This window comes from Poecilia mexicana, unplaced genomic scaffold (genome assembly GCF_051168715.1).
Source record: "Poecilia mexicana isolate PSO_F unplaced genomic scaffold, ASM5116871v1 scaffold_3, whole genome shotgun sequence".
NCBI classification, from domain to species: domain Eukaryota; kingdom Metazoa; phylum Chordata; class Actinopteri; order Cyprinodontiformes; family Poeciliidae; genus Poecilia; species Poecilia mexicana.
The window spans coordinates 31,935,691-32,007,779 of NW_028263372.1; the positions used below are offsets into that span (position 1 = coordinate 31,935,691).

The 72,089-nt window shown below is 36.7% G+C and overlaps 1 protein-coding gene across 1 annotated transcript; it reads left to right on the plus strand.

The window, feature by feature from the left end:
- Positions 1 to 24,066: 24,066 nt before the first annotated feature.
- On the plus strand, positions 24,067 to 37,330 carry LOC106912107 (uncharacterized). Its single transcript, XM_088004446.1, has 4 exons — positions 24,067 to 24,216; positions 29,837 to 30,755; positions 33,729 to 33,899; positions 36,034 to 37,330. The coding sequence occupies exons 2-4, from the start codon at positions 29,852 to 29,854 to the stop codon at positions 36,147 to 36,149; spliced, it is 1,191 nt and encodes a 396-aa protein (XP_087860572.1). The 5' UTR covers positions 24,067 to 24,216; positions 29,837 to 29,851; the 3' UTR covers positions 36,150 to 37,330.
- The last annotated feature ends 34,759 nt before the right edge of the window (positions 37,331 to 72,089 follow it).

The following is a 72,089-nucleotide window of genomic DNA, read 5'->3' on the forward strand; positions in this document are numbered from 1 at the left end:
TAACAGCACAAACATTATTTTATGCAGACACTATAACACTTGAATCAGCTGCGAAACTCGCAATGATCATTCTCTAAGTTTTCAGAATAAATACTCACAAAGTGAACAAAGAAAAGGATGGAGAAAATTACAAAAAAGAAACTAATAAAAAAGCCCTTAACTTTGTCTAACTGTAAAGACTGCATGTTTTCCACTGTGCCCTGAGCTGCACTGTGTGGGAGTCAGCAGCAGCAAAGGCTGCAGAGCTTTGGGAAATGCCTGCTCCACATTGGTTAAAATATGGGTAAAAACACAGAAAACCACAGTGCAGTGCTGTGTTGCAGATTAAACAGCGACAGAGCCTGGAAAATTAATTTCAAGAGGTTTGACAAATGTGGGGCTGTGGACACACTTCTTCATTTCATCAACACACAAATAGAGACCCACATTCTAACATTAGCAATAAGGAAAAATACAAAATACAAAACTAGATTCAAGTCTTGCGTTTTTTATACATTTTCTCTCAGAATGTGGACTACAGGCTAAAAGATCCCTCCAAAGCATCCACTGAACGATGATTTGTGAGCAACATTGAGTGATCGATGAAAACAATAGGAGTAGGCAGATGGACACTTTTGTGAATGTGTTTGCTGAAAACGAGGAGCTTAGTCAGAGTCGGCTACACACCGGATTTCAAAGAGAAGAATGAGGTTAGAGTTGGTTTAACTGAGACATGATGCATTGAACCATTGAGAATCATTTTGGCAGTGTGTTGGAAGAGCTGATATGAACCATAGAATCGCTTGGACATATGCAGAAATGAGTCACCACCATATTGCACTGAGGATTGTGTGTAAATCATGCTCCGTGATAACGACAAGCGTGGAAATCTCTAAACCTACGCCATGTCCAGAAAGGCAAATCCAAAGCCGACTTTTTTTTTTCTTATCAGGGCTTTACTTTGAAAACTTCCCCAGCCGCTACTCCTTTTGTGTGGTTAATAAAGCAAATCCAAAGCACCAAGCTTTAGTGACAGTGAATGTGAAGCGGCAACTAAAATTGATTTTAAAATAAATGTCAATATTATAAAGTGGAATTCAGGCTGTACGCAATCAGACATGACTAACATGGAAACTTAGCTTAGTACCAACCTCCTAACTGATTTTGCATCATGTGAGGAGTGAATGACTGCGACCAATCTGACAAAATGTTAAAGAATAAGAACATTAAAAATATCTGTATTCATGTTTTAGCATCTATTGTACCTTTCTTTTTAGGATTTGTTTTTCTTTCTTTAGCATGGTTGCACAGTCAGTGGGAATTTCCTGGTATAACTACGTGGCTCACTACCCATTGTGGTTCAAAATAGGTGGGAAACATGCACACTTGCCTGTTCCAGCTGATTCTGGACTTTTGGCTCTCCAAAATAAATATGACTGTGTTTCCCATTTTCCCATAACAGATTTTTTAAAATTAGTTAATGTAAATATAACTTTTCAAACAAAGTCAAGTCAAGCTCATGTGTATAGCACATTTCAGCAACAAGGCAGTTCAAAGCGCTTTGCATCACAAAAATATCACACAATCATCAATTACGAAATAAGCAGTAAACAGTTCATTTTATCAAAGGCCATAATCAAAATCACCAAGCAAATATACATCAAATGTGTTGATCAATGTTTCACTTAACACCAATCATAGGCAACTCTAAACAGGTGGGTTCTAAGCTTTGATTTAAAGGAGCTCAGATTTTCATCTGTTCTGCAGTTTTCTGGAAATTTGATTCAGATTCATTGAAAAAACTGAATGCTGTGTCTCCATGTTTGGTTCTGGTTCTGATTTGGCAACTTCAACATTAATCAACATATTTGATGTGTATTTGCTTGATAATTTTGATGATGCTATAGCAATAAACTTGACTATTATGCAAATTTTACTTTTTTGGACATTTTGAACATTCTGCTTCTTGAAACACTCCAAGTGCTTAAAAACAAACAAACCCAGTAATGTTTTGGCAAAATCTTAGCATTTTCTTAGTGTGTGGAAAACAAGCCGTTCCAAAAACCTCCTGATTACTCAGTCACAATTAGGGTTTCAGGGTAACAGCTCTGAACCCTGTTACCCTAGCAACCACTGCCAAGTCCCGACCCTCACCTAGCAACCCAAACAGAGCTCGAGCAAATTTACTCATCTGGTTTTACTGCTAAGTGTATATAGCTGCTAGAAAAGACAAGCGTTTTGTTGTTGATTTACTATTAAGAAACTACTTTCTGTAATTTTGTTTGTGCAGGAGGATCTGCTTCTGCTTCTGACTAAGGGACAAAGATACGGTTATACAACTGCACATCTGTTTACTGTTTTCTTTTTTCATATGTGTAAAATGTGAGTGTAAACTTTTAGTTGGAGGAGAGTGTTATTTAGCTCTGAACCAGGAACATTTTTATGTATTCATAATCTCTGTTGAAAATAAACATTTGACCAAAATAAGGATTCTTTCATTCATTTTTCATACGCGCTTCATTTTCCTCTGGGGCTTTGAGTGGATTGGGATAATGGTTGAATGTTTGGGGTTTTGTATTAGAGGATTTAATTTTAAATTCTTGTTTCATTTTAGCACAGAGGCCCCAGTTTGGTCCCATCGATCAAACGCTGAAGTACGGCTCAGCAGCTGTTTATTATTATTATTATTATTATTATTATTTTTTGTGTACCATAGCTACAAGGCAAGCATTATGCAGATATGCTTTCTAAATTTGTCGTCAAGGAAAATAAAAAAGAAATAGGACTGCAAATGAGGCGTTTCGGGGAGGTTAGGAGCAACGACTTCTGTGTGAAGGAAATCATTTTGTTTTAGGAAGGACTTTGTAACTTTGCTTTCAACTATACTAGTATAAATAAACCTCTGAATATATGGAAACACCATAGCAAACTAAAAATAACATTTCAATTTCAGAAAATCAATTGTACATCATAATCATATTTCTTTAAATGTATATAGAAATATTGGAAGTAGGTGACTTTGTAGTGTAAAAATGTTTCTGACAAGAGTGAGCAGGGCTGAATTTTTTTGTGATCTATACATCATCATGTGCTCTGAATGATCGCTCTTGAAGACCTGGATACGCTTATTCCACTTACACACAAATGGAAATATTTGTTTAAATAACAGCTGAAGGAGTCTGGAACATATGGAAAACACCTTGTTGCTTACTTTTATGTGTTTTTACAAAGGTTATGCTTCTTCATTTATCACCTTATTTGTTTTCTTGATATGTTCAGTGTATGACCTTCAGAATGTTGCTACTAAGCTGTTTTAATAGCTGCAGGGCTAATTCATTCATATGCTACTCATAGGACAGTTCGCCGTTTATTCTGCACATTGCTAAGGGCCCATTGTTCCATCTTTAGATTTGAGTTGGCTCCAGGGCAGTTATCTCCCCAAAAACATCAATACAGACATCCATTCTTTTCACCTAAGAGGGTAGAAATAAAAGTGTGTGTCGAGTAGTTGACCACATGCATTGTGATTCCCCTGTTGAAACCAAGACTTTCCATCTCAAGGAGGCAAAAATATTTGAAAGTCAAACAAAAGCCATGACAGTTTTAAATTCGTCTCAGCAATGAAGTACAAACACAAAGGAACTAATCTTTCATCGGAAGTCCAATACAGAACACCTGATCAATAACATTGCTCCGCTTTGGAAAATCTCTCTGAATTTCTCATCCCTGGAGTCAGTGCGATTCCTGTAAACTTTCATGATGAGTGGATGCAGTGTGAACTGTCAAGTTGGTACTTTGCACTGTGCACATTTCTGTCTTCCTTTCTCTCTTTCCTTCCTTTCGTTTTTTTTTTTTTGTTTGTTTTTTTTGTAGCTCAGAGGTTATTTTCTATGCTTAGCTCCTTAAACGTGTTCTACTCTGACAGGGATTACTTCACTCTGTCTTTTTGTCAGGTGGTGGCCTCAATGAACAGAGCTCCTGTTGAGCTTTAATAGGTTATGAACAGCCATGCTGTAAGGTCAAGAGGGCAACATGTGTTAGAGCCTGCAGAAACTATTACGTTCTGTGGATCATGTTTTCAGACAACTTACTGCATCCACATTTCCAGCACAGAGACAGCAGATTTATAAGGAGTCTTAATGCTAAGCAGCTCTTCTGTAATTGTTCAGTACAGAATAACTACTGTATTTTTACACACAATATAAAGAACTCATAATAGATTAATTGTTCTCTCCTCAATAATTTAGTAACCTCACAAATTAACTAGATGCACATCAATCTGGCTTTTCTAGACCAATACTGACTTGTGATACCGTTGCAGCTAATATCAACGGTGCTTTGCAGCAAGAGGCTTCACTCGGGGTTGGGGAAATGTTGTTCATTTTGATCTCCAATTGGCAAAATTGCTCAATGTATTCTTGGAAATAAATACCAAAACTATTAAAATAGAGCAGAGAAGATATACCAGATGTAGCCACTTGCTAATTTTAACTTGTAGTCACAGGTGTGGAAAAAACAGAGAGAGAGAGAAAAAAAAACACGCCTCTGGATACAGTTAACTTCTGTGCAGCTACTGTTAATGGAATAAAGACGGCAGTTGGTGCTAAAAGCTCTAAAATTAACCATTATTGGCCTTTAATGAAGCTTGAGCCATTTTTGCTGTTCTTTGGTGGTACGAGTGTGTAATTACACAAGAACACTTAAGAGCCTTTGGAGCAGGTCAGAGATGTTGGGAGTCTGTGCCATGTACTAAAACTTAACTGTTACACTTTTAAGAGGTTAATTCAAGAGGCTACACTTGCGGGTTGCGCTGCTGATTGAAAATAATCCATAAATTAAAACTAAAAGGTCATTTAAATTGTTTCTTCTTACTCACAATTCCAGCCCAAAAGTGGCTCATTTTCATGTTAACCCATTTTACAGCTTAAAGGTTATCCAGTCTTTACCTAAGACCAGAGTCTTCATGCTTTCCAGGTACATTTGAGCTTCTATTAAAATGCAACAGCCATCCATTGTAATCCTTTGATTTGAGCTATTTGTCCATGTGCATGTCGTTTTAAAACATCCACTTCACAGTGGCGCAATAAAGTTGTTGACTGCATCTTGTAACTTTGCCACATGGTCAGTCTTTCTAGTGTGAGAGAATGCTTTCCACATGCTATAAGCAGTTTGTGTGGTAGTTGGCAAGAGCTGAAACAATGCGGTAATCTGTGGATCACGCTGCTACATGAATGGTGGCTGAAGTTCTGTTTAGCATCCTGGCTGTGTGCGAGTGCCAGACCACAGGAATGAGATTCTCCCTGCTGCTGTCTGCCTGTGAATTAAAGTTTCATTATTTATAAAATAATGCAAATCTGGCACTTTTCATGGACTTTTAATGCAACTTTTAAAGCAACTTTGCAATAAAAGTGTCATTATTTACCGAATGACACTTCATGACAACAGTCATAGACATTCATAAAGATTCCTTCATGTTTATGACACGTGTTATGTCATGTTTATGAGAATATCATGTCAGTCTTATGCACATCCCATCAAATAAAGTGTTACCAAGAACATTAATTGTAAAAGGAAAACATGCCAAGTCAATAAATATTTAATGGGATGATTATTGGCAACCTTGCTGTCAGTACGTATTTACTAAACATGCTGCTTTTACCAACAGGACAGCACTTAGTCTTCTAAGTGAAGTATTTAATAAGATTGGAGCATCTTGTTTGCACAATCTCTCTAAATAAACAGTTTCCAAAAATTTTTGCAGAGGGACCAAAAATGTCAAGTTGAAAGTACTCCAGAGGCCACAAACGTTTTTGTAATTTTCTTTCTAATTGTAATTGTGAAAAATATTTTCTTTGCCTGCTAGATAAACAATAAATGTATCACAATTTTTTACTGAAATAACACAGTGGTCAGATTTCTGCAGACAAAGGATGAGTAAATCATTGTAGATTTAAAACAGAAAAGGGTCTTGCAGATTTGCCAAACTAAATTTAGGCTGTTCTTGAACGTAGGACCCTCCCAGAATAGTTGCAAGGTCACACTTTAAACACCTCTGCTCTAGGTGGTCCGTCTTAAGATTGTTTTGCAGACTTGTTGATCCCAAGAGGCCAATCTTTGCTGCAGTTTTGGAACGATGAGTTTAATATGTTTACTTTTAAATCTCTTTTACCATCTTGCTTACTGTGGGTGGTGGTAAAATAAGCTTAGGTCCTCATCCAACTCAGTGGCTTGTGGTTAAAACAAACAGTCTTCTGTGTTATGCTGCATTTCTACTCCAAGAAAACAGAGAAAACAGACACTAATAGTTCCTGGGAACTCTGATAAATGTCAAAAAGAGGAATGTCAAAAAAACAAAAAGAAAAACAAAATAAAAAACACCTTTATTTTCTTGTCATTGTTATGATTGCAGTAGAAGATGATTATAGGTTTCATCCACAGGTGTACCAATAATTGGTGCTGGCACTTTGTGCTCTTGAGACAGTATGCTTCTTTAGTACAAACACCATCACTGTAATTTTAGTTAATTATGATGTAAAATTGAGGAAACAAAATTACTTTGGCTGGAAAATGTAACTTTTAAGATGGTACTTTGAGGGGCAACTTAAGACTCACTTCTGTCTGTTTCATTTAAAATAATGATTGAAATCATTACTCCTGAGTTGAACATAAGTAGATATTCTAACTAGATTTTAGTTTAGCTCCACTGTCTCCCACAAATACATCTGTTTTTAATATGACAAACGTTTTCTAAACCTACTTCTCAGGGTCTTGATCTGGAATAAATTAATAGTCTGTCCAGGAACAGTTTGTACCTCAGCAGTGGATTTTCCAAATAGCTAGCTTCAGTTTTAATCCTTTTGACCTCTCAAAATGGTCAAAATCAGAGTGAAAATTGATTATCTAATTAATTGATGTGCTTTTATTTGATAAGTCTCTGAAAGGTTGAGACAATTTTGTCTTAGCTTAAGAAACTCCAACAAAATCATGAATTTGTTTTAAAAGGTAAATCCACAGCTAACCATATACCTTGGGAACATTAGAGCTCTAAGAATGTTCAAGGAGTGATTTATGATTTTGTCTGCAGTTACATCTTTACTGGATGTGGAAAGTGTCATGGGAAAAAAGTGAAACCATATATTTGAATCATTTCCTACACCTAGGCGTTTGGCCATTGGACATTAAACTTTAACATGTGCTGCAAGTCCTCAGGGCTTTTTCAGAGTTTAGACACTGTGCCCACACTTTATTAAACTCATTTTTATTGAGAGGTGACTACATAATTTTATTCTGTGCTCCTAATTTATTTATTTTTATTTTCTTAAATGTGGCTTAATGCAACTTTTTTACGTTTCTGTGGAGTGGTTTATTTCGACGGTGGTTTTTGGTTTTGCTCCAAGACCTTTTTTCTCTTTTAAGAGCTAATTTTCTCACATGGCTTACAACGTAGCACCTTTTCAACCCTTGCTGTAAACACGTTCTCATTCAAAGATCTATTTGGTGGCACACAGCACAGTTAAAGGATGTGGTCCCTGATTTCCAAAGCAACCAAATAGAAGACCATATGATGTAATTACTGTGGTTTGGGTGACTAAAAACAAAGGTTTTCCAATTCTCCTCTCCAACAAAGCGCTAGAAGAGGTGCTGCATATGTAATTTTTTCCATTTGTCACTGAAACACTGAATCAACCCAGATTTTCAAATGAAGCTTTGCCTTTCAGACGTTTTATGTGTACATGTGGTTACAAATGAGCGTATCAAAGATACATTTAAGGAAAATAATCCAATAAACGAACACTGCTGTACGAAAAAATCAGAATAATAGAGGATAGTGAGGGTCAGCCAATTGCCTTTTTGTTCCATATCACAGTAAATCTCCACAAAGCTGGCAAACCAGGTCAAATTCTCTTTCGTGTATAGCATCTATTAAATCCAGATTTAGTCTCAAATTTTTGAAAACCCTAGAATATCAAATATGTTGTCTGAAGCAAAGTTTCCCAATTCCCCCGATACGAACATTGGTCAAGTGCACTGAACCATAGAGTGCTCTAGAAATATGTCATAAATAAACCAAACCAAAACATAGTTTAGTTTATAGCTCATAGGGTTTAAACTATCAGCTAAAACTTAATTTGTGATTATTTCTGGCAAAACAGGCTTTAAAGGTTCTTTATTTTTAACTGGTTAAAGCTGCTTTTGTGGATTATATTTGTAAGACTAAGTGTTCAATTTACAGCACTTTGGATTCATACCCCTCGAGTTTTTTCACACAAATTCAATGTAGCACACATTCACATGTGAAGTAGTTAGACTTTTATTTACACCTAATATTTTGTATTTAGGATGTTAGCCTGAAAAATTTACCTACATGTTACAAATAAAAATCCAAAAACAAATTTTAATTTGACCCCTTTTATTGACACTCCTAAATAAAATCCAATTCACCAGCAGTAAGTAGAGTATTGTCTTTTTTTAATCTTAGTACAAATGTGTTCTGTTACGATGATTGTTAAAGAACATTAAAGAATCATGAGAGCGTCACGAGGACCAATGAAAGTAGTGAACTGGTCAGAAGTAAACTTACAAAGTTTATGTACAGTTGGGTTATAAAACTATCGTGATTTTAGGTAAATGTCTGACCCACATGCAAGATACGCTCAGGAGACAATGAAAAGTTAAAGATTTACTTACAAAACAATTAGTGGTCTTGGGGAGCATGTGGAGAAGATGAAAGTTTGCCAGCCAGAATCTAGAAATGATGGTTCTATGTGGGGGTTGAAGCCTGGAGAGCGCCAGGTGAACCGGCGCGGGTTGATTGATGGAGGGCAGACATTTGGAACTGGTGGATGGTGAGAATGTAGTAGAGCAGACAGGCTGTTAGGAGGAGAAGGAACCATGTGAAGCAAGTTGGATAATACATCCAGAATCTCAGAGAGAGTCTAAGCACATCAGCCCAGGTAACTGCACAAAAGAACAGATCCTGGGAGCTGATGGAGGTTATCTTTAGAGGAGAACAAACACTTCACACAACTGAGTACAAGGAAATCTCAAAGAGAACTGCGAGGTAGCTAGAGCTTTACGGCATTGGTTTAATTCTCAGGCATTGAGAGGAGAACTGATCACCAGCTCCACTTAACCTCTGGTTGATGAGCCTGATGAATTTGCAGGTGTGTAGCAGCACACCTGCAGCACCATGCTGCACTGCGCCCTCTGGTGAAACTGGATTCCTGACAGTAACATCACTTCCCAAGCTTTGATAATCTCCCAGAGCACTGTCCAAGACAAGAGGGGCGGCAACAAGAAAGTGGTTATATAAAAGGAAAAAGTAATGCAAGGGACCCAGCAAACATGAAAGATGGTGCACTGGTTCAATTAATTGGATTTATGTCCCATGTTCAAAATGTTCCATGTGGTACAAAGCTAACAACACACACTGAACACTGAAAACTAACAAGCACGGTACAATAAACATATTGGTGGCAGCATCATAGTGCAGGAATGCTTTGTTCAACAGAGACAGGAAGGCCAGACAGAATGGGAGGATGAATGGAACTAAATACAGAGCAATACTGAAACAAAATCTGTTAGAGGCTGCACAGCACTTGAGATAATGGATAAAGTTTCACCTTACAGCAGGAGAATGACTCTAAACATACAATCAGAGCTGCAATTGAATGATCACATTACAGTAATGTGTTACAATGACTAAGCTCTTCTCAGTACTTAAATCCAGTTAAGAATCTTTTTGATGTTTACTTGTGTTCTTCATCTAATCAGGCTGAGAGTGAATTATTTTGCAAAGACTGGCAACAAACAAAGAACAGGTAGAGACATAACAGCAAAATACTTCTAGCTGTAATTGGAGGACAAAGCAATTCTACAAGGTGATAACTCAGAGCTAAATAGGAGGCAGTTTAAACTTTGTAGGTCTTAATTACTTAACATGTTTAAACCATGTATCTTTTTCCTCCCGCTTCACAGTTCAGCACCATTTTGTGTTGTGTCGGTCACACAAGATTCCAACATAACGCACTGACATTTGTGGCTCTCTGTGCATTTCATTAGTCTCATAGCTCTTATGACTTACTGAACTCATAATTCTATTTCACTGTAAGAAAAAAAAAAGCATGTAGCTGGTGCTGATGATTTGTTTTTCTAGCAGACAGTTTAGCCTGATTAGGCCGACGTTTTTCAGTCCTCCACCTGCAGAATGTGCTCTAATGAATTTCACTCACTTTGAAGTGAGAACAGTTTCATTTTTTGCCTCTCATGTGACAAGCCTCATCTTCATTTCAGTCTGAAACGTGGTATGGATCACTAGGAAAAACCAAGACGGTGATTTCATTTGGCACTTGGCCCTCTGTCTAACTCTACATGTGCAGCAGTCGCACTAATTATGCCTTAGGTTGTATTAATTACTGTCAAATGCCAGAATAAATGTGCTGTGATATTGCACCCTGTCAGATTTTCCCTTTTGGAAACATATGTGAAGGTATTTATGGCAGAATGTCTTATCTCATTGGAAGAAATGCCAGCACACTGACAAAAATAAGATCTATTAAAAAAAATGATTGTTTGACGTTAAACACGTGCAAAGACTAATGAAGATGAAACAAGTTTAAAAGAATTTGCACTAATCTCAGCTGTCATCTGATGTTTACACCCATTTACAAAAATATGGGCAGTAAAAAGCCTCATTCTGCTTGAGTGTACTTTCTGTTGCACAGTGAGGAACAGACAGCAAAGTGTGTGAAGACTTGAGTGAAAAATCTCCTGGATTACACCAAAGATGTAAAACAATTGAACCATTTCAAGCACAGATTTGAAACACTTCCATCTTCCAGAAAATGTGAGAGGAACAATGGATTTTTTTTGTTTTAGCTGAATGAATTTCTTGAGAATTCTTCCTGTGATGTCTGGCTGCTTTTTTTTTTTTTTTTTGCATTCTTCTTTCATCTGCCTCACTGTCTTTGTGAGTCTGAATCACAGGGCAGCAGATGTTCCAGCACATGACTGGATACTGATGTCATCTTTGGCACAGAAGTCTCATCTTGTGTATTTGGTCCATGCACAGGGTTACATATTCAGGATGCATATTCAGTTCATATAAATTTCAGCTGTGAACCAATACTTTTCACTTATCTTTAATGGGAAATGAAAGAAATGACAAAAAAAAAATGCATCTGCATGCTGTTTGAAAAACTGTTCAAAGCAGTAAATGTTAATGTTATAAGGACTTATTTCTGGTGAGCTGGTGTGTTTTATTCAGAAAGGCAAAGAAAATCACCCCCAAGTGTTAGGGATTCTGACTGAATAAAAGAAACAAATCATACAAGGTCATCATGCTTCAAGCCTCCAATCCCACCTTACGTCAGATATGTTTTATATGACTGGGACCTGGTGCTTTGCAGGCCACTGGAGAATGCTTTACAAACTATATTTTTTATGAAGTCATTTAGAGAATTTTGGCTTGCACTCATGTGAATAAAAATGAGGCAATTCAGCTGCTGCACAGAAAAATTGGTGCTGCTGGCTTCGTGTTCTCTGTTTAAAAGCAAATTAAATCTACACATCTGAAATTTAATAAGAGTTTTGTTCTGTACTGTGAGACTATTTCACCAAGCTTCCATTACGAAAGAGCAGGAGAGCTGATGATAGTGCTTATTTTATAAAAGCAAATTTTCAACATATCAGATTATTTTGTGCATGGTTGTCCCACTCCGTTACGGTTTATTCTTTTTCTGCATTAGTCTCCTTGAACATGCAATTTTACATACTTTATAAATTATGGCACAACCTTGCAACAGCTTTCACTTGACAGAAAGTATCCAGGTATAATTTACTACTAATTCAAATTTGTGTTTTTCTGAGGATATTGAACTTTTTTTAAATGTTTATTGTCATACTGCATTCTTAAACATTTTTAAAGGATTCTTTTCAGCTGTAGTGGCATTTCTCTGGTAATAAGGTGACAGGAAAGTTTGAGAGAGGGGGAGAACATGCAGCAAAGGTCAACGGGCTGGAACTCGAACCCGTGATGTCTGAGGACTGAGACGCTCATGTATGGGTCGCTTGCTTTACCCCTGTGCCACCGCTGCGCCCCGTCACATTGCATTCTTTATTTTATCTGTGTAGGGTTGTGGTTCGTTGCTCCCAATTTGCAGCAACCTGTTTTTAATCTGTTAGAAGAAGCTGAAGTACATGCAGAGTTTGTATTAAAGGAAGAGTAGCGTTGCCTCAGAAGTAAATTGTACAGGAAATAGCAGGATTATGACTCTTCTAAGTTGATTTCTTTCAGAGTTACTCAAGTAAAGGTAAGGAGACTAACCATCCCCTGGCTGAAGCTACTTCAGATTTATATGGTAACTACAGACAACTGAATGAGCATTTCCAGCTATTCTCCCACAAACATAATGTCAGTGTGTAAGAGATGCACCCATAATTTAAAGTTCATAAGTTCATCATCATCATCATCATCATCATTATCATAATCATCATCATTATATACTCCTATTGTCTGTAATCACAGGTGAGGGTGCTGGCTGATGCTGACATCTAGTGGTCAGTGGTGCATCAGCTCGTCACATCTTTGCTTCAGGGGAAACCAATTATAAGAATAAATGGGTAGAGACTTCACACTCCTATGTAGGTATTATATTCACAGCTGTGGTTTCCATTACTGAGTGGCTGTTTTATTTTAATAATGGTTCCTTCCGGTCATCCTGAAGTAAAATTCAAACCTGTCTGTTGAGTTAAATTGCTTTTATAATGATGTGTTGATGTATTAGACCAATATTGAAAACAGAACTCAGCAGAAACCCGAAGATATTCAGTGTTTTGTGTTGTTGTTAGGTCAATGTTTTTTTGTTTTTTTTGTCATTATGATAGGCTTCCTTTAAATCACACGAAACATATGAGAATACAGTTGTCACACAGTTTGGCAAAACTGAATGCAACACAGAGGAAACTCTTTCTTTAGATCATATATTGATTTGTTTCGAACAATAAACTGAAGCATCTGAAAACTGTGACTGAGTCAGTTTACTCCAGCAGAGGTTACTCAAAATGCTTTAGGTGTTTGTAACTTTATTTCTATTCTCTCATGAAATAAATGAGTAGACTCATTCTAAAAGTAAGTAGCTTATTTTGAGACCCTGAATAGTATATCATTTAAACAGTTCTACTTGTTTCTGACATGGACTGACTAGAAATATTGCACTTTTAGTCTTAGTGAGTAATTTTGAACATGTGCTTGCAATCAAAATAAAATAAAAAACAGAATGAAAGGAGTATTCTGATTGAGGAGAATCACTTGATTTATTGCTTAGTCCCATAAAAAGCTGTTCTTGATGCATTGGTGATCATAATGATTCTCTGTCATAAATTTTTCTTTCACTGTCCCAAAGGAAATAACGTATAACCAATTACTACTGGGTTCTACAGATGGTTTTCAAAAATAGCTGCTGTCACTAAGAGCTTTAGATGATTTATGATTCACAAAGAATACGACAATATGAAGGGCCTTTCTCTTTGTGTGTGTAGTTTTCTTTCCTGCATAAAGAATTTCCGTCAGTGTCAAAGATCAGTTGTTAGGCTGAGAAATATTAATCTTTTCAAACTGGATTTTCTTGCTTTGTCAAACAGAGGTGAGGGTTATTTCCTCAAGTAAACACACACTATAAACAGAAACTACTAAAGTGATCTCAGTTCTTTTTCTTTTGCTTTTATTTTTATTGAAACAACTTAGGAATAACTGCACATTTTGACATGTAATAAAGGGATTACATGTCAAAAAGTGTCTTTGAACTTTGCATCTTTTAGACACAGTATCTTTATTTTATAGCAGATGTTCCTGCATCTCAGCTTCAGCAGCTGCTTAGTTATAAAACTAGGACAACTAGTCCATATTCTGACATGCAACGAAGAGCAGAAACAAGCTTCCAACACGTCCTGATGTTGTTCAGTAGCACAAAATACAGAAAAGGGGACAATAAACAAAATGTAACAGATAATAGTGTCCAGAAAACCCAGAAAAACCTTTAACCTGACAGAAAGCACATCTGACATACATGGAAGACGAAACAATGTCATGAATGGTTTGAAGAACTCAACTCGAGCTTTACCCCCCTTTCATTGTCTCTTTAAAGAACGAGATATCAGTCAATTGATGGTGCCAGCCAAGCAGACTCAAGCGGCTGCACCTGTCGGCCCTTCTTCCCAGGCAGTGCTGACGAGAGAAAGCAATTAATATTGACCACAACAGACCAACCATCAATAATTAATCAACTGTTCAGAGTGAACTGCCTACATGATCCGTACTGTTGTGTTTTTACTGAATTATTAATGAGTATGTATATCTCTTCTGGCTTCTTATAGATAAAGTTGTTTTTAAAATAGCAACAGCTTCACTTAGAATAATAAAAAGCTAAATGTGGATTTGGAGCTACTCCATGTCTTTTAGTTATTGGTGCCTTATGTAACACAGTTGTCCAGTCAAGAAGTTCTACTTTTAGAAATGGTTCAATGGTCAGGACACATGTAACAAATAAGGAATGACATTTTTTGACCAGGAGGTTTATTCTATCAACTTCTCCTTAACAACCAAAGTATCTGTAATTCCCTATACAAAATTCTGGTTGGCAGGAAATAAAATGCAACACATTTCCAAAAAAATTGAAACTGATGCAATATGTCTACAATATATCTTATTGTAACTGTGTGCTTTGTTTTGGAGATGTAGAAAAATATCTCAACCTTTGAAACACTGGGAACATTTGAGCCTTAAAAAGATTGTTTCCCATCAACTTTCTTCAGGGATTAGTTGGCGGAGCTTAGGGATGAACTCTGCCAACAAGTAATTGTCTTAGTTATTGTCAGCTCCTTTCAGTAAATTAAATATAATCAAAAAATTAATTGTAATTATTTAATTATTAAGTCAAAAAATTCAATTAACATAAGTTTGTTACTAGTGCTTTTAGTTTTGGAAAGTTAGATTCTGGATAAACAGCTAATACAAATCAAAATTTTGAACTCATTAGATAATTTAAATATTTCATAAAATTATTATTTTTTTTCTTTTCAATACAAAAATGTAGCTGGCTGCAGGATTATGCGGAGAAGAGTGCTGATCTGGCAAATGTCCACCTGTCCCTGATATGCTCGATATTTAGGGTAAGCCACAAAAGGTTGTTGCTGAAGCAGCTGGCTGTTCACAGATTGCTGCATCCAAACACAATCATGAAAAGGTTAAGTGAAAGGAAAAGGCGTGGAAGAGAAAGGTACACCAGGAACAGAGCCAAACACATTCATGGGGAGATTGTGAATTAGAACCAATCCAACTATTCACTACAGATTCAAAAAGCTGAATTACCTCCTGGGCCTGTCCATTTTGCTGTTTGGCTTGGTCATCAAAGCATTCATTTCATCCAAGTTTGTTGGAACACAGACGCATGCAGAAGTTATAGAACATGTGGCACCGAAGGACAGGAGTTGCTGATCTCTGCACTAAACATTGCTCTCCCATCTCAGTTTTCTTTTTTGAGAATTTGAGGTGCTAGTGCTCTGGTTTGACAGTAACCAGACAGGAAATGGGGAGGGAGGGGGAGCAAATGACATGCAGCAAAGGTGTCAAGGTCGCGATTCAAACTGCGTTGAGGGCTATTAGCCTTCATTTATGGGGCCGCCACACCGCCTGCCAGCCTGCTATTTCAGTTCTTTTCTATTTTTTATCGTTTCAGTTTACATTTCGCTTCCTCTTTCTCTGCTTTGATTTTTATCCTGAAAGATTTTCCCCTTTTTACATATTTTTTGCAATAATATTTGTTTTTCAATTGTCTGCAAAGAACTTTATTCAACAATGTTTTACTTGATAAATCTACAATATAAGTTCTTAAAAAAATAGGGTTTAGGACAAAATGATAAGATAGAGAAAATGCGAATAGAGGGAAGAGAAAGTGCAACAAACTACAAAGGTTGAATGATTCAGTGAGGTATACAGTGAGGAAACTAATGAGAAAAGTAGCAGCTGTGATCATAATGGAACTGAATTTGGGATGGTGGATGCTTCTGGTTTCAGGAGAGAGAAAAAAGGACAAGGATGGGAATACAAGTTATTACCCACAAAATCCAAGCCATAATATGTGGCGTGTAGAGGAAACCTGTTTCCTCTACTGTCTGCCCTATGTCTTTTTTGTTGCACTTAAATGTTTCAGATCATCAAACAATATCTGGGAAACAGAATTTCAGTAATTGCCAAAAGCAGTTTTAAATGGATTTTGTCATTGAGGGAACAAACATGATGCAAACTAGTCATTTTGAAAAAGTAATCACTCCCTCCCCTTTTAAATCATGAATTGACCACAAATAACTATACTGGTTTAATTTCCCTTGCCACACTCAGATTTGTAGTGTTAAGAAATCACTTTAAAAAGAAACTGTCTGAAAATATGAAGCGGGCTAATACATCTGAAAAAGAAACACATCATGCACCAATCTAAAGAAATGCGTCTAAGTCATAGACATCTGCCAGTCTGGAGGGGACCAAGAGCCCCCAAATAGAGAAAACATGGAACAGCAGAAAATCATTCCAGGTGTGGAAAGCCAATCAAAATTGTTGTATGAGTGAATTGAGAAGTCATCTAGGTGGAACTTAGATCAACATGAAAAGCATTACATTCTTCACATGCCTTAGTCAAGTTCAATTTTCATAATTCTGATTTTGCAAAAGTGAATCCAAAGCTAAAAAAGAAAAAAAAAACATAAAAGTGATTTTTTTGGAAAGCTGCATTCCCATTACATTCTTCAATAAAAATCTGACAACATGGTGGAGGTAGTGTGATGAACGGGAGGAAGCATGTTTGCCTAATCGCCAAGACCATTTCCATCCATAAACTTAAAATCTGAATTTAATTTCTTCCAAATGCATATTTCACATGACTTCCCCATTAAACAAGGTTTCCTCTGAATAGGAATACCAAGAAAATTGTTTGCAAGTACGAGATCCAGAGCACGATCCAGTCCCGTGGGCACCACTAGTTACCTTTTGTCAGTGTATTGCATATTGTTGTTTTCCCTGCTTTTCCTGTGCCTGCCACAAAAAGCACCAGACAGTAGAGGTGTTTACTTCCAAAGGCATCAAAGAACTGTGCCCCTGACATAGAAAATGCGCAATGCTTCTGTGCACAGCATTACACCAAACAAACCTACCTCATGCAACATTACTCTTTACCATAACAATGATTTGGGACTTCTAACAAGCAAGTGTAAATGACTTGCTTTTAGCTGCAAGTCTGGAGATAGTGATGAGACATCTGCCATCTGGCCTAGGCAGTAGCATGAAATGCCAGTGATGCTGAGATTTGTCTTTGCTCTTTGGGATTTGGGCCTTTTGTACATGGCTCTATGAAGGAGAATGTACAACAGTGTATTTCCTTAAGTCACAAAGGAAGTCATTTGTCCTTCCAAAGAATTGGAAGTTAGTATAAATAAATAATCTTCTCAGCTATTCCTATAAAGGTTCTGTTCCAAAAAAAAAAAAAAAAAAACTCTGTTCATTGCCCCTATTGTTTATTGATTCATCTATTTTATTGTGGCATTTCTATTTACATATTTTCAAGATACAAACTGCCTGTTTGAACAAATCACATAAGGATTCAGAGGTTTCACTACATTAATTTGATGAATAACTTAGATATAACTTAAAAGCAAAAACAGAAGTTCCAAAATACCGTAAATACTAATGTATCTGCATGTTGTACTTTATACAAATATGCCAGTCACTGTTTCTACAGACAAAGGATGTATATATAACGTGCTCTGAAAAATGTTAACGGCATTTGTTTGTCCTTTCGTGTCAAAAAAGCGTGAATATAAATGAAGCCCCCACACTGAAGTGTTCAAGATGACAAACAGATTTGTATTTTTGGCTTAGATACAGTGAAGTTCCACTTCTGTGCAGGGAATAACTTTGCGATGGGCCAAATTCAAGTTAAACGATTTACTTATACCTTTAACTCTCTGAAAACAGAATCTCTCAACGTTAATAAATCAGGTTATTGTGGTACTCCCTGTGGTGTTCACCTGCCTGCAAGACTGCATTTCACCACCCCCAAAAAGAATAAATATCTCCTCTGAAAAGGGAATCACATCTTGGGCAATTGATTGGGTTCTTTTTACATTTATTTTTTAGATTCCTATTTTAGAAATATTGAGCTGTTCTTCTTCAGACTTTCAGAATATTACTATGCATTTTTTATTGAGGTCTTGACAATTGAAGACAGCAGAGCTGCGTTTTTTTGATGTTAAAAATAGTAGAGAAATAAAAAGATATAGGAAACCCTCAAATGGATTCACGATGCTTTCTCTGGCTATTCACAATAAAAAGTTAATAAGCTGCCAGTGCAGTTGAGCCTGTGTTTCTCATAAAGGCCACGAAACTGACATGTGTTGGGCTCCAAATAAGAAGGAAGGAAAGCATTTGACACTCCGAGGTTTGAAAGTAAGGGTTAAACTTTAGAGATATCATTGCACAGCCAGTCAGCTTTCTCTCCTGCCTTCTGGGGTCTCTGTGGTTTCTGTCAGACATAAACCTGAAGAAGATAATTCAACTCTGACAGTGAAGCATCCTCCCCAGAGCCACAGAAAAGCATCCACTCTCCTACATGCACATACACACATGACTCCAATGCTCTTTGTGGGGTTTTAGAGGGTATCATTATTTCCTTTTGTGAGTTCAAAGCAATGTAACAGTTGGATATGGACTCTAATCAGGCCCAGAGAGAAAGGCATAGCATTGGCTTAGTATAAAAAAACAAAAGTGTGGCCTTGAGATTCTTCCCAAAGCAAAGCAAGATGTCCATTACTTAAAACTATAATGATAGTTGTTGGTAAATCTTGATTGTCAGACTTACTCTGTTGCATGCTGGGCACCTCTAGAGAGAGACGGGACTGAATTAGTATGCAGGGATGCGGAGGTAGCTGTTACTCCAGTGTCATAGGCGTATGTTGGTAATTAAGCTACATGTTGCTACCTCAGATAAATGTGTCGCCTAGAGGCAATTTAGTGCAAAATTTCATTTTCACTAAGTCAGAGTCAAAATCCATTAAAACCTCATGGGGGAAACCACAAAGGATTAGACTTGCTAGAAATTATGCACTTTTTATGATCAACGGAGGAAATAAGTGGGAGCAAACTGTTTTTTCTTTCCTTTTTTTTCATTGCTTCTCCAAAGAATTGCAAAGTGTTTCTGTTCACACTAAACCGCACAAACTTACAGCAGCCAAAGCCTTCAAGAATACAAGAAAGCACTCAATAAATCTAATGTTTAACAGGCACATCTAAGTGCTTTATTTTAGAGGATTTAGTGAAAAGAAGGGACATTATTTAAACTATACTCATTCAAATCAAGATACTAAGCAAATGAAACTTGGTGTCTCAAATTTAAGCAGGAAATACAAGCAGTGAGTTCAGATTTTTTCTAATCAGAGTTCTGTAATAGCTTAAAGGATGCTTCAGAGATTCAGATAAGTGCAGCCCATCATGACATTCGGGCTATTATGTCTCCTCTTTAGGGCCATTTTTGTTGCTGGCTCTCTCTGGTAAAGCCAAAGTGGCTTCTCAATAGGCTCATCAATGTTCATATATTTAGCCCTATTTTCTTCTACACCCAGAAATGGCTGATGATGTTAGACAAGAGGGAATCTTCAAATATTCAATTAAGAAGTTAGATTTCTGGGTTCTAACATGGTTTTTGTTGATAAATGAGAACACTTTATTTGTAATTGGATTTTAAAGCCTGAAAATCTTTGGATTCCGTGAAGCTTGTGTTCCATCATTCTTAAGTGTACAACCAAAAAAGCATTTATTCCCCTCAGGGTGTGACATTTGTAATTTTTTATTCAATAAGTTTGTCATAATGCTACACAAACCTTGATATTTTACATGAATCTTCTTTTTCCGAAGAATCATACAGCATGCATTTCAATGAGGCAATTTTAAATGCTATTTCTGAGAGGAATTTATGTAAAAACACGTATGCACAGAAGCAAGCATGAATGCATGAACAGATTTATTACTATTCAGTGGAACTATAGAGCTTCTGCACAGCAGTGATCCATACATATGAATGATGGACAGACTAAATTAAAAAACAACTAAAGGAGACATTTCCTTTCTTTTTTACTTGTTCAAGGTTTGCCAATGAGTGGGACTCTTGTGAATTATTTCCTCTACATGGAGACCATTTTGAGGAAACGCCCTGCATTACAGTAGTAATGATAATCAGTTATTCATAAAAATATTCTACACATCATTTGTTTTGGTGGAAAAAGTAAAATGAGCTGAAAATTATCCACATGTTAAAGTCTCTAGGGATTATCAAATTAGCTCTGATGGATTACATGCTTTACTCTTTCTGGCAGAAGAATTAAGCTGCTCAAAATTAAGCACTTTTTAGAAGAAGAAGAAAAAAAACATATGGCAATGAAGTGATCTATTATAGAAACTGAACCCTCTTTTGTATAATGATCAAAAGTCACTTGTTTAAAGTTTTAATTGATTTGAACCTTGTGTTTCAGCAGAAAGAAGGAATCTCTAGTGACTCTAAGAAAACAAAGTCAGACTGTGAATTCTGCTGTTTGGAATGGCTTTGCAACTCAGATTAAGCTGTTATCCGGTTTTGCATAACTTCTTTTGCAGGATATGTTTAGATCCCTTTCTTTCAGAATGGTGTTTTTCACTTGAATATTTATGCTGACTTTTTTTGTTTCCTAAAACAGTTATCATTACTGGTAATCTGCCCAAGGCCACATACTTCCTTTAGTCACAAGCAAAGAAAAGACAGACAAAAATCTGACCGACATTCCATTCTATGTATATAATAACTGCGTGATTCCCAAAGATCCTTCAGCAACACCTGCCACATATCAGTGTCGTGTGAAGCGTTTGATGTCGACAAGTGTCCTGAGGCCTAAAATGTATCCATGACAGAAGAACAGTGCAGTATGTGAAAGTTCTGTCTGAGAGAAACAGAAAAAAATAAAATAAAATAAAAAACAACAACAATAACCTGACAGATGAATTGTGAGATGCATCATTCCTCCATCCACTGTATAAGTTTATAGCCACTAGCTCTTTGGGAATGCCTTTGCTGTTGTTGAACTCCAATTTTTTGCCAGTAGAACTGTGTTATCTTTGATAACAAACTGAAGGAGAAGATAGTGAAAAAAGGCATCTAAAAATACAATTAAAAATTTGTGAATGACATGTTTAGCTATATATCACATACAAATGATAATATATAATATCAACAAGTGAAAATATTTGAATTTATGTTATTTGACAGAAATAACATTTGTATGTAATATACATATAAAAAGAAGAATACAAAAACCAGCAGAGAAATTACTCGAAATATTTAAAAACAAAACTCAAAGGGGAAAAAAGCTTTACAAAAACTTAACATTATGACAAGATCCATTTCTGGGATTTAAATTTACTGCCCTAACCTTTGTACAATTACCCTGAAACACAACGTTTCAATTAAAATTTCTCATAGGCCTTACGAGAATCAAGCTTTTGTGTTCAAGTGTGCAACAGTATTGACACTGCACTTTTCTAAACTATAAATTGAAACTAAGACATAAAACCTACGAGTAGGATTTTCTTTCACAGACTTTATATCATCGTTTCAAGTTCACCTGTGCATTTAAATTGATAATGAGTGAGCAAAAATTGATTTTGCTCTGCCAACACAGATAAGCTTCTTAAAAATATTTTTGTATTCACAGCTTTGAGGAATTTACAATATTGTGTCTGAACAGAGCAAATGCTTCAGAAGATATAGGACAACCATTTAAAGGGAATATTAAGATCTACTTTGCTGAACTTTCATTATTCAAAAGGAAAGTAAGCTGAGAAGAATGGCTGCTTTTCCTCCACCTGTCACTACATGATCCTCAAATAATGGTAGTTGTTCTTAACAGTTCAGACACAGAAGACTCCATCATAAACTGTGTAATCTACTGTGTTAATTTGTTAATTAGCTATTTGTAAAAGTGTTTTTCTTGTCATGACTTTAATTTCTCTGTTGCCAAAGACAAAGACAGTTGTCATAGTTGTTACACTGCAACGTGGCAATTCATAAATACGCAATGTCTTTGTTATGAAGTTTGTCATAAAGTACCCTCTAGGCTTTTAATGGCTTTCAAATCCTAATGGCTTGAGGCATGAAGCTTTTTTACACTCAGTTAAAAATTTAGATGTTTTTCTATTATTCATGCCTCCTATGAGACTACATGATCCCATTAGCTTCAAATACTGGCAGACCACATAAAGTGCCAACAAGCTGTTTGTAAAGAAACTTTGCAAATTCAAGTGCGTGTTTTGAAACTCCTTTATGACACTTTATCAAAAGCAGAGCTCTCAACAATGGTGCTTTCAGAGGGTTAAACAACTCATTTGGTTATATTTAGAACACCGAAGCACATGCTTGCCAGTATGCGTATGTATTTCCTGGTTATAAAAATAAGCAGGATACACTGGGACACTAACATTTTTGTTGCCCTCCCAGGATTTTAATCTTTACATTGTACTTGCATTACTCAAATTGTTTGGGAACAGATGAAGCATTTAGGCTCATCTGAACCAATCAAGTTACTGCTTTACTTCTCTTTTGGTGCATCAAAAGGTCTAAAACATCAGCAAAAATCTTGCAAAATTTACCAGATGAGGAATTTGTTTTACAGACCGTATCAAATGGTGTCAAGAAACACTTTAAAAACAATAGTTTAACTCTAACAAAATATCTAATTTGATTTTATTTTACAACCCTTCAATACCTCTCAGATTGTCCAATAGCGGTCCTGTGTTGGTAAAGCTAAATGCATAGAGGCATCATTCTTTTATTACAACCCTGCACATAACACTATTTATGATAGCAGTACTTAGAAAAACATGCAGTTGCAATAGCACTGCTGTAGTAGTATTTTATTTTTCGGAATTAAAATGAGCTCACTGTTTTCTTTGGGGTTTAGGGTCTCAGCATGTGCTTTAATGGCAATTAGAGACCAAATATGTAATGGACATGCAGAGAGGCAATGCATGGCTCTCGAAATATAAGGTCCAAATGAATATTGCAAACACACAGTGTTTTGAATTGATATTGACATTGCAATGATGAATGCAATTTATCATATTATGCAGCTCTATTTGTAATTAAATGATAGAAGCATAGTAAACATTTGTTATGATACATGATATTATGCAAAACAGATTAACCTGCTACTAGGATAAATGAACCAGATGGAACTTGGCACTGCGCCTCACTGTAAAGCTCACCTTTTCTCACTGGAACAGTAGAAAGAAAAAAAAAAAGAAGGAACATACTTGACATACTCCATTGGGAAAGTTTGACACAAGCTGCAGATGCTAATATGAGCTTATAACCGAAAATAATGGTTCCATTGAGTGGGTTCAGGGTTTTCAGGGTATTGAAATTGTTTTCTAACTTTTAAATTGAAACCTGAACTTCTGGGTTACATTAACAAGAGAGCACAACCGCTCCTTGTTCTCAGCTCGGAGCACACCGAGCTTCGAGTGCCACTTCATCCGCCTCACTCTTCTGCTCAAATGAATTCAGCGGCGGCATGATTCACTTGATTGAAGAACGAGACAAAAACAATCCCAGCTCATTTGACGCACGGTACCTGCGAGTTCACAAAGTCACACGTCACATGGCAAAGACTCACATAGAATAAAGACAAAAGGCGTGGATGAAACCGGAGCTTGCTTGGCTCTTCTTTGTTACCATGACGACCAGCTGTCGTCTACAGTCCCCAGGTGAACAGAGAGGAGGCTCAGAGGACAAGTGGAAGACGACTCCGCCCACTGTGGGAATTCACAGATCCAGCGTGGCAACTAAAGACTTCTATTAGCTTCTACATGAGAACATGAAATAAGTGAGCAAAGACAAACTAATTAAACCCTGAAAGCCTCTTGTTTTTTTGTTTTTCCAATCTCCATCCCACGTGGCCTTTCCAAAGAACCAGGTGAATGCAGTACTGGGTGTGTTGGCAGGTGTAAGAACAGGTTGAACAGGTTGTGAATGCCACTCTTTTAGGCCCTCCTCCTCCTTTTATCCACTTCTCTCTCCAGGACAACCGCTGATTCATTCTTACATATTGGCAGGCCAGCGAAGACGTTTCGATGCACCTGTTCTCATCTGACACAGCTTAAAAAATAAGGTAAGGATTTACAGAGGATACAGTTTTATTTTAGCAACATATATGACACATGGGCTTACATAATCCTAACAGGCAAGGTGGTGGCTTTACAAAGCTTTAGATTCAGGAAGTTAGAGTCCTGAAACCATACCACAAAATTTAACAGGAAGGAAGCATAATAGTTTAGATTATGTACCTATAATTGTAAAACCTTGAGTAGCTACATTAAAGTATGATAACAAACCACAAAGGTAAAGATAATTTAGAGATAGTTTTAAATGTTAGACTGACAAATCTTTAATGAGCTATCATCAGTTGTTTATCTGATCATAAGTGTTTTGTAAAAAAGAAATAGCTGTTCTCTTCTTACTATATAAAAAAAGATAATAGGTCTGTACAACCTGAAATGTTACCAATATTAGCATAAATTAAAAGATGACAATAACAGAGGAAAAACCAGGGCGGCTTATATGTCACATAATTAGTCGTATTGGTCTTTGTGTGGTGGCTGAATGGCTTGCAGGGTGTAGTGTTACCTTTAGCCACTGTGTGTTCTTTTGTTTACGTGGGACTGGATCTTTGGAAAGTTGAGGCTGACAGGGCTGCTGAGGCGATAGCTGCTACAGACTCTGACAATTCAGCAGAGTGGGAAATCTTTTCAACAGAGGGCTCCTCTGAGCGTGACGGGTCAGAGGTAAACATGTCTCCTGCTGTCTCCCCTGACCTCTCAAAGGCTTGTTTGTGTGACGCTCACGGTCAAATATACTCTTGGAGCGGTTCCGAGGGAGGATGTGAGAATAACATGACGGAGAGGAAGTGACAGTGGTTCGGATTAAAACAACCCACATATGTGGGTAGCACCAGCTCAAAATACTGGTATCGTTTGTCTCTGACAGGTCTGAATCACAGCAGGTGACCTGTGGCATTTCTGAAACCAGTTTTGAAGCTTAAAATAAGGTTCCTGTTTAATCAGAATTGTTTCCTGACAGACGTCAAATACATTTACATGGCTGAAATCCAAACAAGTCAATACCTTCGCTGCATCACCTGTTTGACTTGTTTTACAGTAACTGGTTTCATTTACAATCCAGGCCCTGCAGTGTAATCAGAGAACTTGAAAGCAGAGAGAAGAATTTATTATCTATGTGTATAATTATTTTCAGCATTAAAATAATGCAAATACATTTGATAAAAATGAATTTAGCCAATTTTTTTTGGAATTTCTTAGCACCTCATAGTTGAAATGTTTGGTTTTGGCAAACATACTATATATTATATTATGTCCAGTTTAAGTTTTTTTTTCCTATGTTTTAGATTTTAAACTACAGGAGACTGAAAAGTTTCATTTCAAAAAAAGAAATTGTGAAGAAACTGCTGTTAACTTTCAAACAAACTGCAAACTTTGAAGCCAACCTTAATGCTGCTAGTTGCAGACAGCTAGTCATCTGATGGGCATGGAAATGATGCTCTCACAAATATGATTTAAAGAGAGAGAATAATGTAAAATCAACTTTTTTGAGCCATGTCATACTATAATATTATTCCCTCATCAGAAACATGCCTGGAGTTTTGCTTTATTTTATGGCTATTTGAGGAATCCCTGAATTCAGGGGTGCCTAGCGCATGCTCATACAAAGCGCCACCTACTTCCACAAACCTCCTCCTCAGGGCTGCAGTGTCCAGCCAAGTATCCGCCTCACAGAACTCCCCATAGCTACGCTTCCCCCACTCACTTGCTCCAGGCTAACAGCAATTAAAAAAAATTCGACGCAACTGCATGTCTGTTGAACTTCATATAAGCAGTGTAAAGAAAGAGAAGGAACTTCCTAAAGAGAGAAAGGCCAATTTAAAAGCATCATATTGCAAAGTCAAATTTCTTGTAACTTATGCTTGATGTATACACTTTTATAACAACTGAAGGTAACATAGTTACTTGTTTGTGCTATAAAATTGCACTACTTACCTGGGAAATACATAATACCACCCTCTGAAGAGTGATGAAGGCCTCCTCAGTGATTTTTTTATTAGCGGACTGTCAGTAGAATAGGGCATGTCAAGAATAAAACTTTCTTTCATTGTTCAAAATGAGAGTCTTAAACAGATTCAGAGCGTTGAGCTTCAAGGACTTACCTGCGGAGCTCAAAATAATACCTTAAGTTTATTTCACCTGACAAAGTCCCTCAGTTACAGCAACTAGATACAGCATCCTGACATGGACTTCACTGGGGAGAAATACTGCACCATTTTAATAATGTTATGCAGCACCCCTAGAAAAGATTGCTTGCTAGAGTAACATCAACTTTTTTTTCTACTTTGGAGGTACAGATGCGCAAAACCTTGATTCTCTGCAAAGGTTCAAAGTGTCCACGAGTTAAGAACAGAAATAAGGACAGTGGAGGTGGAACAAGTTACATGGCTCCCTTCTGAGAGCATTGTTTTTAGTTTTCACTCAACAGCTGCACTTCAGGTTAATCATAATTTCCATGCAAAAATATTTGCTGTGTTTTATATTTTTTACCTTTTATATTTCTACCTCTGCAATTTACCACATTGTGTGACAGAAAATAATGATACAAAGCACACATTGTTTCGAAACACAAACTGGTTTGCCTTTTTTCTTCCCCTTTAAAATAAAATATCAACACTTTATCCCGGTGACTTAATCTCACTCCATTCTCTCCACCCTGGTGGATTGAAACACTTTTCTAAATGACAGGCAAAATGTGAACAGTTTGATTGATCCAGTATTCACTCAGCAAGCAGGCGCCGTCATACCACCCACAGCGTTTCCATTTATTTTTCAAAGAGCGGACAAAAACTGGCACATGCTGCGAGGATGACAAACAAGCTGTTGAGAAACTGACCATGGATTACTGTTTCAAGCTCATTGTTGTTTGTCAATCTATGGCATGACAACACAGAAAAACAATCATTAATTAAGAGAAAATTGTTTTATATCATTTCCAGTTGGCCGTGTCCAGACTGCACTGCTACAACAAACACGTGGCATTGTTACAAGAGGCTGAATCAGAAATAAGATCACCTCATTTGCATGTCCTTATTTCCAGGAGGCACCAATTTTACACTCAGTAGATGGATCCTTTCACTGTGGTACTGAGAAGGAACAAAGCAGTAGATCAACAGAGAAACTCAGAGCAACCATGCCCTGTAGGGAGTTGCTGTCATTTGTATGTAGGAGTCATGCCGAAGGGAGAACACAAAGCTCACAGAGCATTTGTGCCAATTCACCCCTTCAGTAAGTCACATTTTTTTCTAAAGACTGTGTTGCGACTCTGCTGAACTGTATAAACTGCATAGAAATTCGCAGATGAGCTCCCCATGTTGCGGCTCAGGGTGTCATGATCCCGGAGTCGTTAACTATCATTTGAGAAGGTCTCAGGAAGTCGGACAGGGTCGACTGCTCAAGGATTTCTATTATGACTTGTGTCAGTGGACCTGACCTGCACTATCAAAGCAACAATTTTGTTTTTGAACTTTTGGGAAATTGGTAAAAGCAGAGATGTTTTGCTGCACTCAGAGTGGTTAAGGCTGAGTTTAAATGTGGAAGGAAAAACAGCCGTTTAACACACAAAGATTTCTCCTGAAGGCATTTACTCTTGGCAGGTGTGCAAAGAGGAGCTTTAGTCACAGAAAACCAAAATGCAATATCATCATAAACACTTCTAAGATGTTTTAGCTTTTAAAATCTGCATTGTTAAATGTAGTTGTACTTATGAAGCATGAGAAAACACTGGTGCTCAGCAGAATACTGTGCTCTATAGTCATTAAAACAATGTTTGAGTTTGCAGTTTCCCATAGTAGAAAATGACTCACCGGATTGCAACTGGGTGGCATGTAATTATTAAAATAAAACTACCCCATTGGATGTGGGTTTTATTAAATGTCACATAAACTGTTATTCTCTTCATTAGGAAGGGAAATATTTAAATATGAAATAAGAGCATCCTGCCACTCCCTCTCATTGCCGGACTGTTTTTAAACATCATGAATAATAATGACTTCTGCAGCAACAGACTGACAAGAAAATCTAGAAGCCTTGTGACTGCAAATTATTACCAGTCCGTCTGAAATGTACATCTATTGTTACTAGTTGTTAATGCCACATGACAATTATGGTCATGAAGGAATTTTTAGGAGATCCTTAGAAAGACCCATTTAACTTTTATGGATCAGAAAACGTAGCTGGATAATTGATCTTATCCGCAATGTCAACAGAGGATGATTATATCCTAATGCCTACACTGCATACTTGCTGTGTGTTTCAATGGCAAAAGAAGACATGCTGCCTTAGGAAAAGAACACCAACATCATCTTCCTACCCATTAGATACTATAGAATACACAATTTGGCACCCAGCTAAGGCAGCCTGCCATTGATTGTTCGCACGTCAAAACATTCTGTCTTGAGTGTGGCAACTCTGCAACGCTATTTATACTGTGTACAAATGCAGAATTTACACAACTGCTACTCTAATGTGGAAGCAACGGGCAAAATAATAACATGAGTTAATGCCATGCGACAGCATGTAGACACTTCACCCACCATTGAAAATTCACAGATCTCACCCTTTGGTTATGTCAGCTATTAGATATTTGATCACTTCAGGTCAATAAGCACCCATCCCTACACTAGCACTTCATCCTAAAATGCAAAAGAAAGACAGGCATCATGTTGTTCTGTGAATTCTACACCTTTCCTCACCGTATACACACACCATACAAAATGGAGACACAACACATGTTTTGAAGACATGACAGCTTCTCATTGGTTCATTACATTTTTTGACACACTAAAATATCAAGACGTAAAAGCAACTTAAAGCCTGTAAAGATATTCACCTCAAAACTGAAAATATTTCAGGGAATTTTTAAAGTCTTCATGGACATCCATTTTGATTTCAATCATTGTAAGGCTGAATAGATACCAATATTTGCTGATATGGCCTGATGCTGTTTCAAAGGTTCCCTTTGATGCTTTAGACTGCTTGACACCTCTTTGAAAATTCATGTGACAGTTCTAGTGACACTGTCAAGGTCTGTACTGTCCCATGAGAAAAATGCAAAGATGTTCCCCTCAACGGCTCTGCTGATACCCTTGATTTGAACCTAGTTACTGGACTAAAAGTCCAATCTATCCACCTCTAAACTCATACACAGACACATGCAAAAGAAGATACAACTGTTATTATATTATTATTATTATCTTTTAATCTTTGTATTTGTAGCTTTAAAGTTTTAACTTTTTAAAAGCTGACATAGACAAGAAGCCTACATGTTAGGCTTTGGCCAAAAGGGCAGGAGTTATTCTGTTGGTTTGGATTCTGGATAGAGTGAATAGAGACACTCCTCTATTAAGGATTTTATATTACATGGGTAAATTAAATTATAAAGACTTAATGCTAAATATGTTTTGTGGATACTTTAGTATTCACAATTTCTAAGTTTTAAACAAATCAGTGACACATAGGTTTAGTTTCTGAGATCTCTCTGATAATTAAATACTCTATAATGTATCTTAGGCTTACATTTAACATGTAAATAAAGCTATCAAAGGAAGACCTACAAAGTAATATGATGTGTATTCCTAGTTTTTACTTTGTCTGTTCTCTTTTTATGTCCAGAAAAACAACAGGAAAATGAAGCCTTTAAAAATCACAGCAAGCCTCCTCCTGCTTCTTCAAGCGTTTCACCTGGTATGCCTGCAAAATTCAACTGACTCTCCGGGACGTACAATTGATAAGGCCTGGCTCCGTCAGCTGCCCAGAAATGAAGTCCAAAGTGAAAATGCTGAATCTAGCGGAGACGGCGGATTTGATCAGGGAACTGATCAGGTAACAGCATTCAACAATGGCTTGAGCAGCGGAATAGCATCTGGCTTCATGGCTGAAGAGGAGGAGAATATGACAAGTCAGGATAAGAGTGCAAATTCAAGTGATTTCAGCACAATCATTCCCCATGCATTTGAAAATGAAACAACTGAAGAACCAAAACTGCCAGACGCAGCCATCTCTCCGAGAAATGTGACCACAGCGTCTGCAAACTCAAGCCAAACCAACATGACGAACCCTGAAGAGGAGTTTAACTCAACTACAACAGCAGACAACACAACTAACGCTGGAGGCCTCTCCAATAACACTAACTTACAGTCCACAACGACCACGGTAAAACCTGCAACAACAACCGTAACACCTGAGAAAGATAAAGGATTGAGAAACCTGACAGGAAATACCAACACATCTGCGACAACCACAGCAGCACCAGAGATAAATAGGTCAACCACTACAACCACAGCGGCACCAGAGATAAATAGGTCAACCACTGTAACCACAGCAGCACCAGAGATAAATAGGTCAACCACTGTAACCACAGCAGCACCAGAGATAAAGGGGTCAACCACCAAATCTTCAACTACAACTGAGCCACCATCTGAAACCACACAAACAAGGTCTGAAACCACCACCACTGCAGTTTTAAACACACCGGAATCGGCTAACAAGAAAATTGCAATCGGCTCGGATCGGGGTTCTGCGACAGACACAGGTATGGCAGACTCCGAAACATATTTCAGGCCTGAAAAATTAATTCTTGTATATGTGCCTTTCTAGTAACTAGTTTAATACTTATTCAGGAATGGATAGTTTGGAAGAAAGCAAAAAAAAAAATTCTGGAAAAATCACATTAAAGATAAAGTTTTAGGTTTTCAGTGTACTTTTGATGTGTTGTGAAAAAAGTATTTGCCCCTTTCAAATTTCTTCTGTTCTTGCTCTGTAGTTGCAATGTTTTAGATCAAAAAGAAGTTTTCAAGTGGTAATTCTTATCAGAAATATATCCCAGGCCTGGCCCTATGAGGATAAACAAAACTCACCGTTTTTCATTTTCAAAATTTCATTTTTCAAATTTCTTTTAACTATGTCACATTAAGTTTTTTTTTAGATAAAGTCTGATACTTTATCCAGTGGATAATTCTTCTGTGGGGTGGGTTTAGAAAGTTTTTCCATGAAAACATAGAATGGAACTTGGTTTTTGTTTTTACTTGGGTTACTCCTATCCTATCCTACATTGGAAATTCGATTATCTGAAATATGAGAGAAAAAAAGCAAAAGAAATCGGTGAGGGTTCAAATACTCTCCCCAACACTACAGTGGTCCAGTCCATCTGCATTTTGGACCCGGTAATGTTTGTGAAGCAGTTCAGAAGATTGGGTTGAGTTACATGGATTGCGAAACATTTTTAGTGTGATCAACCCTATGATGCTTTTACTGTTTTTTTAATAAATTGCAGTTGTTTTAAAGTTCATGTTGGCCGATCGTTCACTAGTTTGCCTGACAGAAATACAGCTTTTTTTCCCTCAAAAGAGAGTATTCAAATGTACTTAACACATCCTGATTGCAAGAGTGACATCTTTTAAACTTTTTATAAGGCAAACACTAATTTGTGAGAGAAACTAGCATGAAATCCTTAATGTATTCTGTGAGATTTGCTCCTTATGAGCACATTTATCACGGTTGCATGTTAACACACTGGGTATTTCCGCCCTTTCCCTGACCCACATTTGGCACCATTTCTTTTCCCACTGGCAAAGGACAAATGCTCGTTCTTTCAAAGGCAAAGGTTGGATTGAGTTTCAGGTTTTATCGATGGAGCCTCTAAGGGAAAAAAGGTCTGTTACAGCTCCCCTCTCAGCAGGACAATGAGACCCTGTTTTAGCTGCAAAAACAGTCTGAAAAAATGCAGCAAAGGCCTGAATTTAAAGATACCTTTCACTTAATGCAGGAGCGTGAGACTAGCTTTGTGGTGTCGACCTCCAGATTTTGAAGATTTGGGAGTGGGGAAGGCTGCATGTCATACACATTTGTGCAATTCAAGCTGAGATTCTTTTGTTTTTTTTCTGTTAAACCACCCGGAAAGCTACATGTGGGCAAGCTCAGTGAGAACAAAATGGCCGATAAAGAGTAGGCACAGGGTTGGATTTTAAATAAAACTCGCATCCCATGGACAGATGTGACAGCAAGACATAACACTAACAAATGATGGCAATAAACGGTAGGAAAACAGTTGTGAAACTGTGGGCGAGCCAGAAGCTGGAGAAAAAAAAAAAAGAAAAGATTCTCCACAGTTACCATGACAGGCACAGCATGCTCACAGACAACATACAATGACTCCCACCGTGTTCTGGAGATAAACAAAATATCTATAAATATGCAGGTAGCATAATACTTTGCTTTCTCTTACCTCAATAAATGGAAACACCCACTCTGTCCTTGGTGTTTGATTTCACTTGGCCACAGTGAATATTACAGTGGTACAGCTGGCTGCAGGATAAATGCTAATGTCAGTTTTGACTTACACTTACTAGATTTATACACCTTTAGAGGTCTCACTTTGCTCATTCACTCAGTTTAATCCCCTAGGCTTCACAATATTTTTCAAACAAGTGAATGCAAGTTTATAAGATTTTATTTTATTTCTAGGCTAGGATAGCAACATTTGAACTCTGACAAATACAAAGTTGTTGGGTTCATTTCATTGTTTAATGTACAATTGCAAATAAAACCGTGGCATATTTCTCAGTATAATTGCTTAGATTATTAGATCTCAATAGTTTACAGACCCAAGTTTATGCTGCTGGTATATAATGCAAACTCAATTAGAATACTTTTAATTAATAAGTGTGAATGCCTAAAATGTTGGCATTTTGAAGTTTTTACTGAAGAGGATAAAAAAATACACATCAGTATTTGATTAGCAGAGCAAAAGAAAAAATGTTTGATTTTGATCTTTGGCTATTGAACTGCTGCATTCCTTCCTACTGCAGTATTGCTGAAAGATAAAAGTATTGTTTTTTTTTAATTATTTGTACAATATTACATAATTCCAGTGTCAAATAAACAAAAATGTACATTTGACCATGCACATAACATTTCCTGATAGAATTGCACGCTTTAAGGAAAAAAATAATCTCTAATTTTTTTTGCTCAATCAGATGGTCATATTGAAATATGACCATATGGCCTATATGTATCTGCTCTTATTGGTACACCAATAAGAATGAGGAAGGCTATGCAACATAGCTTCCTAAAACTCATCATGCCAGTATGTTGTTTCTACTTGATGTTCTGTGAGAGTCATAACTTCCTTTAGTTGAATGGATTCTAATATCTGTGACCCATAGAGACATCAACTGAGAGATGTCACCCAAGTGCTACTCACTCTCCATAAACCTTATTGAGATGATGAACGCAGCATGGCATCTTAAAATATTCAAATGAATTCAGAAAATGATCGTGATTTTTGGCATGTTAATTGCATTAATTATCACAGTGTAAATTCCGCAATTCTGCCTAATTAGGATGTGTATCTATGCAGCGTGCCAACACGTTTTTCGAAAACACATTTTCAGCCCTAATTATGTGACAATTAGCCCTCAAAGATGGGAGTTGATATAAATCATTTAATTGTTGACAAATTATTTATAACTCTTTCCCACCCATATCCCTCTTTTCTCTAATGAAGGTTCAGTAGTGGATCCTTACAGGAGTAAGAGGAGTGTGGCTTGGTTGGCCGTGCTGGGAACGGCAGCTGTGACAGCCGTCGTGGGATTGGTGGCCTACATCATTCTGAAAAAGAAACATCAGAAAGCTTTCACTCACAGAAAGCTGGTGGAGGAGTACCCTTCAGATCCAGGTAGGTTAACCCTAAGACACCCGCTGAGAAGACGTTTTCCATGCGGGAGATAAAGCTTTTATTCACCAGAGTCTGGAGGAGAGGTGGGACCCCAAGAAAGATTGAGCAACTATTGCAAATACAGCTCCTTTCCAAAGTATTCGTACTAGTTTTAAAAAGTTTTCACATTTTGTCCCTTTCGGCCACAACTATATTTTATTGGGATTTTATGTAATTTGATATTATAGTAAGAAAATTGTACAAGTAAAAATCTGAAGTGTACAATGCCCAAATTATTCATTTTTTTTTTTATTCATTCATTCATTCATTAATTTATGGATTTGTTTTGGTGGCTTGCAGCAGCCCTAAGTGCTGTCAGCCACCTGTAAACCCAAAGAGCTGGATCTTCTTGTCATTGAATCCCATTGAGTTTTTAGATCTAGACTTGGCCACTTTACGTTAAAATGCTTCAGTTTAAACAATTTCGCTGCAGCTTTGGCTGTAACGACAGTTTAATTTCTGCCGCTAACAGGCATCTCCTCCTCAGTGTCGTGTCAGCTTACCACAAACCATCATCTGACTGGAAAACTTTCTTCAAGCGTTAACCGTTTCTTTCAATAATAGTTTTGTTCTTGCTGATCTTCCATAAATGCTTGATAGTAGTAGTTATTAACAGATTGTCCTGCTTTGTTGTGTATCTCAGCAGGTCCTTCAGAGTAACCTCAATTACAATGGATTTTATTTAGAGACATCACAATAACAGAAGTTGAATAAAAATGTTTGCATCATTTTTTAGATTTCTATTTAATAGAGAAATTGGAAATAAACTGTTTTGCATCAATTTCAGATCTAAGCTCTACATTGTTTATTCCCTTCATACATCTGTAATGTGACAGGATGGGAAAAAATTCCATGAGTGTAAATATTTTTGTCCGACACTGTGGATAGACAGATGGATGTCCATCTGGCTTATGGGAGATTGACTTTCAACTTTAGAATAAATGTTGAAATAAAATTTTTGCTAGGCCAGATGTCCAAGTTATTGCTCCTTAATAGTGCACATTTATTTTCCCGGAGAATTTTTATATTCATTCTTAAACTAGTTTCCATAAGTTTAACATTGTTGGGAGATATGATACATAGCCAATTAACACCTGTTAATGAGAGAGCTTTGGATGTGCTGGCTGGCAGATTTTACTGCCTCCAGACTGTACCGTAACAGGCTGATGTTTGGAGCTGCATAACTCATCCTGCTTTAATAAGGTAACCCCTCCATAATGAGGAAACCTCACCAAGGAAAATAGAGTCACGCAATAGGATAGTGAACAATCTGTCTCATTCTTGTCATAAGCATTGAGATACGAGGTACTTTGTCAGTAACAGTTTACCCTAAGCACCCTCATATTTAACCTCGTTGTAAAGCTCAGAGGAAAATTAAATGGCACAAGAATGCAGAAAGCATTTTTTTCTTCAACATGCCCACAAGCGTATATTCATACTGTATATAGACATTATAGACATTTTGGGTTGTGGTGACAGGTCATTTTGTCTGTGGTGCAACCAGATTACAAAAGTCAACTGGACTTTGAGCCATTGTAAGTGCAGAACTGTACCGTTCTTTTCACAAGAAACCTTGTTAAGAAAATGTAAAACAAAAGCTTAATTGAAGAGTCATTAAGAGATAATGTACTCCGTTAAACTGGTACTATATATTGATAATAATCTGTAGACAAATGTACTGCATAAATGTCAATGAGTTACATTTTTCATATACATAAAAAGTATTGTTCATCGCATCTCTTGTGGGTTTGAGTTATTTGTTTTTCATGTGTTCATTCACACTCTCACAATATCTAAATATAATGACTTCCTTCTTTCTACAAAGCGAATTAAACCAATCTCCACAGAATCACTGTGCCATAACTAAGTATTGGCCCCATACGGACTTCTATTTTTTTCTCTATTTTACAAGTAAATATTTCAGATCATGAAGTAACTTTTGATATCAGACGAAGATAAGAAATCACCACAAATTGCAATTGTAAAAGTACTATTTAATTTCTTAGGAGATAAATATTTAGATTTGGTTTGGATTTTCAATTGAAAATGACATTCCAATTCTAAAATAACTAACCTGTGATTTTCTAATTATTAGTCCTCAGATTAGACAACGGTGAACCTTTGGACCTGAACTATGGCAGTTCAGCTTACTACAACCCAGGACTCCAAGGGGACAGCATTCAAATGACCAACATTCCTGGACGACGCTGAAACTTAGAAGGACTCCGTGGACCAACACCTGGAGGCATTCCAGAAAGAAATCGAGAAAATTGTCTTTTTTGGGGAAAGAAGAATGTGAAGTGTTGGAAAAAGAACTGTCGTAGAGTGGCGCTTGCTAATGGGAAAAAGGGATCCATTTACAATAAACTAGGTTTCAGATACAAATCATGCATTGTATTTGCTAAGCCAGTCTAAATTACACTGCGACAGCCAAAATGAACTTTCTGCCATTTAAGTATGTTGCCAAAGAGAATCAAATGAAGGCTTTCCAATTTTGAACATTTATTTTAAATTTGTTTTTGATGAAGGATGTAAAAGATTGTACAACTTTTTGAGAGTATTTTGAAGGCAAAAAACACCACATGAAGCTGAGCTGAAGAAAAAAAGATTGTGAATTTGGCTCCTGCCAGTTAAAACAAAAACAAACAAAAAAAACAACTGCTGTTTTCCAACTTCTTAAATACCAGATAACACTGTGACCAGCAGAGACATTTGATACAAAATTCAGAAACCCTGATGAACAATGAATTTTTATTTATCAGTAATCACCTGCTGTTACAGCACAATACAGGAGATTACAAGTCCTATTTAAACTTCAATTTGAACTATTCGGTAACTGGCAGTCACAGGATGAGTTTGTGGATTATAAAATGATTTAGTTTGTTTTCTGCACTACTGAGGGAGGTGGGGGAAAGCTGGATGCCGTTTTGTTATTCATGGAATGGTTTTATTTCATAAGGGGAGTTGTGTACTTATTTTTAGCACTTTTTAGTTACAACATATTGCACTTTTCAAGTCTTCCAACCTCTAGGTGTCCAAGCAAAGATCTGATATAGCATCAGCATGTACTTTGGAGAATTAAGTAGCGCTTACCTGCTTCATAAAGCAACTATTATCAATCCTTCTTGTTCTCTTTATGCTTCAACATGGACCAGGGGGCCTTTAAAAGAAAAGCATCTATTTTAATAACATACAAATGTTGTTTTTGCCCTTTCACAAATCACAGCTTTGTACTTTTATGCATACATACATACATATATAAACAAGATATTTTAAAATGTTCTGATTAGCTCCTTTCTATTTCCTTACTTTGCTGTTTTACATCAAAATACATGTTCCATCACAACTGTCAAGAAAAATTACTCTCAAAATAAATGTTTTGGCTCCCTCTACCCTTTCACTCGTCATTACCTGATTGAAATCCACACTCGATCAATAGGTACTGTGAATATGATTGATATGTGCCTTGGCTCACTTTTAACAACCAACAAGTTGGGAAAGTGTGCTGTGATATTGGTAGATGCAGCAGGCACGGCTGATTTGCTTCCTTCCTCGCCATAATTTCTGACATCAATCAGAGCTGTGGGCTTGCTGCTGCCCCTAAAGAATCACCACAATTACTACTGAAATAATAGTGCAGATAGATAGTGGGGAATTTCGCCACCTCTTCTTATTAAGATGATACAGAGCTTGAAAAAGCATGTGCAAACAACTAGATGAATAAAAATGTTTTTATTTTGATTACTCAGATGAATTTAAGCACTTAAAAAACAGGATTTTTTTTTTCAATTTCTTAAACAGAACACATACAAATGTAAGATAACATTAGCTGTGGGAAATTCAATGGGTTAATTTGTGGGAAAACAGGGCCTTTCAAAAACATTCATACTGCTAGATCTTGTTCAAGATTTGTCACAAAGCTTATTGTAATTTATTTGTTTTTATGCAGTTTTGTGAAGTGTGAAGTAAGTTGATGCATAGCCCACTAATACGGCTCTGGCTGTATGTTTTCACCGAAGGAACATGAACCCCTATCTCAATTTGAAATTTTTTGAAACCTCAAACCATTTCCTTCCAGAATTTTACAGTATCTGGCCCAAATATGGACTAGACCTGCCATCAAGAGTTGCTGTCCTGCAACTTTTAGATGCATCCCTTCTGCAGCACACCTGGATCAGATGCATGGCTCATTACTAGGCACCTGCAGAGCCAAATGACAGCTAATGAGGGAATTTAGCCATTTAATTCAGATGTGTTGGAGAAGGGAATTATCTAAACATTGCAGGATAGTAATTCTCACCTTCTGGAATTGACCACAGATGTAGCTCCATCCTTCTTCCCATCAACTCATCAGCTTCTCTGGTCCTGCTGAAAAAGATTTTCTGCCACATGTTCCATAATTCAAGCGGGTTAAAATATGGTCTCAGATCAAATTCTTTCACTTTCTATATGTTTTGTGAAACTGTAAGCAGGACATCTAATGGAATATGCATCAACTTTTTTCTTGTCACTCTTCGATAAAGCTCAGATTTGACATCAAATACATCAAATATAGAATAACTATACTGGGATTACACAAGACAGACAGACTATTTACAAATTAGGTGTGGGCTGGATAAGTTGAATGTTGAATAAGTTTTAACACTTTAGCAGAGCACAGCGGATGACTAGCAAAAACTCTAGAAACCTTTAAATTCACCATTCCAATTTTAAATCTGAATGTTTCACAGGTTACTCAAATCAATTAACTGATTCCAATCCTGTGATAAAGCACATAAACATTTCTTTGGGAGGTATAGGCAGGTTAATTTACACTTCCAGCTAAGCAAAATTTATTGAAACAAAATTAAATGATTCCTATCTAAATTGAAGCCGTGTCTGCAGTTTATTGACTACATTTGAATTCATTATTCTTGAGATAACTTGCTGAAAATTAGTTTAACCTACAAGCCAAACCTTTTGTAATACTCAAATCAGTGTCTGTCTATCTAATGAGCCTTTGAAAAACAGTTAAGTGGTCAACAGAGCATCATGCCGGAAGTCTTATTTTTAATTAACATAAGGTCTTGTCATTGACTTCAAAGGTGGAAAGATGGAATCAAAAACTAGTTTCTCTAAATTGGTTTTTAGATACCCATTGCTGCATATTTCATGATTTTTTCTTTGTCAGGAGAACAGTTCTGCTCTCAATTTTCTATGCACTTCGTAAAGTCACCTAAAAACTGCAGTACTTACTTCCATTTTAAAGTTCAGAGAGACTTTAGTAAGTTAGCAAGTCCTTCATTTTGTGATTTGACTTCAGTATTCCTGCGATTTGTTCTCGCCTTCTGTGACAAAAGAAGACATGTTGGTTTAATTTATTTTCTGAGACGTGCAGCATGCTCACCAGGCAGGTCTCATATCTAAGCCTCAACAAGGTTCAGTCGATGAAGCCAATTAGTACAAAGAAGCCTATGCACTATCTACCTCCATCACTGAGAGGCCATTGGGGACGTGTGGGTACGTAAGGGATCGTGACTTACATTCAATTGGGAGAATATGTCTGTTGTGCACAGCACTGTTCTCCTGACACTGCTTTCCAAATGAGTCAAACATAAAAAACTTCAGACCTCCTACTCAGCATGTCGGCAACGCCTTTGAAGCCGTAGGCTTAACGCAAGAAGCTTTTGCTGATTTGAGTTTCTCGTGGATTCTGATGTCACTCGGTATGACAGCTTTCACAGAAAGCAGCATTAATCTTCTACACTGAAGCAGATATGATTCATCTATTGTTTCATAAAAAACATGTCAAAGCTGATGCAAAATATGATCAGACAGATTCTTCTATTGGCCATTTTGTCTCCTGTTTCTTTCACCTCTCTAATTAGACTGAGCCAACAGTTTTAATGTCATAAGAGGAAGAGTACGTTTCAGTCTGCAGGGGCAAATTTATATTACTGGTGATAAATGTGATAACTCCCATCTCTCAGTTGCTGCTGCTTTCCTATCCCTTATTTAATATAATAAAAATAAAAATACTTGATGAGTTTGGACAAGTATGTTAGGAGAGGGGGGAAAAAAGACTCTTAGTGCCATGAGATGTATAGAGATGTAAATGTTTTCATTAGCGTCCACAAGAAAAAACATGGATTTTGTTTGATTGGCTGTTTGTTTTGTTCACACATTACCCTTTTCACATTTGCATCCTTTACTTAGATGAAGACAATCACAGGATGTGCATCAAACAGGATAAATCAACTGTTTTCAAGCTTACTGCATTTAGCTCTTTGTTAACTGGCATAAGCATTAAAATGTACACTAATTTTAACTGAATACTGATCTAAAATAGAATTACAAGACTTACAAAACACATAAATTAACTCCCCACACTTCATGAACAAAGAAGTGTTTCTTTACTTTTAACTTTGGCTGGACTCACTTTACTCTCATGCTCTGAGCTACTTTATGAGTCAACAAGTAACGTGAACTGAATATTATTCAAACAAAAGCAAAATAAAACTCCTAAAACCCAGAGTTAGTAAGATATCACAACCTTCTAATCATGTTCCCATTGGGGGATTTTCTCTGCACGGGCTGGCATGCTGCCAACTTTACCCTCGCCTGATAAAATTGGCAACTACTGGCAAAACGGTGCACAGAAACCGTAACACAGTGCTATATACTGGTCAAATAAGACGTAAACATCTTACAGAGTAGTTTTGGTATGTTTTCACCGTGTACTGACCTGAAGGATAATAAAATAGAAGTTAGCAATGACGACCGAAGCGCTGCTGTTAGCATGCGTTTCAGGTAAACTGGAACTCCGCCCCAAAATCAACCCGGAAGCAACGCCCCCCAAACAAAGGTTCCGTTTCGCCGCTACTGCTCCCATCCCAAGCTCAGGAAAGCACTATACAGATGCAGGCAGATGAATATGCCGAAATGCAAACAAAATATAATTTGTTAAATTTTTGGATAAAATATAATACATTTTACATGTAAATATTTCAAAATGATAAAATAACCAAAATAATGTGGTGGGTGCACCACATTATGATAAATGAAGAAGCACAACAATCATTGTCAGCTCAATTCCTTTTTGATTTGTAGTCACAATAGACAGAGTTTGTGGGCATGTTGTAAATACCATGGCTCCAGAAGACCTCATGCTGTTTAGTAAGCTCAATCTTCTCCAATATTGTGGCTTCTTCATGCGCCACAACACCCCCTCATGTGTCCAGACAACCGTATAAACATTCTTTGAAGCGCTTTGCAATATTCTGGCTATACTTCTCCTTCTTGCTATCTTTATGGCAGAAACCTATTAAAATGCTGTGTTTGCAGCTGGACTGAAGTCCTCCCACTATGCTGTTCTCCATCAATAGGTGGAAATTGTCTTTTTCCTTGCTATATTTTCATTCAGTATTTTTCCAAAACCAGTGCACCAACTGTTTAACTAAATTAAGCAACTTATTCTTAAGTCACTGAACATTTGTACTTTAATCATGTTCCATAAACATTTGATCATAAAGCACAGTCTCATTGCCATTGGCTCACCAGCTGTGAAGGTAGCACAGAGAAAAAAAAATACGGAGAATCAGATGTAGTACACAGAAGTGTGCCTGATTCTCCACTGCTTTAGATATTCTAGGAAGAAAGCCGAAACCTGATGAAGAGTCCCTTTACACGTCTGAATGTTTTGAGGAACAAATTACCTCTGGGGATACTATTACAACTTTCCAAGACATGAGTCTGAAGACAACAAAGTTGTCCTGCTGTGTAGTTCTTTGTCCTTCATAATACTCTGAGGAATCCTTCACGACTGCAAAGAAAAATTGTATCCTTAAGGGACTTTGTGTCTCATATTCACACCTGTGAGTCAGAGGAGGTTGATTATAAATGGGTTGGAAGATGAAATACAGTGTGTGACACAGGTATGATTTATGGCACAGCAGCCATAACTACATTTGGGGCTGCAAAACATGGTGGAAGGATGCCATAAACACGAAACCCAAATGTAGATTGGTTTCCATTGCAAAGTCCTCACTTTCTACTTGGATAATATTTTATCTAAACCTTTTCATTTCACGTACAGAACCGTCATCCTAATTGAAGTACTAAAGAGAATTTATATTTCCTGGAACTGTTTTTTCACAAAATAATTCTATCTTGTTTATTTTAGCTTTTCTGTAACTACACATTTAGGTTTGCAATTTGTTTTCTGATAAGATATTAGAAAATCATCCCTCAACAGGTAACAACAGAAAAGGAGAATCAGTTTAAAAAAAACGTATGTACATTTTATTAAAAATGACCGTTCTCATCAATAAAAAAGAGAATATTTAATGGCATTACAGCAATAACTTCTATGTTATAATTGCTAACCAGCTTTTTGCATATTTCCAACACTGAGACAGAACAAAAAATCATACACACCAACAACTCATTTTTATTCACAGCTTAGAGAGAGTAATTTACCTGAGTGGTTTTGGATTGTGTGAGGAAGCCTGAAAGCCTAGAAGAAATCCAAACATGTCCAAGGAGAACATGTGAGAAACTGAGCCACCTTGCAGTTCGAGGTTATTTTAAAACCAAGTTTGCTGGTGGTTATTCATACCGTTATTGTTTCTAATCACTGCATTTTATCTAAGAAGGGGCTTTAGTCTACTTTTAAGTGTTGGAAAAGTATGAAGAAGTCAGGGCTTCTCCAAGTAGTGTATATTATATCAGAAAAGATGACATAAACTTACTGAGATAGTTTCTACAGTCCAAATAATTTGACATCATTACTGTGAAATAATAAAAAAAAGTCATCCAGAATTTCTTTGTCTTTCTTTCCATCACAACACCCTTGGCAGATTCAAAATGGACAGACTTTTAGAACTTCATACTTCTGAAATTTTCTCCCCATTTTTGTCTTTTTATTTAATAGATAGATGTAAACAAATTTGTTTGGACATCTGTCAAAAAATAACTAAATAGATACATAAATAAATGTTTTGTTTAATAGCACAACATCACACTAACAGTTGCATTCCATAAGCAGGAAGAAACATTCCATATTAAGAAATGTCTTTTCTTTTACAAAATCATAATCGGTACCTCTGGTGATTCCCTCACAATAGATGCAACTTAATTATTCTTACCATTTCTACTTCAGTTTATGCCATGAATTTTCTATTTGTAATCTAGAACTTTCTGCTTACCTGAGGCATAACTATCACTTGACAGAGAAACCAGCATTTTAGCTACTGGGCCGGATGAGTGCCTATGGTTTATCTTGCCATCTCACACAGAGGGGAGGAAGGTAAGGGAGATAAAGCATTTTCAAGGCTCACTGTTTCAGAACTACAGCAAAGATCAACATGTTGGGCTCACAAAGTCTCCATGACAACAAGATTTAGACACTACCTGCCAGTCAGTTGTTGAGTAGTTGTGCCTAAAAAAAGAGAAGCCTTTTCTGTCCTATCATCATGATTGTAAGCTGAAGTTTATAAGACTCCACTGGGACTACAAGAATAGTGTAATTGGTCAAATGATTACAAGACTGATCCTATAATCATCACAATTGGTCTACTAGACTCAAAATCAGCCAGTTCAGATATCAAAATCCTAAAGCCTCTGGATTGGGCCAAAGATTAAAGGGAAGACCAAGAACTATAAGTTTTTCGAATCTTAAACTTTTCAGTCACCTGACAACAAACGAGGCTGTGGACAACTCAGAATTAAAACACAATATTTTACAATAATTACCAAAATCTATGCAAAATTAACAGAGTTAAATAACGTGTCACTGTAACAATCTATTATATTTCACGATTGAAGAGCTGAAGAGCAATTTCAACCTTACTGAACAATAAAGATTAATCTTATCCAACGTTATCCGTTTAATTTTGTGGGACATTAACAATGTACATTTGTGCCATCATGTTACTTATAGAAAGAAATCTGTCCTCATTATTCAGAAACAACAGGCTAGCATATGGTACAAAGTACAGATAATCTGATTTCTGATTTTTCAGCTGCATTTGGTAAGTTGGATGACTAAGAACAGCCGGCATATGGAGGCTGGTGGTTCAGTCTGCATTGCCAAGATTGGTGCATGAATACAAAGAGACAAATACTTCTGAAATAAAGAACAAATTGAGTTTCAGTTCGACAAAAACACTGTCTTAAAATGATTCTCAAGATGGACAAAAATCACAATGGGGATTAAAAATCAGACAAAATATATTTTTTTCAGTTTCTTGTTGGTTGGTGAAGAATGACTAATAAATTAAAAGTAATTTCTCAGTTTTGGTTTGCTGCCACACTTTTATAGAATTATTTATAATGCCACATTTTTGTCATATTTCCCAAGAAAATCTTTTTTTAGCCTTACAGCTTGTATGACACATTGTAAGATTGCAGATAATAAGTTTGAATATACTTATTTCGCTATGAGGCTTATCTGTGTAGACTTTACCCATCTACTCATCCATTGTTTTTGCCTCCTTATCTTTGCAGGGTCACACATGGTTGGTGGTTAGCAAGAGCAAGACAATTCGACTGCGTTGCCTGCTAGTTGTATACGAAGCAGCATGCCTGCCATTAGTGTGTGAATGTGTGTAGGAATGGGGTATTGACGAATTGATTTGTAGTGTGCTTTGGAGTCCTCAGACTTTGTAAGACCTGGGCTTCATAAAGCGCTATACAGATGGAGGCAACTTACCATTTACCATGTAGCTAGAATCAAAATGGATTAAACTTGGCTTATAGAATAAAACAAACATTAGGCAAACAGCCATTTGTTTACACTGCTGTCGCAATGAATGTTAAAACAAGTACTGAATGTGAAAATGTCAGCTCTGTCTAGAAAATCCTAAATGCTTAAGTCGAAGGTAATTGGGCTTCTTCTCCTCTTGAAGATGTTATCCAAAAGGCTTCTTCACTTCTACGCATGGTTGGAAGTAAAAGTCTCATAGCATCTAGTCAGAATAGATGTTAATAATGGTGAATAGAGCCATTGAAGTCAATCATGGAGCAATTTGGAAACACACAAGTTTCCAAAAAGATATTGAGTTCCTACTCAAGACTCAGCTGTTAATTTATATCACAAGAATAAGAGTCACATGTTTGAGGACAGTAATGCACATATGAACTCAGTGGAAGAAGCCATCTATGTTAAACATGGAAAAACAACATGAAACAGCAGGTATATAATCAGATATACACCTACTAGAGTCTTAACTCGTTTCCCCAGGAATTTTTGCAGAAATTCACATCTTGGGATGTGAACAAAACAACTTACATGGAAACAAGAGAAGAAATCAAGTTGTCTTCTGCTTAATCTCTAAGAATGAATGCCACAGTTGATCAGACAAAGGAAATATTGTGCAGCCACTGTACATGAAATTACTTGAAGCAACATGGAAATGCATGAACAAGCTTTTGAATGACAACATATTCTATTTGAGACCGCAAGCTTAGCTTCTTGTCATGTTCCTTAAAAATTCTCCAAAACTGAGAGCACTCTAGGCACTGTCAATATCAGATGATTGCTTCCCATAGTGACCTCAAAAAATCCGGCTTAATAAAAGGAAAAAATTGTACAGCCTACATCTTTAACATTCTTCCCCTGTCTGTGTCTTGCTGCACAGGTCGGGTGTTCTCAGCTGCTTATACATTACCCATGTGTCTGACAGGGTATTGTCTGTCAGTGATCTTTCCGCGCTCGTCACTGTTGCTGTTGGGTCACTGGGGTGGATCTGAAAGGTCAGCCTCCTCCTTTTTCAGAGTCTGCTTTGGGATAGATAAACAAGTATGAAAGGTTTCCAAATAGACATCCGGTGGGAAGCAAGATTTGCATGGACAAGTAATGAATACTGAGGAACGGCATATAAAATAGGGTGGGTTTTTGTTTTAGATATGCAAAGTAAAACACCTGTAAACCTGTGGAGCATTGCAGTAATATTCAAAGCATGATACACTGTAGAATAATATACAGTATGCCCTCAAGGCACAGTTGCCAGATGCAGAAGAAAGTGTTTGACTTTCAGTTACCCTTTACCAAGCCTCACTAGCAATAGACTTGCATCGTGCAAATACAGGAGCAGCTAGTGTTTACAGAACACTTCTGATAAATTCTGTTCGACACTATACTGAAAGAGATGAGCTTCAAATACATTGCGTAAGTATTTTCACATCACAAACTAGAGATAAGCAGTGCAAATTAAGTTTAATTTATTTTTGAAAAATCAATTTCGTTATAATAGATTCATTCATACAACAGTTCTGAGAAGAAGGTGTTGAAGAAGATTTTAGGTTATTTGTATTTTAAGAAAACTCTCTAGCTCGATCTTCTTCGATCCCAGGTTCTACCAGCGGGCCGTGTGTAGCCACACAGAAAACAACAATGAGTGTTGACCTCACAGAATTACAGAGTTTAATCCAATAGAAGACAACGCATGAAATTACAACAGAAACTGCAGAACAACAGAGACATACATTAATTTACCTGAGACAAAGAGGATAGAGAAAAAGAAGGCAAAGACGCCTCTTTGGAGAGTGCTGATGCAAAAAAGCAAAATAAGGCAGCAATCTGATTTGTTACTCCTGTGTACAAACTTTTATAGTAAAGGTGTGTTTTTCCTCTTTAATATATTCAAACAAGGCGTACCTCTGCTTGACCAACTGGAAGCTATCTTGGACCCTCTTAAAAGTTAGAACCTCCTTACAATTTGCTTACAAGATCAAAGGCCATTTTGTCCCCTTTGTTTAAACAAAGTGGGAGCAGAGCTTCTCCTGAACTCCTGCTGTTTTAAGGCTATCTGGTCAAAGAAAAACAGAGAAAGGTACTTCACAGATAGGTGTGAAATCTGGAATCTATCCCGCTTTCTCCCTACTCAGATACCTCAGGAAGAAACTTAAAATCCTGTAGAAAGTTGAAGCAAAGGTTATCTCCACAAACCTAATTTTGTTCTTCTGCATTCAGCACCTCAAAAGAATGAGTCTTGGCGTAAACCAAAAGTAATACATAAAATCGACAGAACAGAATGGGGTAAAATTCCTTTCTCTAACCTATCAAACATAATATTCAATCCTAAGTATAAAAATTAACACAATCATTTTCCAAAACCCTTTCACCATAAACCTGAGCAATTTTCTAATACTAAACAAAACATTTTCATTCACACAATTTCCATTTGATTCCAATATAGTAACAGATAATACAATTTCAAAATACATTCATCACTGACTAAATTAGTAATTCTAAAACTATGATTAAACTATTTTCAGTCAGAGCATGCTATTAATAACTAATTAAATGTTAGTGGTTTTAAACATTCTAAGTTGTATTCAGTTTTACACCGTCCCAGATGTTAGTTTTGGTAGTTTTGGAAGTGAACCGAGCAAACTTCTCTCTCCCACGCTCATCCAAGTGATACTGCCTTCCCGCAGATGCTAATTTTATGGCCTCCTGTCCTCAGTGATAACACAACAGGAGCCTCAGTGAGAGTTCCCTTTTGATCTCCATTTTCCTTCCGGTAAGTTGAATACTTACCCATCAATAGTTTTAGTTTTAAAATCATTAACACAAACCTGTTCTAAATTGGCCATGGTCAATATACCCTTTTCACATGCCGTAAAATTAACTATATTAAACACTAAAAATATTCATTTTCCTAAACAAAGGGTAAAAAAAATGCTGCAAATAAAAAGTTAACAAAGACAAACAATCGTTCAATTTGCAGAATTAAATTTCAGAAAGCCTCCCACATAAATAGAAACAAACGGTGCACTTATCTGTTAAGACACAGTGATACGTTCAGGGCTGATAGTTTCCAAATAGGCTTATAGTCAGCCATGTAGCACCAATGTATGTGAACTTTGAGTGAACTCAAAAGAGAAGGATGACTCAGGAAAATGAGGCATGCCCTCATGGTCAGCAGTCACTGCCAGGTGCAGAAGGCAAACTGGGTAATTTAGTGCTCACAAGCCATCTATTCTACCATCTCTCTGTGGTTGTGAAGAATGTACCTGCGTAATGAAGTGTACTGTTTTGAGGGGTGACTGGTTTGCAAGCCAAGGTTTTCCTTCAGGAGTTTTCATTGAGTGCCAACCAATGAGATAGAACAAGATTTGATTTGTTTTAGGAAGGTGGGGAGATTTTTTTTTAATTATATGAATTAAATACACAAAGCCAGTATTTCAGATAACCTGGGAGTGCCAGAACAACTCAGCTCTACGTTAACCATTAGCAGAGAAAGTGGAATGGTGCCAAGGCCACAGCTCCCTCTTGTGGCAGTCAGTGAATTTTGCAACTTAAGACTGTAAAAATATGAAAGCTGGTATTAGAGCTGCAGCACAGCTAGCAGTTACAAGAATTTAGAAAGGGGACACATTTGAACTTCTGTTTGCTATTGCTACAAATATCAGGCAGTGAATCACTGTGCGGCATTGTCATCTTGATACAAAAAACACAAGCATTAAAGGGGTAATGCTTTTGTTATTGACGATATTCCAGTTATACCAGTTATAAATGGAAGGGTAGAAGTTCCTCTGGTAATGACTCATCTTTTCAGTATCTGGCATGGATGAGATTTTACAGGTGCATTAACTCCACCTATTAAGTCTTGGCATAATTGTTTACTCACCTTTTTATTATTTTTGCAAAGCTATATGTAAAATGTAATGAATTTTTAAGCTCATGAGAGGAACAAATTCAAACATATTTCCTTGTACTGAAACAAAGCCATTTTCTTCATCCTTATGAAAGGAGTAGAATGAGGAAAAAAAATGGTCCAGAATGTTGTAAATAAATGCTTCAAAAAGCCAGAGTAAAATATTATTATCTGAGAAAGAATGACACAGTATCTCTTAAATTCTTTAAGTGACATGTGTCAACCCAGGTCTTCTGCTGCTCTTGTTTTTTGAGAGATTCTATGATTTTCACAATCACACCATCAGATGCAAATGTAGCATCAGATCTTTGGCTTGTAAACAATTTCTATATTTATATCAGCAAACATATTGTCTCAAGGCGGTTGAAAAAAGTTAATTCAATCTAATCACACAAACAAATTCCAAGTCAGTTACACAAAATCCTATTTGATTCTAGCTGTCAAACGGTGCAGTTAAGTTCAGTTTATTATTCAAATTGATAAAATGTGTTCCATCTAAGGAAACCCAGCAGACAGAATTGAGTCATTGACTTAATTTACTGTTCCAGGATGAGCATATAACAACAGTAAATCACATTTGTAGTTGAATTTTAAGTAACTCAGACACCAGCAAAAGATAAGAAGGTTTAAGAAAAAGCATTTACAACCAGCAAATTTCTTCTTGTTGCACACTAATTCATTTAGCTCTCTACTGGTTGCTTTGGGGGTTACACATACGGCATCTGTGCAAAGGGGATGAGCTTATATTGACTGAATCACAGTGGGAAGAAGATTTAACCAATGAAATCATAAAGGGAAATCTTCGTAAGGCAGCTGGGAGCCTTTCAGGTTTGTCCTCATTAATGACTTAACATAAATTCTCTCAGAGTCTAAGACTATCAAGAGAGCTCTGAATAAAATAATTAGATGCTTGGTGACCATTTCACAGTGGCAGACCAATAAGAGTAACTAGTAGCAACACATGGTTGATACTTATAACAACAGGCTAAACTCATCAGCGAGGGAGACACTCTCAAGGATATTCAGTTCATTTTAATATTCACCCTTGATTCCAGGTAATTCAAATCATTGACTAAGAAACGTACATGTGTTGCTTTTATTTCTTTTCCTTAAAGGCTGAACATCAAATAATCTCCTTATATACCTTTAAAAGTTATATTTTTAACAATATAGCTTCACTTGCAGCTTATCTTCACTTGTAGCACCCCCTGGGGGGGCGCGCCCCACAGTTTGGGAACCACAGTTTGGGAACCAATGATGAACGCTGTGTGCGCTCGGGGGGAGGGGAGGGTGTTTGAGTTTGACACACATTGTATAACAGGAAGTCCCTCCCAACCCCCCGCAACCCCCCACTCCTCACCCCCGCTCACAGACATTGTTCAACTAGAAAGAAAGTGTCTAACTCTCCTGATTTGTAATCCATAGGGGGGGGGCAGAAAATATTTGGAAACCACTGGGGGGTCCAGGAGAAAAAGTTTGGGAACCACTGTTTTAGAGGCTTTTGTCCACAACTTTACTTATATTTTTCCCAGAAGTGGACTCTAGAGACTCAGAACCATTATTTACACATTCATTTCCCACCAAGCAATACAGAGTAGAAAAAAGAAATATGTGTGCAGCAATTTGCAGACAGATTTTTGCACTATGACGAAATGTCAAATATTTATACCACTATTGCTTGGATTTTTCATTATAAAACCCTTAGTTCTGCTACCAGCCAATAAACTGCGAGAAGCCATAAGACAGTTTACAGATTATGGAAGGCAGAACTGTAAGAGCAAATGGTTGTCTGTCAACTAAACTTCTCATTGTGGTCCTTGTAGAGAGGGAATAGACCCTTCTGAGCTGACACATCAAATTAAACAAAGGATTTATGCACTGTGGCCACATTACATGTTGTAATGTAAGGTCAAAGGTCATTACCCCATGGGGTAATGACCTTTGAGCCTGTGGTGTGATCAAAACAGATCAAAAATGTAAAAAATGTGGAATGCTACATGTTTCAAGGACATTTCAGTAATTAAAGTGGATCCAGGGAAATGAAAGTAACCTGAATTTAACTAATGTTGTGACTGGGAGGGCGATGGTTCAAAGTCTAAATAAAATGCATCTACACTTTGACAATAACAATAAATCTGTCATACTTAAAGGATTAAAATGTTCAGAAAAAGCAAAACTTCACAATAATACATCAATATTTAAATATGTAAGTTAGTGGTGGTTTATGTAAGTACTTCAGCAACTCCCCCTTTTTTGGGACGCTACACTTCAAATAATTTGCCACATAGTTGGATTGCCTCCAAGGACGTGCCACAGCCATATTACCAAAAATAAAAACAAAACAGAAAATGCCAATTAATTAAAGAAAGACAAAGCAAATGTTTTTGTGCTGCTCTACAGTTACGTTTTGTGGAAACTTAACATTTTAAAAGTCAACACTGATAAAGACCTTAAACTTTATTTGGTAATAGCTGCAGAAATGCCCTGTATTTTGCCTGTGCCTCTCTGGCCTAAGGGCGATTGCTCCTGTGTTTTGCTGTTGATCTGCTGCTGAGTCGGGCGCATGGCTGCTCTGTGGGGGTGCCTGGTGTCTGTCTGTCTGCCTGGTGCTTCTGGGGCCACTGGGAGCCAAGACTACCTGCCCCTTCCTGCTGAAAGTCAACGAGCAATTAGGACACCCATCTCCAGATATCCAATTTTGCAGAGCAAAGCTGCCCTGGCACAAGCAGGCAACCAGCTTCTCCATATGGCACACTGAAAATGCCAGGTGATACTTGGAGAGAAGAAAAAAAAAATCTCTGCAGAGCTGCATTGTCAAAGTCTTCCACCAAAACCAGACAGGTGAGGGGGAAGAAGTGTTTTTCCAACCAAATAAAGAAGGCAACTGAGAGTGAGCAGGATTAGCTGGCAAGCGGGAGGGTGGTAGTGACTTTCCAGGAAGAAAACTTACTATGCTTTGCTTTAAATGTACATTTTAATAATTAGTTGCTAAAAATAGTTTAGGGATTTTGATCTTTGTACTGTTTAAGAAAACTAATTTAAAGGTTTCATCAAGCCAGACTTTCTGTAACTGTTTATGATGCTTCTAACACAGTGTGATACATAGATACAAAACCTGCATTTTGCCCCTGTCTGCTGGAAAGGAAATAAATAAAACTTTTTGGAGAAAGACAAAAAGAAAAAAAAACTCCTGAACCCCATTAGAAGTTTGGACAGCTATAGTTTTGTTGCAGTTAAAAGATTTCTCATTAACTGGAGAAGAAAAGAGGCTATCAGATCTTTATTAAATTATTAAATGAAATGGGAGACTGGGCCAGGAGATGGAATCTAAGGAATGGTTTATTGGTAATCTCTGGCTGCACCCAGGGGAGACTGAAGAAATAAATAAAAAAATAAAATGATAATTGGATGAAATTCATCTTGTGAAAAACGTGAGATTTGATGAGCAGCCCCTGTAGAACAAAGTTTAAATCTTGATCCACTTTAGATGGTAAAAAAAAAAAGTTTCCTCTGTAACTGTTATATCTTGTAGAAAAAGGCATCCACTCATCCTGAAAATATCCCCAACCAAATATTTTACACTTCCAAATGAATCAATACGAGTTCAATTGTGAGATTGCAGCTGTCAACTGTGTTGACGTACTGCTGGCTCAGAGCTTGCTAACTTTTCTTCTTCTATGTCTAATCCTTCTGACATTGTTTGCCGTTTTGGCAGACAAACAACTAGTGGCATACAGAATTAAACAACAGATGGTTTGTGCCACTCAAAGTACCTCTTCAACAGTAAAATGTTATTTCTCAGCTCTCACGCTCTCTTCTTCTCCCTTTGCAGCCCGGATGCAGATGTGCATAAACACCAATGTACAATCAACTGCACACACAGAAAAACAGGCAGACACGAAGAGATCTGAGAAATGAGAACTGCAAGGCAGGCAAAAAATTTGCCTCCGGTCTTCTTCATCTTCTGTCCTCTCTGGAGAAGCACGGCTGAATTTGGAATCTCTCATCTGAGCCAATGAAAAATTGATACTTTTAAATATTAAAAAAAAAAAAAAGTTCTTCCTTCTTCAAACTTATCTTCAAAATTGTTCATATTAGCAATATTTTTGATCTTGTAAATCATGTTTTATTCATTGATATACCATCTAACAACACCCTAATTCCTTCTGCGGCGAGTGTGATTCCATGAATACAATTACATTAAGAGAAAAAAAAAATACCTGCATTTACAGTCAAGCACTAAAGTCGCTCAAGAGCTTATAAGCAAAGAAAGAAAAGATTTGCCTCTGCAAATTTGTCCTGATCAAATGTGACGCATAGAAGGCGTACACCTCAGCATCTTGTTCAACTGCTCAATGAAAAATGTGCTGGAGTGTCGTACACAGTGTGCTCACTTGGGGAAATATAAAGCAAAAGTAATCAATTATCACACCTCCCACCACATTCCCATTGCAGAGGGCCCTTGATTATTTAAGGGAATTAGGTATCGATCAGCTAAGTACGGTGGCCGACAGGTGCAAATGCGCAGCAAAAGAGAAAACATGCAAACAAAAGAAAAGACATCCCCCCGAATCAAATGCAGCAAACAAAAAAGAAAACACCCCCGAATTAGAAAACACCCCCGAATTAGAAAACACCCCCGAATTAGAAAACACCCCCGAATTAAATGCAGCAAACAAAAAAGAAAACACCCCCGAATTAGAAAACACCCCCGAATTAGAAAACACCCCCGAATTAGAAAACACCCCCGAATTAGAAAACACCCCCGAATGAAATGCAGCAAACAAAAAAGAAAACACCCCCGAATTAGAAAACACCCCCGAATTAGAAAACACCCCCGAATTAAATGCAGCAAACAAAAAAGAAAACACCCCCGAATTAGAAAACACCCCCGAATTAGAAAACACCCCCGAATTAGAAAACACCCCCGAAGCAGCAATGGCGACAAAATAATTTTTGCTGTATTACACTTAAAATTACACAAATTTATTTTTTACAATGTTTTTAGGCGAGAATGTAGATGTGTAGATCTGAAATATCTGCTCGGTTCATTAATAAATCACCTACTTCCAATATTGCTCCGACGTTTTCGGAGATGTCTTCTCCCGCTGCATTAACAGCCAGCTTCACTCGCAAGCTGTCAGCTGGCCGGGCGCTCCATGTAGATATTAATAAAGTATTTAATTTATTCCTGAGCAAATGGGTTTGACTGATTAAAGTTAAGCCTTCAAACATAGTTTATTTAACTGTAATGTCTTACTACCTGAGATCTGGAGAGTATTTGAAAATGAATAATATCCCTTGTATACATTAAACATTTTAGAATCAGACAGATTTTCTTTTTACTATGGAACAACTTTTATTACAAAAGGTGAAGAATAATACAGAAATAAAGAGTAAAAAACAACTGAGTCCGTTTTTTTTACTTCGTTGCTCTGTGCTTCACGTTGTCACGGTTGCTAAGCAACATAACGCCGAGATGGAGGCTAGGCAGCTAGCCGGAGGCTACAGCTTCTCTCTTCTGGTCGTCCATATTCGTGGCCTTCGAAGGACCCGTCTTCTGTAGATCGGGCCGTTTCTCACATAGACATAATAAAAGGACAGACGCCTAATGAACCGCTCTCGTCTTATCAATACATACTTATATAAGTATACAAACATAAATAAATAATCATTAATACTGAATAATATACATTAGGCTATGCATGATTATGCACGCACACACACACACACACACACACACACACACACACACACACACATATATATATATATATATATATATATATATATATATATATATATATATAATGTTTTCCAGCCTACGAGTTCTGGTTTAAGAGTGATTCAGCAGCTGAGATTGGGTCCAAAATCCGATACGAGATTCATCCGTGCTGTGCAGTGAATCTGTCTCTCCCTTCTTCCTCACGTCGTAGGAAACCTTCAAAACAAAAACGGGACATTTTCGAGTTATCTTACGTTGACTGAGTTAAATAATTAAATAATAGCCATTGTCATCTGTGTAAACTTTGCTGGTGAATGTTATGATTTTTATATTGTTTCATTTCTATAGTAGGCTCTTGTATCAGATAATCTAAATGTTGGAGAATGACTGAAACATTTTAAGATTTACGGAATCTCGGTTAGCTGTCAGAGCGGGGGCTGAACACCAAGCACTATAGCTAGCATTAGCTGGTATTTCGCCAGTGGACATAAATACAGTATAGTAATATTCTAATCACAAAAATACACAGTAATATGTCCATCTTACTTGCGAAAAGTCTGTCGAGCCCTCACGTCAGTAGTCCGTCGATCCGATCAACAATATTCCGCAGTGCTGAAGGCATCTTCTGCTGTTTTGGTTGAGCAAAGCAAAGTGTATTTGCGCCGGAGCAGCCAATCGTGGGGGGGAGGGTGTACTCTTTTATTATGTCTATGCTTCGAAGGATCAGTTTCTCAGGGCCCTTGAAAGGATGCAGAGCCTGAATTCGGACACAGCTATTTTTTGTTATAGACTCCCCATAGTGGTCTGGAGCACTTCCGTTTTCAACACTTTTTGTTTGCTGCATTTAATTCGGGGGGTGTTTTCTAATTCGGGGGTGTTTTCTAATTCGGGGGTGTTTTCTTTTTTGTTTGCTGCATTTAATTCGGGGGTGTTTTCTAATTCGGGGGTGTTTTCTAATTCGGGGGTGTTTTCGAATTCGGGGGTGTTTTCTAATTCGGGGGTGTTTTCTAATTCGGGGGTGTTTTCGAATTCGGGGGTGTTTTCTAATTCGGGGGTGTTTTCTAATTCGGGGGTGTTTTCTAATTCGGGGGTGTTTTCGAATTCGGGGGTGTTTTCTAATTCGGGGGTGTTTTCTCTTTTGGTGCGCATTTGCACCTGTCGGCCACCGTAGCTAAGTGAGTCAGTGGGACAGCCACAAGCGGGCCGAGCAGCAGCAACGCAATTGACTGCATTCCTCCACAGATCCTCAGCCTGCTGAAACACTTGGCACCTGAGTTAAAATGACTGACGGGATGTGGTGAAATTATCCGACACTAATTATGTATGGAAGGCAAAGTTGCTTAAATCAAGGTCAACAAATGTCGAGGAGGCATAGTAATCTCTAACCATATGCCAGACTGCAGCAGCGAAGTGCACCCTGAGCATGAGTGTCTGCAAGCTCGCAGTTCATTATCACCATTATCATCCGAGATGTCTGCATTCTCGCCAGGGCATTCAGACACAGGGTGAAGTCATTAAAAATACAATGGGCTTTCCACAAGTGCAGATTTCCTGAACAAATCAACATCAGTGCAGCCTTTCATGCATAACACCTGTTGTTCTTTAAAGAGCTCTTAATGTGTCTAGCCAAGAGAGCGCCAGTGCAAATGTTATGGGTGGTCACTTGCTGTGCACTTTTAAAAAGGCAGAAAAGAATGTGAACAGAAATCACTTTGATGAGACTTCAGTGATCAGACATACACAATGTAGTGAAATAAGGCTACATAAAGCTATATTAATGTTTATGAATGCTTTTTATCCAGAGAGGCATATCAGTTGCATAAAGAAGACGGAGAAGATCTCTATACATTCCCCAGGATTTCAAATTCATCTATAATTAACTTAAAGATTAACACACCAATTTCACTTCTATATGGGTTAGATTAAAGACAATTGTGAATGTCTAAAATCAAGAATTTATTCATATTCAACCAATATCTACTCACTACTCCTTTAAAGGGAACAAATTATATGCGCTATTAAGGAAAGCCTAGTGACCAGGAGACAAATACCCCAAATTAACATATTAAAAATAAAAGAATTGCCAGGAGCTTATAAGGTTATCAGAAGAAAAAAAAATAAAAACATTTTATTGAGCATTTTAATGCTCAAATACAATCCTAAAGGGAAAAGTGGAAGGAAGATGTGATCCCGCTATCAGAAACACCTTGGTGGACAACAAACATACACGAGAATGAATCCACAAATTGCCTTCCTTTAGGTCCAAATTGTGTTGCTTCAGCTCACAAAGAAATTGATTTCATCTCTTGGGATCTGTAGGTCCAGAAACCTGTCTCCTACTGTGACAGTGAGTCACAACAGCTGTCTGATTGCAAAGATTATTAGATCTATGAATGATCCCATGTTTGGATCATGACGGACTGGTAAAGTAAACCACTTAAAGCAGCTGGTTTGGTTAAGCTTCTATGGAAACTCTGAGTCTCTGTAGAGAGTGAAAAATGAAATCTTACACAATCTTTGAACTAGCCTTTCACAAAAAAGATGTACCGTGCTAATAAATAGGACATTTAACACAGCTGAATCGGGAGAGCCTTAATCTTATTGCTTGATTTTTCAATTTACAGCATCTTGCCATCTCAAACATGTAATCAGTTTATTTAGCAAATAATTCCCATTTAAAGTTTGACATAGTCAATAGTCAATGTTTAAAAATACAGTTATTTATATATTCTCTCAAAGTTTTTACAATTTTAAAACTAAACGTCATCCATCCTTATGAAACTCTTTATCTGTTCCATTTAAGATATTTAAAATACACTTAAGCATTTAGAAAAATTGAAGAATAACAACTAAGCAAGGCCATTCGTTCCAGATGTCTTGAAAACCCAAGCAACTGCTAGTATAAATAAAAATGTACATTGACTAAATCTGGTTCTACAAGGTCACTTGGAGCTATCTACAAAAAAGCAACAACCCTCTCAGTTATTTAGATTAAAGTTTACATTTGAGGTGTGTGCTTTGCACAGATAATATCAAGCACGTCTGTGTGCACAAACAACCACATCAACATGTTCTTCACTGACAACTTGGTAAAAAAAGAAAAACAAAAGAAGATTCCTATTTCTGCACTAATTCACATTTGTTCGTACAACATTCATTTGTTAAATTTAAAGAATAAAATATCAAACTAATAAAACACTTTACCCTTAAGATTCTTTCATTTGATATGGAGATTTGAATCAGAATGGAGACAGGAAATTAGTTTGTGCATCCTTGTAGAAAGAAAGACGGTGCTGGAGGCTGAAGGTCATGTAGTGACTAATTATCTTGTCATTGATATGACAAAATGTTCTGTGACAGAAATTCACAAAGCAGTGCAATCACTGTCATTTTTCGCAAGCACAGTGCATTGATTTGTTTCTGTAAATTTAATTTTTGCACTAAATGACAATTGTGTTTAACTTAGCCACAAATAAAGCAGGTGCAAAAGTGAGGAGAATGAATTAAGTGATGCTGCAGACTATGAAAGACCATAGAATATTGCAATATAAAACAAGTCAGAAGGTAAAGTTACAAAAAGCAAATATTCTGTGCTAAAGTGAAATCACATTAGAATAAGAATTAAACACTTGCGTTTTGTGTATGTAAACTTCTGGTTTCAACTGTAAATATACACAACAATGAGTGGTCTTTCCCCTAAATACATATAAACTACATACTTTATATGTGTATGAGCTGCATTACTCAATTTGGAAGGTGGTTTTTCTTGAAGGCTTGATTTGCCACAGTATCTAGTTTCAGGGTTAGAAACATAGCGTTTAAAAATAGCTTTTTACATTCGTTCATAAGCTTTAAAAACAGAAACAAAATCCTCACCAGTCTCATGCTCGGGGCTTTGACCTTCTCCGTTTCTCAAAGGTCTGCATTAATATGATAATTTGCAGGCTCTTGGACAGCATGAATGCATTAAGTCATTCATTTTAAATTTCTGTACAAGTACACATGCAGACGCATGAAAATTCTGTGAACAAACCCACTGAGGTGGAAAATGTCTTAAAATTAAGAGAAGTTCAACTAAAATTTCACTTGGCGACTTAACTTTCAGAGCCACATTTTGAAGTGAAGGACAGTCTACTGTAAGAGAAAGACATGAAAAAATAGGCCAAAAATATATAATTTGTCTGAGATCTTCTGTGATCCCTTCGCTGCTACTCTCTTGCAAAAGTGTTTGAGACTGACTGCAGATGACCATCATTTATCATTTTAAAGCTGCAAGCTGGTGTTTTGTAGAGGAAATCCCTGTTGTATGGACGGCACTCTGAGCTGACTGCAAAGCAGCCACTGCAGCAGAACCTGACTCAATGAGACAAGCTTGATGACTCCTTGTGCAGCCAAGTTTCACGAGTGCAGGGACAGATATATTAGATTCTTGATTGTTTTATTTTTAAAGTCTCACTGCCGTGTCATCTCTATAGAGCTTTAATTTGTAACAATGCCAATCGAGGATGCAATTTGATGTCTGCTGCAGGTGGCCATCAACCACTAAAACGCTTTTCTTTGTAATCATTTGCCCTGCTAGACTGGAAGTAAACACTCACTTTGAGATGCTCATGTGGTTTCAGGTAACACATAGTTAACAATGTTCACACTGTGTCTCTTATTGATAATTTACGTCCCTCATTATTGGCCACTTTCAGTGCCATTAAGAGATGCTTCTGACTCATTGGGTTGCACTTCTCCTGTGGCGCGTATCATACTGTAGCTGAGGTGAAGAGCTGATTAAAATCTGACACAGACCACTGCACTGATGACACTTATTTGGGGCCTGCAATAAAGATGGTGATATTACTTTTTGAGTTTCTCTTGACTGACCTTGTTTGCTGCTCTGCTACGTCCCTTCTACCCCCAACTAAAATGTATTCATATGTCTGTTAAAAAAAACAACAAAAAAACGAAATGTCTTTGATGGACTTCAAAGTGGAAAATAAAGAGGCTGAATGCTTCTTTGGAGCAAAATAGTCTTAGGACAGGTATATCTAGAGAAACAGGCTACCACCAGAGGGATATTTCGTGAGACAGTGTGTGATTACATGCTACATTACAATGCAAGTCATTACCGCTTATGGCAAATTAATTGCATGCCTCTCAGCAAAGCTAAATTAAAATGTGGCTACTCGTGATACTCTGAGACTGATGAATAAGGTAATGTTTGATAGTTTGATGTGCAAAAATCTGGAGACTTGCAGGATTTTTTTGGTTGTTGCAGAAAAGTTTTACTACAGTCATATTTATGGGCTGTCTATCAACCACAGCAACCCTCAAGTTTTTTTTTTCACTGATACAGCAATTTTTTCACAATTTATTTCTGTTTTATGTCCATTTCAAAACCTTTAGAGCAATAAATTGGCAGCGATGCAATCGATTATTCATGACTGCTGTACACTTTCATTAGTGTTGGGGTGGCTGTGACTCAGAAGATATAGTTTTCATCTATAAGTCATGAGATTACTTGTTCAATAGACTGTTCCAAAACTCCACATGAATTAACAGAAATGGGTTATAAAGTTGAGATGTATTTCTAAATAAATGATATATTGGGGGGAAACATATTTTTTTCAGAAAAAATAAATAACACAAGTGGGTCTTCTGTAGAAAATAGGTGACATCTAAAGTCAATTAGTTGGGCTTTATTCAAGGATGCTGAATACAAATGCATGACTCACGTGCAACACACTACTAAAATTTTTTTTCAACTTCACAATTATACATTTGTTGCATTTTTACATCACTTAAAATCCCAAAAATTAAAATACATTGATGTTTGGTGTTTGTAACATGACACAATGCTAGAAGGTTCAAGAGGGGTGAAAATTGTATTAAAAGATTCTGAGAACCTTAGGCAACATATTGACAATGTCTTTTCCTTTTCTTCTGGAAATGATTAATCATTTTTTCACCTAAACATATTAATATTCAAGATGCAGATGCAGCAACTGGAAAGTTGCAGTAAAAAAAAAAAGTTTCCCAGCATAATGATAAAGAAAATGCATCTAAAACATTTTGTGTGTCATTTTGTTATGGGAATTATATGGGATTATTCCATGACAAAAAAAAAAGGAAAAACTGCTAAAAACTGCATTTGCTTTTATATCTACACTGAAAAACATTAGTTCTTTGCCATTTTTAACCATCGAGTCACTGTGCAATTTCCAAAGAAATTCTGTAGCCACAGAAAGCAAAAATTGAAATACAAATTTTCTTGAATTACTGAGTAATTATTTGTATAGGAAACACACAAAAACATTAGCAAATGTCCTGTCAAACTTGCCTTCTCAAGAAGAAGATTTGAGAATGATTCCCTAAAATTTGCACAGGAAATTACTAGAAAACTTGCTTATGAGACTTCAGCATGTGCTGAAAATAAGTAAGGTAGTCATATACCAAACCAACTTTGAAGCTTGTTAGGATTCCAAAACTGTCCAGTTTTGCTCTGTGCTTCCAGTGTTTCCATGTTTCAGTAAATTACTACACCTATTTTCTGTCTTCATGGCTCCACACAAAAAATGAGGGAGACTCAAGAATTTGCACAGTAATGGAAATCAGTTTTCAGGTCACTGTGTGCAGCCAGTGGTACTCTGTCAAAGCACAGCCGACTCTTTTTAAATTGTGCGTACTGCATCACAGACCCATGTTTTTTTTCCCCCTCTAGTTTTAAACAGGTCATCAGAATATCAGCAGAGTGGATGTGCTGTAAGTCAGCTGCACTCTCAGTTGAGAAAGATCAAGGCAATAAAGGATTGTGTTCTAATTGTATAGGGCTTGTAAAAAAAAACTGTCTGCTTCAATTGTGAAAAAAAAGCTCAATTACAAAGCAATGCAATGTTTTCCATTTGTTGCAACTGTTTTGCATGTGCTATCTGCTTTATTTATGCACAAAGCAAATACAGATGCATAGAAACACCAACAGTCCAACCACATTCAGGAGATGGGAGCAATTTGCACCCGTTTTTGCATCAGTTTACATCTGTCCTCCCCCTCAGTCACAAACTCAGAGGATACAGACTTTTTTTTCTAATTAGCACAGAAAACCTTTATGCATATTTTATAATAAATATGTAATCTCACACACTCAAACACATAAGAGTTACAGAATCAATACATACAAATAAATAATAAATGTAAAAGGAGACTTAATATGGCCTAAAGTGTGAGTTTTAGTGTAAAGCTGTGAGAGCAGATTGTTCTCCCTTTTTAATCTTCTGTGCTACAGTTATCATCAGCTTTTAGCTGATAATATTTTTAGTTCAATCTGTGTGACACACACATTTCTGACCTATGAAAATGTGAAACTGCTTCCTTTGGTTGTATTTTTTTTTGTAAATATATAAAAAAATAATAATAAACATGATCTCGCAACCTGAAATTATGACTTCATTTGAATGTGTTAACTATGTAAATGCAGAGAAACTGTTTGCTTGATAGAAATACTTTTAGAAGTACACTTGCTGTTTGCACCAAGCTGTGGAATAATAAGGACACACAGACTCAGGTATGAATTTGGATTTGTGCCCGACAGTCTTTAATCAGGAAAAATAATTTATTCAAAACAACACTACTATTGCAAATAATTGAAAAAAAAAAAAAAAAGAAAAAATAAATGCCCCATTTCGAAGCAGAGGGGTGGTACATTAGCAACCAAACCCATTAGTATAATGTTAGTTTATGCATTTAAAGCAACTTAGAGTGTTTACAATTTTTTTAATCTAAATTAATTTTTTATGTCCTGAAGCCTGAATTAACTTATTATGCATATTTTCATATGACATGAGGTCAGGCAAATTGTAATGTTCTAAACAAAGCATTGTTTACAGCCATTTTCTTCTTTACCGTTTTGGTGCTTTTAAAATAGTCCTATCAGTCCATATCCAAAGTCTGTCTGTCCAGAGAGAAACAATGTTACACTTTGAGGAAGCCTGGGCTTTTAATGCTTTTCATTTTAGTTGCAAACCATTAATAATGAATCAAGGACAGTCGCCTCCCTAAAACCAGCATGAAGCCATCGTAGTAAGGCAAAAAGTAAAAGGGCAGCAGGCAAACCCAGCAAGTGGGGAATCAGAGCACCTGTACCAGTGAAGAACAGAGAGCCAGCAGGATTGGGGAGAACAGATGGCCGTGGCTGTCATATTATCATGGAAATGTATCCCAATGTGTATTTTATGAATCAAAAGCCGCTCTCTCTTTACTGCTGATGTTCAAAAACTCTACATGGCTCTTTTGAGAAGGCATCTCAAAGAGGGTATGAGTGACAACAGATTCGTGCAGACACCCCCTTCCCACACACAGATTTTTTATTCATAATTGAACGATTGCGCTGCCTATACATGTCAGAATTTGAGTGGGTTTATGTACTTGATATTTTATTTAAACTATTTTTTTCTTTTAAATAGAAATCCCAAGTCAAATAAAAATGTGTTCTGAAGGTTACTTCAAGGGCTTTCTGTTGTGTGATTCACCTTTAACAAGGTCATACAGCTGAACGATTGTCCTGTTAAAGAAGATTCTTAATTAACAGATTTAAATGAATACAGCGACTGCAACATCGATAAATATGGCAGTCATGTTAAAAATGTTTTACAAGTCAAGAGAATGCCCATTCTACTGATATTACACTTGTTTTTTAGGGTTTCTAGATCAAAAACTAACAAACAGCTTTGCCTCAGTATGTTTGTGGTCCAACGAAGTGAATTCGTTGCCTCCATTCAGATCCCATTAGTTTATCTTTGCAACCAGAGCATCAAAACAGCAAGACATGCCAGCTGGCTGAGGAAGCCATTTTATTGAGACTTAACCATCTTTGCCCCCCTGGCCTGCATGTGCTGTTGCATTCTTGAGACAGAATCATATAATAATTGCTCCAAGACAAGTTTTAGCCATGCCAGTTCCTGAAAGCATTCTCTGCTTATAATTATTGAAATGTTTTTCTGTCTTGGATGAGGAGGAAGTCCTGAAGGGATGTAAGGTCAGAGTTTTCTACAGAAAATCAAATCAAATTGAGTAGTCTCAAACACCCGGCGTATGGGCAAATCCCCCCTCAGGCATTAACATAAAAATATTAATTTTTAACACACTGGATACACAGTGCATCAATGCAACAAATTAACAATTTCCTATAAGACCACAAAGTACAGTATGTGCTTCCAGATATTCCACTAGCAGAAATTACATAAGGGAGTATGTTTCTTACTCTGATGCAAAGCTTTAAAAATATTTTATAATCAACTTACTAAGGGTAATGTAACCATGCTAAATAAATGTTTCATGTTTATTTGTAAAAAAGAAAATTAAATTTTCCTTTCACACAATTATGCACTACTTTTGCTTGCAAAATATGGAATATGAATATATATGAAGCTTGTTAGTCAGATTAAAAACACAGCTGAAAAGAATAACCTTTGAGCAAGTATTAGACATACTTTTCATTAAGTCCACATTTTGTATAACTTTTTTTTTTTACTGATTTGATGTTATATCTTCTAAGAAATAAAGTATGTATGTGGGAAGTCATAATAGCACAGAATTACAGTTTCAAAAAAACAACTGATCAAAATCTGTTTGTGCTTTTAATGCTTTTCATTAAAACCTCAAGGTATTGAAACAATAATGTCGTTTCAATACCTTATTGAAAAGGAAGCTAACTTTTCAATAAGATATTGAAAAATAATAATTAATAATTACAAGTGTTTTTTGTGCTTATAGCACAAAAAACTGAAAAAGTTCAAGATTTAGAACTTTTTGGATTGAAATTTAACATTAATAGCAAAAGAGTCACAAACCATTCACAAGTTCACGACGAGACACTCTTTAAATTACCTGTCTGAATTATTTTTCCATAAAGTTTAGTTCAAACAAGGAGGGGAAAGTGTGTATTAAAGCACCTTTATTTCACTCACTGCCTCCTCCAATGCAGAGGATGCCTCTGTGACCTGTCTGCAAGAGGACAAACAGTGACCCAACAGCTGATAACTGGGAATTGATTAAAATAGCTGAAGTAATGATTTAGTGTTTATGTTTGCTTAACCTTAACCAACAGACAGTTCATGTGGAGACTGAAAGCAGGCAGCTACGATAAGTTAACGTTGCGTCCTCTGAGGTAATGCCTTGCATCTCAAAGTTTATTGTTTCAACTACGACAGAACCACTGTCTTTGCTTCTTGAGATTGCTCCATATCATGCTCCTTCCATGTTTTTCTCAATTTAGATTTTACAGATTTCATTAGATTTAATTAGCATGCTTTTTGCAGCTTATTGTTAGTTAATTGATTCTTGTAGTAGTCTTTCTGCATTGTAAAAAAAACCCCCAAAAGACTGGCTGATCTTCAAGAAAATTAACTTTATCATCACAGAACTTGCTGTTAGTGTTATTCCAACGTAAAGTGAGGTATATTGTTCCATTATACCCTCTGATTTCTTCCAAGACTGATAAATGTACATCACCCACCATTGATAATTATCATATTCCACTGTATTAAGGCCCTTGTTGCAAACTTTGTAGGGATGTTTTCCAATTCTATTAGGGTAGAATTATCATTTTGCTTGTTTTAGCCAGTTTACAGCTAGTCAGATATATTTTACATTAATGCTGACCTCTTTCTAAAACAATCTATGGTGTATAGATTTGTAATTTTTACACCTCGGCTTCAAGGCCTGCGGTTTGCATTGCATTTGCATTTTGTTTGAAAATTTGTAAACGTCAGCCTCCTGACCAACATAAGTTACTGCAACAACTGAATTCTACTTTAAGAAATCTAATGTTTTTAAATGCAAAGTGCTGGTCAGGACTCTAATGCTTACCTGTTTTATATGTTACAAATTTGTTTTTGTGTTTGGCCTCGTTGTCCTTCTGGAGCACACAATGACATCCAAGTTTCCAGGACATTTTGAGTATTTGCTATGAATTTGAGGAGTTTGGTAATCGTACTCTGTTTTAGTTTTTCTATACATTTTTTTGCAGTTGACTGGTTCATCTGGCAGCCAAGGTACCCCTGTACACCATCATGTTTGATCGTCATCTTAACTATTCTCGAAACCCCCAAAGATGTTCTTCCGGTATATTGCAGACATAAACTGTGGCAATTTATAGGTTCGTCTTGAACACCATACCTAATTCTTTTCATCGGAAGGTGAGAGTTTGGTTCAAATTGTTTAAAACTTTGGTGTTTGCAAACATTAATCTTCTGGAATGGTCCTGACTTATATCTTATTGAAAATGTATAGATTGTACTTAAAAGTTAGGCTCAATTCCAGGGAACCAATCAATCTTAATCATTGTTTCACCCTCAAAAGGAAAAAGAGAACCATACAAAGGACCACCTAAATGCATTTTCAAAAAGACCAAACTGGCCATGAAATTTATGCTGGTCCTAGGTGTGTATAGTCTTCTGACTGGGAGCATTTGTACAACCAAACATATTGTTGTTCATCACATATCTGCTGCATCAAGACCACTGAAAAAAAATTGCAGTGAGAACTGATTATTCATGTTAAGCAATATATTTTCATCTTGACATTTAACCAGTATATGAATAAAAAATTAAGATGGATGTTTTAAAGGTGACAAAATGTGGAACAATTTATAAAACTATTTTCTGTAAAAAAAAAAAAAAAAGTGAAAAACTCTAAAAAATGCTATTGCTTTAAAAGACCATCATAGTCCATCCATACATTCAATATGACAATATTAGAGATAAAGACAATGCCTTATATTGCCTAGATTTCATATGTCACTGCTGACATAAAACATATTTAAGATCTCAGTAGGAGACAAACAAGGATACACTTTGAATAAAACAACTTCTTCTGTACTTACATGTGAAGAATTATGGCGCACTTTAAGGCTCTCAAGAAAATCCTTGTAAAAATATTAAGTGCCTCTTAATTAATTTTTTGAATACAAAATCGGTTGATGCAGAAAACATCTCCAGCTCCTCTTGCCCCACAGAATAATCTTATGCCAATCGATTTGAAAAGAATTAGGGATACTTAGTTAGGTTCAGCAATTTTCTCCTCTAAAGTCCAACTAGTCCTGTCAACATGAAAAACATCCAGAGGTGGATTCCAAGCGGTAAACAGCAAAAAGGCGTTGCAGTTAATGATCCATTGATCACATTCATCTTGCTGGTAAAGATTTTAGCCTGTTTAATAATCCTGCAGTGGTTGCACCCATCACAGAGCTGATCCTGCAGTGTGGAAGCATTCTGTTTAAACCATTATCTTAAATCTATTTGGCCCTGACTTGTGATGGACTTCCAAGAAGCAGCAGAATGCATTTGCATTTTTTTTTGTCATTTGCAAATGACAAAACTGGTTCTAGAATTTGCATTAAAATTGCAGCAAAAGTGTAGCTATTAAATCCAAGCAACAAGATAACTTTCTGCTTTCTGAAATCGTAAGGTCGCATGCACTTCTGCATTTTTAGCTTTTCAGTTTTTGTTTAGTAAATATAGTAAATAAGAAAAAGACTGAATGTTTACAGCTTATCTAAATTAAATGTTAATATTTATTTTCCCTAAAATTTAAAGGATCTTTCAGCTTAGCAGTTTTATATTTTCATAGTTTGACTTAGATACAGAGAGACCCACATTTTCTGTAATGCCACAAAGACTTTGGTTGTTTCTGAGCTTTTATATGATAGATAGGCAAAAGTAAAGTGAAAACAATTCACCATCTCAGCTTTGAACTTTAAATGTCGTTCTTAATTTGCTGGTGTGTCTAATATTTAATTGACTGGTGCCGGATCATTAATATATTTGTTTACATATTCAGTGGGAAACTCATTGTGTTTTCCAAGCTGCAAATGTGTGTGTTGGCTGCTTCTTCAGACTGTTTAGTAGCTATAGATTTACTTTCAAAGCAAAACGGTTTTATGTTGATCATTTATATCAATATCTCTGGACCAAATAATCCTTCACAGAACAACATAGATCAGCAGCACAGATTTTTCTTGCTGAAACAATAAACACTGGCCTATATAATGTCAGCGCTAATATGTCAAATTTGAAGTTGTTGTTCGAAGGCTGGGCTTTGATGGAAAAGAAAACAGAATATAATGTGTGCCTACAAATATTCCTCTTTTATTTGCAGCTAGAGTCAAGGCATATGTTTAGAATTTGATTGCTGAACAGAATCACAATCCAGGGATCCTTTTTTTAAAGCCATGATTGGACCCCTGCCTAGCTATCCAGTTGATTTCACCCCAGTAAGACGCTATTTTTACACAAAAATGGTGGAGATTGTGCGTTTTTAAAAGATAAGTCAAGGAGGGTGATTTCTGCTGATCCCTTTCCATTACTGCTCTCACAAAAAAATCTTGCTCTCAGCCATTGTGCAACAAAATAGGTTCTATGTACACATGGTTTGATACAGAGATCAGCTAACGCGAACAATTAAGGTTTGGTTATTGTTAAATTAAAACAACTCTGTAAGTTAATCCAAACTTCATGAGTCTGGAAATATGCACATCTGTTTGAAACAAGTACAAAAATTGAACATTAACATTATTCATCTAAAATAATTCCAACTGTTTAAAATGCATAAAATAAGCTATGATTTTTTTGGTTTTAGAAAGATGAGCTGTACTGTAAAATTTTAAGTTCCTTTTCTATCATTAAACATGTTATGGTTGGGATTGGATTTTAAACAGCCTTTAAAATTGTTTTATAAGGTTACCATGGAAATTAATCTGAACATATGCAGACAGAATATGAGGTGTGTTGGTGAAGATAATCCCCTCTGAGCTTATATACCTTAGTTTGCAATCAATAAATGGCAAGGAAAGCCTTTATTGGGCAGATGTTTTTAACAAGGAAGAGTAATTATTAGTTTCTATTTCACAAGTCTTAAAAACTTAATCAGTTGGTTTATCATGCATCAGTTAGTTATCTTTAATGGTCTTTCTAGAACACATTCCTCAGTGAATGTCAGATAAGGTGTAACTCACGGAGGACGGTTACAACACCCTGTGGAGGCACAGTTGTTCGGTTCACGTTTTCATTAGCTAAATGTATTTATGGATGTGGAGGCGGTGGTTTCATTGACACAAGTCTTTCATTTGTGGTTATCATTAATATAGAAAATATAACATGCTCCACGGGAGGTTATCTTTTCAATTTAAGCTGTTATAGTGATGGAAACAGATTAAAAGTTAATGAGTTCTTTATACTAAAAATTTGGAGATGCTTATTTGGCTCTTTGTTTCAGAAGTTAGATACTTCAATTAGAGAGTCTCTTGATTTCTGTTATAACATTCTGTTATAGGAATAGAAAAAATATAATTAGCACCTTTGTCTTCTTCTATTGGTGGCCCCTAATAGGCCAATCCCAATGCTGCATTGGGATTGGCCTATTAAAGGCCTCCAAAGGCCAATGACCTTCTGACAGCATCCCACTACTTCAAAAAATTTCACAAGATTCTGAAAACAGTCACATGAAAGTGGCGTAAAATCATGGTGAAAGCATGTTCATTTTATCAAACAAAAACAAACAAAAATGTCTTGTTTATAGTAATAAAGTGTTAATGTGCAGAGCTTTTCTGAAGACAATAACAAGAGTAGCATGTTCTCTGTTGCAAAGGTAAAATAATGCTGCTGGATGTAAATGGGAGTTTTTCACACGTGGCTGCACTTAATTTTGGCCTGTAGGCACTTTCTCCAGTGAGTATGCATTTGATTGGAGGCTCTCATTGAAACACAGGACAAAGACTCCACATTGTGAGGAGATGATAATGAATAGATATTGATGGGGGTGTATCTGTATAAAGAAGAGCTTGTGGCCTTTTCTTGGAGATGATTTGTGAACATGCATACCTAAACGAGAAGAACTAACCTTGAATCAGTCAAGCTCTGGTAAATGTTTACTTTTATTTTCTTTATTAAAGCTCCTATACTCAGTATTTTTCCTCAAGTAAACATTACATTCACTCCTTCCACTGATAGCTACCACCTTTATTCATTTATTTTTCATTCTGCTTCTTTGAAAACCAATCACTTGAACAACAAATAGAAGTGTGATTTCCCACTTGCTGAAGCATATTTTATTCTCTATGCACGTGACAAAGCACAGCCCTGGAGAGTTTCTTTTAGAGAGAGAAACTTTCTTGTTATTTCTAGTCATGTGTAGCTCAATATTCTAATCATTAGACATTATGCTGCTCTGCTGTGCAGAGTCAGGATTGCACACAAAGCATGAAGAGCCTAAACCTGCTATGGGATTAAAAGCAAGCTTTGCATAACTAAACAGTGAGATCCCTCGAAGCTGACAGTCTTTTCAGTGTCCCTGCTCTATGAATCAATTCTAACATCAAATGTGACAGCTATAGATTTAACAACTTCGCCTGGATCTTAGAGAACAAAGTTGATTTCTGTGTTACTGCTGAACTTTCCTCTTTAGTGCCTTAGCCTAGAGAGACATTATTGACTGTCTTGACTCGTGTTAAACTGGAATTGCTATTCTTTCCCAGTACCACATTCTCTGTCTCTCTTTCAAATTATCAGCTTCTCTTACACCTGTAGTTCCCTTTCTTTGGCACTTTAGTAAAATTATGAGCATATCAGTTGGAAATCTCTTTCACATGCTCTCTTTCCCCAAACTACAGTTATCCTGTAATGAATTTGCTGTGAAGAAACAGAGTCCAGTGGGAGAAATGGAACCAGGGTGGGAAAAAAAAAAAAAAAAGATTGTGAGAGCCGCTTGTAGAATTTTAAAGATCCATTATCTCAAACGGTGCTGATTTAATAACCACGAGGGGACACTGGAGTATTATATCCATTTCTGGTTTAATGAAAAATTCACCTAAATTATGTCATTTTCAAATGAAAGTCTTCCTCTAATTCCGTATGATATACCCTGAATGATAGGAAGAAAATGTATGCTGCAGAAGGTAAAGAGATTTTCTGAGAGTGAAATGACTGATTTCCTTTGCTGATTCAGCAGAGTGGGAGCTGAGCTGATTTCTTAAGGATTTGTTATTCCATGTGTCAGTGTCAGCAAACGTGGGAAACATAAAATAATTGCTCCAATCTTTCCAATCTACTATAATCGTCTGTGTGGAAACTTGAAATATTTTCACATCACTGATTAATTGTGCATCTTGTGAACTGTGAAACATATGAATCATACTCGTCGACAAGCACTTCCTGGCACAGTGAGTCTTCTTTTCTGTTTGTGGCCATTTTCTCTCACCCCACCTCCACATTTCCTACCTGTAGACTTAAACTAATGTGGGTCAATTCGTTTTTTATGTAAAATTGATTTTAAATATATATTTTAGAAGGATTTTATGCTACACTCCATTGTTAAGCCAATGACAAATTATGACCTATGTGTGAACTTGTGGACCCAAAATGCAGATAGGAGCTGGCAGCATATGCTGAATGTTTTTAATGACAAAACTGAAAACTTACACAAATCACAGGGAACGCAGGGAGCCAGAGTAAAACAAAAACCTAAATCCAGGGGAAATACCAGCAAGGAAACACGATGAGTGAATAAAAGAGGTGTAAATACTAAATACTAGGAGAGTGGATGCTAGAATAATAGATCTAGACTGATTGGCTAACTGACTGCAGGTGTAAGGAGAGAGAAAAAAGTGGCATGGGGGTGAGAGAGAATACACTGGGGACTGAGAAATTAATTTAACAAAAATAACTAGATAAGCATAAATAAGCTGGAGTAACTGAAAAAGGACTAAACACAAGAAATAAGCAAACAGAATCACTGAGAAGGAACTTATTTATGCCTTGTCTCTATCATCACTTAACAGAGATAAGAACTAAGAAACACAAAAACTCAAACCCTAGATCCTGGCAGTCTGATCAAACCAAGTTAACTCCAAGCAATTTCTTACTTTTAAACAATATTTTTTGGAGTCACATAACCACTTTTTGTCCAGTTAATTGATAACTGACAATTATTTTAAACACCTGTGTACCTGGAACAAATATTGTGTGAGAAATTGCCTAAGCTACAGTGAAGCTGGAATGGCAAGGACTCATCTGACTTTTAAATTCAGGCAATTTTTTTGGTACAGTTTGCTAGTGCCAAATGGGATCAATTTTGAAATAGCAAACTCATGGAAACATTCCTCAGAGATTTCAGTTCATGGTGTGAATCTTCCACTTCGTCACATCAAAAACATATTCTATTTGATTGAAATCTGGCCATTATGGAAGTCATTGTAGTGGAGTAAATTTATTTTCATTTTCAAGAAACCCTTGAGAGGTTATTGATTATCATGCTCCATTATCCTGCTAGGGAAAACCATCAGAAGATGGTTGCACTGTGGCTGGAAAGGGATGCTACGCAAAAATACTCATATGTTCAAACATTTCAACAATGTTCAGTTGGTATTAAAGTTCCCAAAGTGTGCTAAGATATCCCCCACCTTGTTAGACCACCAGCTTTCTGACCTTCCCATCTGAGCAGAAATCCATACGAATAAGGCGAGGAAAAATAAAAGATTTTTCCAATCTTTTATTTTCCTTTTTAGTTGTGCCTTCAAGAATCTTATTGTTAGCTGACATGAGTGGGGGGGGGTTGGTAAATAGGAACTACTTATCAGTAGTTTCTGAACAATTTCAGAAACTAGTTCCGGTAGTTCTGAACTAGTTCTGAAACTAGTCTTACAGGACAGAAACAGAAGAGATAACTTGAATTAAACTTTGATGCTGACCACTTGGCTTAATTCTATCATTACATGTTGATCATCAGGCATTGAGCAGGTCCCTTAGG

What these genes read in the sequence shown, in the direction of transcription:
- LOC106912107 (XM_088004446.1), top strand. Translation starts at nt 29,852, where the DNA reads ATGAAGCCTTTAAAAATCACAGCAAGCCTCCTCCTGCTTCTTCAAGCG. An exon ending in GGGTTCTGCGACAGACACAG is followed by an intron (nt 30,756 to 33,728) that starts GTATGGCAGACT and finishes TCTCTAATGAAG; the next exon opens with GTTCAGTAGTGGATCCTTAC. An exon ending in GGAGTACCCTTCAGATCCAG is followed by an intron (nt 33,900 to 36,033) that starts GTAGGTTAACCC and finishes TCTAATTATTAG; the next exon opens with TCCTCAGATTAGACAACGGT.